Consider the following 72,089-nt stretch of genomic DNA (forward strand, 5'->3'; position numbering starts at 1 on the left):
AAAACACCACCAAAAACATTGTTTAGAAATTCATTTATATCTAAAAAATATTATCTTTGAGTTCAACCGAAAAAAAATTTCATCCAAGAATTTAAAAAGATAAAAATAAACATCTTTTGATTTAAAGTGAGACTATTCTAATGTTGAAGGTGCGATAGGAGTAAGAAGAGAAGATGTACTTTAAAAAATGTATAAGAAAAGTGAAAGAAAAGCGAAAACCTGATTTAACATAATGTCAAAATTTAAGGCCATTTGCTGCAATATACCATATATATACTAGTACTTTTATACTGTAAATAAGCTTAGTCAATTCTCCTTTACTTGCTAGACTACTCTATTATAATGCAGATTACTACTACTAACACCTTCCCTCAAGTTAGGACAGCAAATATCTTAGAGTCCTAACTTGCCAACAAGTGTAGAAAAGGTTCTTCAGGCTAAAGGTTTTGTTAGCAAATCTGCAATATGATCATGTGTTGATATAGGCATTAGGTGAATTAACTTGTCTAGTAGTTTGTCTTTAACCACATAACAATGTACCTCTATGTATTTGGTTCTCTCATGGAACACAGGGTTGGTCACTATGTGAATTGCAGCTTGGCTATCGCAATAAAGATTAATAGTGCTTCATGTCAATTGCGCTTGGATTGATGTAATTTGATTCAAAATTTTTGTAATCGTGCGCAGATCTAGGTTCAATGGTGGTGAATTTGAGATTTCACTGTGTGGTTCTGTCATTGATGATTCAAATCTTGTTGATGTGCAAGATTCAAACACTGTGCTTTCTTATGAGTAATCAAAGACATAGATATCAGGGTTTCTTCTTCCTAATTCTTGTCTAATCATGCTCCACTCTCTTCATCCACACTCACTGCACCATGTTAAAGGTGTGATAGGAGTAGGAAGAGAAGATGCACTTCAAAGAATATACAAGAGAAATGAAAGAAAAGCGAGAACCTGATTTAACATAACGACAAAACTCAAGGCCATTTACTACAATATGCCATATATATACTAGTGCTCTTATATTGTAAATAAGCTTAGTCAATTCTCCTTTACTTATTAGACTATTCTATTACAATGCAGATTACTACTACTAACATCTAGTTCTCATTCCTAAAGTGAAATAGCAAGAGAATCCAAACTACCTGCAACTTATAAGATAATTACATTTAAAATTGTTTTTAGAATTTTGGTGATCAAGCTTAAAAAATTACTAGATAAAATTGTCTTCCCCATTCAGAATTTTGTAAGAGGGAGGATAATGCAATATAATATTATAACTTTTCAGAAAATCTTTCATAGTTTTGGAAAAAAAAAAAGGAAAGAAATGGCCCAATAACCTAGCCATTAAAATTGACATAAACAAAACATACAATAAGCTAGAATGGGACTTTTGAAGGCAACTCTAATAGCTTTCAGATGTCATTTAAGATGGAGTATGATGAACTACAGAGCATACCTGTTGTTTCCAATTTATGCAACTTGTTATGGTAACAAGTAAAACAGTTTGAAAAATTGCACCAATTTTTATTCTGATTTGATTTGAATCGAAACATGAGAATTGGATTTTCACCAGAATTGAAATTTGCATTATTTTTACACAATCGAGTTTGAGCATCTTAAGATGTACTATTTTAATTCTTTGCTTGGCCAAGAAAAATTAAATTCTAGTATATCCTGGTATTTAATACGTCAAATTGTGATATTTAATTTCATGCTATTCCGCATTGACCTTTTTAATTTTATCTGCTAAATCATGGTATGAAATATTGTAATCCAGAAAATGTTCACATATTCATTTATGTTGCCGCGTGTTGAATTTTTTAGTTTTAGTCACAACCTTTATTAAATTATTACTAGAAAAAAGCTCACGTATATGTGCAGGTGAGACACTGGTATTTTTAACATATCTGATGATATAATGTCATTTTTATTGTAAAAATTTAATTTTGTAATTGTGAAACAATAGTGTTAAGAAGTCGGTATATTTTATAATTTGTAGCTATCAATTAGTTATTATTAATATTTTTAATAATATAAAATTACATATTTTTTATTGATAATTAAATACGGACTAAATTAATGCTAGTCCCTAAGACTTTCTCTTTATAAAAATGATGGCAATGTAGTTTTGGATTGACCTAATGTTGTATAAAATTTGTACACAATGGTTAGAAATATATTGAAACAATTCTTGTGTAAACATCTGCTATATCAACGGAAGGCCGGGAGGAGTTTTATTAAACATTGCATAGCTAACATTGGTACATGTTCCAATTTTAGTTGATTAAATATCCTTGTATTTTGTGAAGTAATCGTAATATTTGGACAATTTACGCAAATAAAATGAAGGAGCAAAACCTTTACGTATATACAACATTGGCAATTTCCAGACGCAAATGCAATAAACACAACTATATATAATCTGCTACACCCTGTAGCAGAACCCAATTGCACGTAATCCGCTATAGGGTATCGCGGATTACGTTGAGGGCTGAGTTACTCATAAACCGCTACACCCTGTAGCGGTTTATGACCAAATGGCGCTACACTCATAATCCGCTACACACTCTAGCGGATTATGAAAAATCATTGGATCCTTGGTGTGCAGTCCACCATGGAGGGGACAGTTACGTTGTTGAAGACATCTCCGATTTGCGTGGGTGATGACGTGGATGACTCAACCGTGTACTTTCATCGTCTTTTCTGGACGTTTCCTCCTTGTGTTGAAGCTTTCCGACATTGCAAGCCATTGGTAAGCATAGACGGTACTCATCTGTATGGCAAGTATGGAGGGACTTTGCTCCTGGCCATCGCTCAAGATGGGAACTCCAACATCTTGCCTATTGCTTTCAGTCTCGTGAAGGGGGAAAATGCCGAGTCTTGGTCTTTCTTCCTGACCAACCTGCGGCAACATGTGACTCCGCAACAGGGGATAATGTCATTTTAGATAGGCACAATGGCATCAAGGATGCACTAGAGAACCCGAACAGTGGGTGGTTACCCCCGCTTGCGTACCGAGCATTTTGTATTCGGCATGTTGCAGCTAACTTCGCATTCAGTTTCAAGGGCACGGATGCAAAGCGTTTGCTTGTGAACGCTGCTTATGCAAAGACTGAGGCAGAGTTTCACTATTGGTTTGATATAATGCGGACTGAGAATCCGGCAATGTGTGATTGGGCGAACAGAATAGAATACGATAAGTGGACTCAGCACCAGGATGGTGGCAGATGGTTCGGTCACATGACGACCAATATATCTGAGTGTGTTAATTCTGTTCTTAAGGTTACACGAAATCTTCTGGTTACCGCCCTAGTCAAGTCCACATATGGTCGGCTAGCGGAGTTGTTTGTGATTCGTGGTCAGACGGCAGAGGCTCAATTGACCAGCGGTGCCAAGTTCTGTCAGTCTTTTATGAAGGCGATGGAGCACAACTTGAAAGACTCCAGATGTTTCACTGTCACCCTGTTCGATAGACACCAGTCTGAGTACACCATTGCCGAGACAACGCCCACTGGGAGCTTTTCACTTGGGACGTACCGAGTTTCCCTCCAGCACCGTACATGCGACTGTGGATACTTTCAAGCTCTCCATTACCCATGTTGCCATGCAATTGCATGTTGTGCCCAGTCATGGCTTGACTGGTCTATCTATGTCGACGAGGTCTACACCATGCAGAAGGTGTTCAGGGTGTACCAGATGGGTTTCGTGCCGCCAGTACCGGAGGGACTTTGGCAACCTTATGACGGTCCGACCGTTATTCCGGACCCCCGCTTGAGGCGTTGTCGTGATGGCCAACCGAGATCTACCAGAATCTGGAACAACATGGATGAGGCCGACCCTAATCGACCCAAGCGGTGCGGGCTATGCAGACAGCCTGGGCACACGCGTAGGTCTTGCCCCCAGAAAGGCTCCACCGTTGCCGGTAGTTCGTAGGATTTCTAGTCGGCGTGCTTCTACTTTTTTGAATTGTTTATTCTCCTGTAGCAATTTACGCTTTCGGGTGTTACTGTTAGTTCCTTTCGTGTGTTTGTGTTAATCTTGGTTCCGACCTATTTGTATGACTTATGACTTATGCCTAATGTAGAAATTTAATCCGTGTTACTGTTAATGCCTCGTGCCTATTATATTTCTATGGCTTATTATTTATGGACACTGTATTTGTATAACTTCGTACATTTTGCATCACGAGTTGTTACTGTAAGACTGGTATATATAGGCATCTTCCCATCAATCCACATTGTTCATAATCCGCTAGAGTGTGTAGCGGATTATAAGTGTAGCGCCATTTGGTCATAAACCGCTATAGGGTGTAGCGATTTATGAGTAACTCAGCTCTCAACGTAATCTGCGATACCCTGTAGCGGATTACGTGCAATTGGGTTTCGCTACAGAGTGTAGCGGATTATATATAATTGCGTTTATTGCATTTACGTCTGGAAATTGCCAATGTTGTATATACATAAAGGTTTTGCTTCTTCATTTTATTTGCGTAAATTGCCCTAATATTTCATTATGTTGGCTGCATTGTTATAGAAGCAGAGCTATTAAGTTTATTTATGGAAATACAATATTGTTGAACATTGTTTTTCGTCACTAGATAAGTTTAAGTGGAGTTGGGAGATCCTAGAAAGGCAAAAACATGTAACTTTAAATTTTAGTCTAATTAAACAGTGTGATATTTTTTAAGTGTTGCAAGAAGAAAGTTAATAACACCTTGAAGAATAGATTAGTCTAAATCTATTTCATTACCAAGAGACATATATAGAATTTTGGTGATGTTACTTTGAATTAAATAAAAGCCTCCAAAAAAGATAGGACAATTGGTTACAATATTCTAAAAGAAATATATTACTTTTGCATTGTTTAAGACATTAGTTGAAAGTGTGTTTTATCAATCATAATAAATTATTATATAATTTAATTGTAAATATTCAAAGTAGACAAAGCTGTCAGAGTCATTTAAAGAATCTATAAGAGATAAGCCTCAATGTAGTCCCTGAAGTTGCACTCGAGTCTCATAATAGTCCCTGAACTTAAAAGTTCCTTAGAGTCATCCCCGAACTTGCACTCCAGGACACAAAGTGGTCCTTCCGACAATTTCAGCACACGTGGCGCAACCGGAAAGCTTAGTTGGCAGCGTTGGTGACACGTGGGACTCACAACGGCTAGCTGATGTGGCAGAGTAAACTCTTCCGACTCAATTTGGTCCCTCATGTGAAGTTAAAACCCTAATTCCCTTTTTTGAAGGCCACATTGTTCACTCTGCTGTATCCTCGTCGGTGCTGTGTTCTTCTATTCTCCCTCTCTGAAGCCCAAAGGTTATGGCTAGCACGAGCAATGCAGCTGGGAGCTCGAACAACCCACGATCGTGGAAGCATCATGAGGAGAATGAACAGAAACAGAGAAGCTCATTTGCCAGAATGGTGTGCCTGTGGGTCGAGACCGGTGCTGCGGTGGTCAGAGACGGATTCTAATCCAGGGAGACCATTCTTGGGTTTCCCGAACTACAATATAAGTATTATTGTTGTTGATTGCTGTATTTATGGATATAAATTTTGCTGATTGAATTTTCTTTGATGTGCAGACTGTGGATAAGAAATGGTGTGGATTGTTTATGTGGGTTGATAAAGTTTTAGAATATGCCATGCCATGTGATGATAGAACAAGACATTCAGTTGATGATGAAGAATGGAAGATGAAGATCGCTTGGAAATTTGGTAAATTAGAAGCTGAAATTAGGGTTCTAAAAATGGGGGAAATTTTGATGTTTGTGTTCATGCAGCTGATTGTAATTGGTGTTCTTGTATTAAAGCTGGATAGACAGCAGGGTCAACTGTATCTAGCAAAAAACAAATGACATGCATGTTACATGCATTCCTTGTTCATGTACTTGTTCCTATCCTTTTGTTTGAAAGAAATGAAAATTAAAGTGTTTGATTATATGCATACTTTTGTTTCCGGACTTCTTTTCAATGAAATAGAAATGGACAGGATTTGAACTACTCTTAAGTCTGTAACAGAGGATAAGATATAAACAAAAGGTTGAGAAAACTCAATTCAATAAAGTCATAATTCATAATTCATATTGGTAATGTTTGATTCAAAAAAGGCATTATAGAGCCAAAACACCAAGTATATCAAAGTTGTTGACATATTGACCTGATAAAATTCAAATACTAAAATCCCCAAAACTGGGACAATGTTTTAGGCATTGTAAACAATATCAGCAAAATAGATACAAAAAAACAGCCTGCTTTTCCTAAACATAATCATCCTAATCTTCATTTTTTGTGTCTGGGTGCCTTGAATCCAGGGTTGGGCACAAACTTCATGAAATTTGCAAGCCTTGTAGCAGTTCCCTGTGTTGCACCTTGCATAGGGCCACTTGTTCAAATACTCCCAGGCTTCCTTATTAACCCTTTCAATCTTTTTGATGATATCAAGGAAACCATCTTGGCTAGTACACCTTGCACAATCCCAAAGTAGCCATCTAAGCTGGAGATCCTTCTATTGCTTATTAAAGTTCTTCCACAGATGCCAAACACAGAATCTGTGATGGACATTTGGAAAAACCTCCTTAACTGCATTTATAAGGCCCTGTTTCAGATACCAAAGAAGGGGTCAGATAGTTGTTTTCAGGCAGCAAAACTGTCCCTATAGTTATATAAGTGACATCAAAATAGTCTCTAGACTTGTTCAAGTGACATCAAACTAGTCCCTAGACTTATGTAAGTGACATCAAACTAGTCCCTACACAGCACTGTTACAGAACATTATGCAGAATAGGATAAATGAGTAACAATAGATTGACAGAACATTATGCAGCATATAATCAGTCTAGGATTAATTCTGCATATATAGACAGCAGCTCAGTGTATTAACATCATATAATCAGTCCAGGATTAATTCAGCATATATAATCAGCAATATGTGCCTTAAATCAAACTGGCAAATAAATCACAAGGACAGGCACCAAACTTCACTCTCCGTGTAGTTTTTCACAAAAGCCAAGACCAATACCCTTTTTTTTCTTTTGAAACTGAAGGAAATATATATATACAACTACAACTTACTACCAACAAAAAAAGGCACACAGAAATAAAGAAAATCTGCCAAATTTGGAGCTAAAATAATCACTAACTAGAGAGGTTAAAAAATAATAAAATAATATACAACATTGAAGGTGGAGATGAAACAAGAAAAACCATCTAGAAATAGTAATGGTAAATAGTAGTTAATGAAAGCTCATTAAATGGCATTTGTTTTCTTCTTCATATCATAGCATTGATTCAGTCCTAATCTTCTTCTACCATTTTCATCATCACTCTCACTCTCTCCTTTTCATTACTTGACAGTTGGCAACAAAAGCACCACTCCCTTGCTTTTCTACTTCTCCTTCTCCCTCTAATATTTCACTATGCTACATTATCACTATATTCAAATTAACAATATAAGTTAAGTCTTCTATTATTTTGTGGTTTTCTTTTTCAAAATTTTTATTAGAAAAGGTTATTGTGGACCGGGGTATTGAATAGAGTGCCTAACTTTGTTAGTTGTTAACTGTTAAATTATATGATATTTCACCTTTATTTTAATCATGTTGCTAATGATTTGTGTCATGTGAACATAAAAAAGTGTGAAATCAAGAACATTATTTTGGTGTAACTAAGGATAGCAGTTCTCTAGACACTAACTTCAATCTTGGTGGATCAAACTATTCAAATTTACATACCCTTTCCCACAACTAATCCACTAGTCCAGACCAAATTCTTCAAATAATTTGACTATTCCAATAGCTAAGTTAACTTCATTAGCAATTGCAAAACTTACTTTATATTACTCTAACTTATGTATGCAAGAATCCTTTATGATCACACACTCAGTTTAACTAAACAGCATTACATATTACATTCAGTTTAACTAAACCAACCCAATACAAAGAAAGGCAATTAGGTAAATCAGTCAAATTCAGTATCCATTATCAGAGTTACAAAAAATTTCAACTCCCAAAAGATCTTTACTTCTACTGTGATCATGCAAACTCTGTTTAACAAATTAATTTATCAGAGTCATTGTCCTGAAACAAATTAACAGTTTGGAAACTCCTCCACTAAGAGCAGTAAACCCTAACACATAAAGAACACATTTTCATATCATCAAAACACAAGAAATACTCATACTCTACAATTTTCTTGGCCAAACCACTATGAAAGCCAGTAGTGATCAAACCCTAGCACAAAGAACAAAACAGAGGCGTTCATACCCACCAATTACAATCGAAAAAAATGGCCTGAACTTTTGTGAATATTAGATTAACAACAATATCAAAAAAACAGAGGAACCACATTTTTTTTTCATTTTCGGCTTACCTTTTTCAGAGAAATCAGGCTTCCCATGATTTTTTTTTCATTTTTGACAAACGAGCTTCTCTGTTTCTGTTCATTCTCCTCATGATGCTTCCAAACGATCGTGGGTTGTTCGAGCTCCCAGCTGCATTGCTCGTGCTAGCCATAACTTTCGGGTTTCAGAGAGGGAGAACAGAAGAACATAGCATCGACGAAGAAACAGCAGAGTGAACAATATGGCCTTCAAAAAAGGGGATTAAGGTTTTTAACTTCACCTGAGGGACCAAATTGAGTCGGAAGGGTTTATTCTGCCACATCAGCTAGCCGTTGTGAGTCCCACGTGTCACCAACGCTACCAGCTAAGTTTTCCAGTTGCACCACGTGTGCTGAAATTGCCGGAAGGACCACTTTGAGTCCCGGAGTGTAAGTTCGAGGATGACTCTGAGAAACTTTTAAGTTCAGGGACTACTATGAGACTCGAGTGCAACTTCAGGGACTACATTGAGACTTATCTCAATCTATAAATATGCTAAGTTCATAAACTGGAAAAAATTGGTTAACTAAATTTCGTTTATGGCTTAAAATTTTATTTGTATATGTTTTTATATTAAAAATTTTATAATTATATATTAAGCATTTACAATAAACTATAATAATAATAGTAACAATAATTATTATTATTATTATTATTATTATTATTATTGTTATTATTATTGTTGTTGTAAGACTTCAAATTTTTTAAAATTAAATAACAATTTATTTATAATTTATTATATTATTTAATATTATATTTTCAGAGATTTTTATATATAAATTGGTCAATTTCTTATTTATAATTTAAGACTTCAGTAATTAAAAAATAATGAAAATTTTATATGTTTTAATTTGAATATTAAGATTTTAAATCTTGTTTTATGATTAAAGAAAAAATTTATTTGATTATTTCTAATTCTTGAATTAGAATACTTAATTAAAAATAAATTGTAAATTGAATAATAATTAGTATTTTCAAAACTAATTATATTGAGTTAAATTAGTTTTATATTATTATTTTATCCTTTAATTTTTATTAAAATTCCTACTCTACCAGATCTTAAAATCCCTAAACACCCTAATTTTATTGTCACAAAAAAAAAACACCCTAATTTTATCTAACCTTAACTCACCCATACACTTCACTCACCCTCACCTCGCACCCTTCCTCCCACCGTTGCACACACATGCATCAGAGAAAGAGAGTGAACAAAAAAAAAGGAAAGAAAGAAGAGAAGAGAGGGAAGGGGGGAGCCGAGGAAGAAGGAGAAAGGGAAAAGAGGGAGGAGAGGAAGACGGCACCGGTAGACATCACTGCCACAGTTGCCGCTGTAGTGTCGCCGTCAAGGATTAGAGGGGGGAGAGAGAGAGCTCGCGGGTGAGAGAGGAGGAGGCGTCGCCGTTGGAGCCGTACTTCCGCGCCGCTGTCGAGCAAGCTTCATTGTCGTCGTTCCCATATCGTCATCGCCGTCAGACCCATCGTCACTCTTGTGACGCGCCAAGAAGGAGACAGCCCGAGAGAGAAAGGAAACGTGATGAATGAGAGCTGCTGTCTGAGCCGCCACCAGAGGATGCCGCTGCCGCTAACATGGTTGCCAGCGAGTTGCACGGTGTTGTTCGAATCGCTGTTCTTTTGTCACCGTTGTTGGAACCACTTGGGGCTTGCCGCTGCTTCTTCTGGCTCTATTCAAACCTTACCGTCGTGGCTGTGGTCGCCGGAAGCACCGCCGGAGGTGCTATTGCCCCATAGTCTTCATTCCTTTTTATATAGTGAGTTGTTTTTGTTTCTGAGTCCTTATAATTGTTGCCCTATTATATAATGCTGAGGATTTTGTGGCGTTATTGCCAAAGGGTTAAGTTCCGATTATTGCATGTCGCGATTTAAGTTGTTGTTGTTGCTGCGGAAGTAGTATGGAGCTGTGGTTGCGACTGCCGCTATTGCGGGCCAGGAGAAAAAGCGTTTTGACCTATTTTATGGCTTATGGATTTTGACTATTCGAGGTAGAGACCTTTTCTTAAAACATATTTTATATCACGAAATTGTTATAAATAATATTGATGCGAAAAATATATTTTTGGTGATTTTGTGAGTCTCTTGGATTGAATTGATTTGTTTTGGATGAATGTGATTATTTACTTGATTGAGTTATTATTGATTGACTGAGTTAGCATTGTGATAGTTGATGAAAGCTTGAATTGGAATTTGGTTTGTATGATTATACTGAGAAATGGTTTTATGTTGGAAATCGAATTTGTATATTTATATTGAGGAATATTTTGGTTTTGAAACCGTTGTAAAGAGTTGAGAAATGTTGGTTTGGACGGAACCTTTAAAGGATGGTAAAGTCTGAATTTTAGAAGAGATATTGTCGAAATTTTTGGAGTATTTGAGTAAAATTGAATAATAAGAAAAATGGAAGGAAGTGCTAATTTCATAAAACTAGGAGCTTTGTTTTGAAACTTTATTTGGTTAATTTTGATTAAGAAAACTATGCCTCGAGAACTTTTTTGTGAATTTAGAGTATTTGAACTTTATTGGTGTAACATTCTACCACACAGAACTTTATGCTTAAGTCGTAAAATCGGAAGTGGTGAGGTATTACAACGTCTAAAATCAAAATATGTATATATATTTGAAGGATAATTTAACAAGGAGTCTTGAAAGAGAAGATAGGTACAAGCATAGAATTTTCATCACACTCGCAAAATGTTAAAGGTAGAAAGGTAGATTACAGAAACAAAAGAGACAATATATATATATATATATATATATACACACACACACAGGAATCCAAAAGAGATACATATCAAGTCACTAGTCCCGACTTGCGAAGTAAAGGCCGGCTCGAGTACATATATATACAATCCCAAAAGCTAACATAAACATAAATATAAATCTTATTTCTACAAAATCAACCTCTAAGATGGATATACAAGTTGAAATACAAAAATGGAGAACATATACATATATATGCTAAGTATAAAATAAAATCCCAAAATAGAGTCTTCGTTTTCAAAGAGAATCCAACACGCTCAGTGAGATATGTCACGTCCTGTATCTGAAAACAGAAAAATTTCCGAAAACAGGTGAGAACCAAAAGGTTTCTAGTAGGGTAACAATTTTAAATAGAGATGATGTAAAATCGGGTTATACTAGGGTTATACTAATCCAAAACCGGGTGAACACACTACCCACTTCACTATGTTTATGATCCAAATCTCAAGTTCTTTTAAAACTCCTCTCAGCCTGTCTCTTTTCAATTTAATACCACATAATTTTGGTATTGATTTCAGTAAATGAATTCAGTAGATGAGAACACAAATAATAAGTGCAAACACAATAAAAAATAGTTATAACATAGACAATAATTAGCAATTAAACAGAGGTACACATGTAGGCAAACGAAAATAATGCACACTCAAACAATTTCACATAAATGCATATGATGCATGCCTTTCCTACTGGCCATTAGCTCACCCGTCAGTTACACTGTCGGAACCCGACACATCCAGTAGCTAACTCGGACATTGTCTCTCTGTCATGCATCTTCCTGAGGAATATAATAATCTCGACTTCATCAAAATTCTAAAAAGGGTAGTTCTCACCCTTGCACCTTTTACCGGAGGCAGTGCTATCCAGGATGCATGTCTGGCCACTCTTACAATCAGAGAGAGCCATGAAACAAGCGGGATTAACCATTGTACTTATTTTGGCATAACTCAACTCAGTGCAAGCGGGATTCACTACTGACTTTGCCACGTCCTTGCCAAGAATAAACAGTAATCAGAATGCAAGGGAGACTAACCACTGCCCTTGCCAAAAAGTGATTCAGATCTCATTTAGTTTACAATGAGTCTTTAATCAGTTTTAAACTCAGTAAGTTTGTTAGCCTCAAGCCTCCATTAATAATCATTAACTTCGATCCACAGTTTTATCTAATATTCCAATTTTAATTCATTCCCATATACTCACACTCATCTAGAGCTTAGAAACTAATTATCGGACCTTATACAGGGGTTATATGGATTTACAAGCTTGCCAAAAAAGTCAAATAGTCAAAAATAGAGAAATTTTTTAGAAAACAGGACTTTGTGCGTGTGCATCACTTTTGTGCATATGCACCCACCAGAACGCCATTCCTAGCTTGTGCGTATACATCTCCTTGTGCGTACGTGCAACTTGCAAATTTCCCTTGTCGTGCATACGTATACACTCGTGCATACGCACAAGACCAAAATCTTGGTTTTTCTGCAAAATTTCAGATTTTTAATTTAAAACATCAATTTTCAATTACTCATAACTTACTCTACAAGATTCAGTTTTCCATCATTTTTAAACGATTTTAAAGCTCTCATCACTATCTTTAACTTAAGATAAATTTCATTGAAATCCAAACTCCAAACATTAAGTTATGGCCCATCGAAATTGGTCAAAAACTCATTTTTACCAAATATTGCACAATGCTCAATTTGACAAATTTTCAAATCCAACTTAGTTCAAATTACTTCAATACCATTTCTAAACATGCCAAACACTCAATCATCAAATCTCAACTATTCTAAGTCTAATCAACCCAATTTTAACTCATTTAACATACTTCATCAACTATGTCCATTCACAACCACACATACAATACTCACACATCCAAATTCACAACCAACCAAATATCAATGATCTCATTCTCATACAATAATTCACCCCACTTATCTCAACTTACCAACTAGAGGATTCCTTATCTTATCATGACTTCCGACCCAATTTTCACATAAATTACTATTTCTATTATGCATACACATATACATATACATATATACATTCACATTATAACTCAAGCTATCATCCAACCAAACAATCACCACAACAATCAATTCATCCGATCCTATTCTCGGGACAATTAACCTAGACATTCACATAATTTTACATAATGTCTACTTGAAATAAAAGCACGTACTTTTAGACGGTGGTTCCTCCAACACTTTGATTTCCTTCGGGCAACTCCAACTTCTACTGGTTTCACACCAAGACGATCCTTGAATCCAATCCCGCACCAAATGCACCGAGCTAGTTTCGTTTCACCCCAAATTCAATCCAAACAAGCTTTATTCCATCTAATCACAAAATTTCCACATAAATTCAACCTAGATTTTTGCATATAGTGAGAAAATTAGGGATTGAGATTCCTTACCTTGTCTTACACAACCTTGGGTTGAAACTCCATTAGAACTCAAGGTTGAATATCCCTAAACATAAAAAATTCAAATTTTTCTCAATATCCAAATAAAAAATACGAAATTGAAGAGGGTAGCAAAATGTGCAAGAAATTTAAAGTTTCTTACCATAATATTCGGATAGAATTGAAGAGAATTCCTAATGCATGGCCACAATCGGCTCGTTAATCGGAACTCCGAATTGGAAGATATGGGAAATCAAAGTGGAGGATGAATAGTAACATTAGGGATTTTGCTCTTACCTCTTTTTTTAATGATTTTTTTAAAAAAATTAAAAAAAAAGTAAAAGTAATTTTATATTTAGATATCTTATGTAAAAATTTTTTTATTTATCAATTATGTTTGGATAAAATAAGATAAAAATATTTTTTGTTAATTTATTATGTGAAAATCATTTTTTTTAAATATCTTTTAAAAAAGATATAAAAGAGTTGTTTTGGCGCTATTTTCAAAAAAGATTTGTTTTTAAATGATATTTTTTTTTAAAAAGATCTTTTACAAAAGTAAAAGTGATTTTGTATTTAAATATTTCATAGAAAAAGATTTTTTTATCTATTAATTATATTTGGATAAAATAAAATAAAAATAATTTTTTATTATTTATTATGTAAAAAATATTATTTTAAAAAAATCTTTAAAAAAATATATATTATAATTTTTTCAAAATTTTTTTATTTTTTTAATATTTTTATTTTTACATTAAAATTTATTAAACACACTAAAAAATAAAAAAAGTTATTAAAATTTTTTTATCAATTTAATAATATTCAAACAAGCACTTAAGCACTTAATGCATTAAAATAATTCTTCCCAAAAAAAACATTGTAACTAATTAATCGCAAAAAAGATCGCAGACTTGATTTGGTTACAGGATTTAACTAACTACTTTCCAAGTAAGCTAATCCAACTGAAAAATACACATAACAAAAGTAAAAGAGGAAAACAACCCTCATCTTTATATGCATGTAAAAAGGAGGGTGCACTGTGCTTATAGCGGCACACAGAAGCTGAGAATCGCCTAAACAGCAATCACCTAAATCTTAATGGCCACGCTTTCTGCTTGTGCTTCACCACCTTGGCTAAACCCTAACCCTAATCCCAATTCGAATCCCGGCCCCAATTGTCTCCCAGATCAATCTCAAACCCTCGACTTCGATTCCCTAATGGCCTCTCAATCTCAATTACCGCCTCATCACGCTCCCACCGTTGCTTCGCCGGGATCTTCTTCTCCCAACGCGGCTCCGGCGGAACTGCCGTCTCTCCTCCATGTATCTTTCAACCAGGACCACGCCTGCTTCGCTGCCGCTACTGAGAATGGCTTCCGCATCTACAATTGTGACCCCTTTCGTGAGCTCTTCCGACGCGAGTTCGACGGCGGCGGGATCGGTCACGTGGAGATGCTCTTCCGGTGCAACATCCTTGCCCTCGTCGGCGGTGGGTCCCACCCTCAGTACCCCCCGAACAAGGTCATGATCTGGGACGATCACCAGGGGAGGTGCATCGGCGAGCTCTCGTTCCGCGCTCCCGTGCGAGGCGTCCGGCTCCGCCGAGACAGGATAGTGGTGGTGGTGGAACAGAAGATATTTGTGTACAACTTCGCGGACCTGAAGCTGCTGCATCAGATCGAGACCGTCGCGAACCCTAAGGGTCTCTGCGCGATTTCTCATTCGTCGGATTATCTGGTGCTGGCGTGCCCGGGGCTGATGAAGGGCCAGATTCGCGTGGAGCACTACGCGCAGAAGAAGACTAAGTTCATTTCGGCGCATGACTCGCGGATTGCTTGCTTCGATCTCACGCTTGATGGGCAGTTAATCGCCACTGCCAGCTGCAAGGGAACTCTGATTCGGATTTTTGACACAGATAGTGGCACGCTCCTTCAGGAAGTATGTTCTATGCTGTGTGTGTGTGTGTCTGTGTGTGTGTGTGTGTGTGTGTGTGTGGTTTTCTTTTGGTGTTTGATCTGAGATTATAGGTTTTGTTTTGTCATTAATTTAGTATGATTTGTTTATGGTGTATATGCTATTGGATGGTACTGTTTGAGCTTCAGTATGCTGTGATTATAACTCATGACTTTATAGTCTGAATGGGACTTAGTTTGGCATGAAAATTATAAGATAATGAAGATAATTGACTAATTGGAATTTAGAAGAATCATTTAGGTGGGTAATTTGTTTCTGGTGTTTACTTGTTAGATGTTGTATGGTGCAGCCTTGGACTGACATAGATGATTGGCTGGATGGTGAAAATTATGAACATGAATGACTGCTTCATTACTGCTATTGGTCTACCATTTATAGGAGAGACTCATTATTATTTCGGGATACAAGTGAAAGTCCTTATTTTAGGAAGTAACTTTGTATTTTGTAGAATCAATTATGAGCTAGTGTCTTTCTTTGTGCCTTATTTGTTCCCTGTTTTCAAGCTTGAATTTAATGTTTGGGCATGTAGAAAATTTTGGTTTGCATGTATAGATTTTATTGGTTATCTAATTCAGGTAAGAAGGGGTGCAAATGTGGCTGAGATCTTTAGTTTGGCATTCTCTTCCACTGCTCAGTGGCTAGCAGTCTCAAGTGACAAGGGTACTGTCCACGTTTTCAGCCTTAAGGTTAATTCCAATGTCCTTGATGATGAAAATTCACATCGTTCTTCCAGTTCAGATGCTGCTATTACCCCATCTAGCCCATCTGGTTCATCTCGGTCATTCATTAAATTTAAAGGTAAGGTGCTTTTTTTCAAAAAATGTTCGGTTTGTCCTTGTTTTGAAGTTAGTTCTGGTAGGTGCCTTTATAACTGAAGTGGTTGTATTCACCAATCTGGTTAAGTTTCTCCTTTTCCCCGTCAATTTTTATTTGAGCTAGACTAGTCGTTGAATATATTGGGAGTGCTTTATTGTTATATCTGTTTATTTATTTATTTTTGCATTAAATGATTTTCCTTCAATTCCAAAGAGAATTAGTTATGAAATTTCTTTCCTAATCCTGTGCTACATTGTCTTTCCAGGAGTTTTGCCTAAGTATTTCAGTTCAGAGTGGTCAGTTGCCAAGTTTCACTTAAATGAGGGCTCTCATTACACTGTTGCATTTGGTCTCCAAAAGAATACAGTGGTAATTCTTGGTATGGATGGAAGGTAAGATCTAAGCAAATGAGGAAACGCATTTTTTTCTCAAGCTGTTGTTTATAGCTTTTATTTTTATCCAAGAGGCTTTAGGCCCTGTCTTCATATGCTAATTTGAAATGCTATGCATGAAATCGAGAAGTGTTTGCCACTACTGTTATACTTTTGTAACCTTAAGGATATAAGATGATCTTCAAGCATCCATTGCCCGTCCACATATTGGATTTTAGTGATCTTTTTTTTATTGTTCTATGCAGCTTCTATCGATGTCAGTTTGATCCAGGGCATGGTGGAGAGATGACCCAGCTTGAATACCATAACTTTTTAAAGCCTGAACCAGAAATAGCCTCGTGAGACCCTGTAGAGTTTGGTGTTTCAAGCCTTTTCGTTAGGGTTGCACCGTTGCAGTAATATGCACCTTGCGGATTAATAGTAATAGTATAGCTGACTGAAGTAACACTGAGCCCGTTAATCCGTTATAAATAGTAATACACGGTCTATCTTGTTACTTCCATCTCTGATATTGTAATTATAATATTCTATGTATATATATAGTTTATTAATTTTTTAATAATATATGTTGACTGCTGTGGTAAAGCCAAATTTTTTTACCCTTAAAGCTTTGTTAGGAAGATTTTGATACGCAAACACAGTTCATATCTGCAAAATCAAAGTTGAAAGCAGAAATCAGGTTTAAGGCTGAAGTTGTATCGCAATCAGAATGGAAACAGTAATATGCTCTTTGCTCTTGTCTTTACTCCGTACTATCATACCTACTTTGGTAATAAATTTTCTTCATCCTGGTAGGTGCATGGTAACTTGTGTAGGTGGATAAGAGATCGGCATGGGTATGAAGGAGTTAGTGTCGGTGAGGACGGGTACATTTAGAATGGTTAAAACAGATCTATAAGATTAAAATCATAAATTTATTCCCTAGACTTCAATTCCCAAGTGCCATTCCCACTCCACACTACGCGTATCATTCGAGGGCTCACTACAATTCTCAGCTTTAGTTATTCTTAAGAGTATATAATCATTTTTGTTCATTAAAGATTTAGCTGTTAATAAAATCAGCCATCAAAACACAAAATTAATTTGTATGGATAAACTTCTGATATATAGCTTGTTTCTTGCGATATTGTAATTCATTTTATTTTTATGGAATAGCTTGTTTCTTGCGATATTGTAATTCGTTTTATTTTTATGGAATGAGTATAACTCGAACCTCAAATAACACGAAAGGTGGGTACCTGCAAAAGACATTTTGATACTCAAATCAATAAGTGTTTAACATGCATTAAAATTATGTGAATATAGAATGTTAGTAAAGAGTTTATAGACATATAGATAATTAGATATTATAAACTAATCATATGAGTACCTAAACATAAAATATGAGATTAGTGTGTAAAAGTTCATAGTTCTTTCCTTGTTGATGGATAGATAGTATTTTATATGAATACTCGGTTGATGGAGAATGCTAATGTTATGACCGTTTAGTTATTTTTTTTTCTAAAGATAAAACTTATAGTTTATTGCATAAAGAGGGTCAAATACAATAAACAGTATATTTTAGCAATTGGGAGTTTCCCAAATAGAAAGAGATGACAATACTCAAAGAAAATGAAACAGAAACTAAAGCAATTAAAAAATCAAATTAAGGGTGTGGTTGTCGTGGAATGCAATGGATTCGGAACTGTGTCGCCCATTTTCATTGCATGGGATAGAACTTCCCCAGACTCCCTTCATTTCTGGCCAAAGATGAAGAAGTTTCGTGACAGCCATAACTTTCAAAGAAGGTAAGCAAGCTCGCCCTTCCTTCTCTTGAATTCTGGTTGGTGTTTGAGCTCCTCTACCATTTGACACCACCACTGCCATGCTTGAGGGTTAGCATCTCTTGGAATCAATGCTAGCAAATTGAGACATGTTTCAGACTGCCATGGATTTCGAACAAAAAACTACCGACTGAAGTGCCGATTCTGGTTCCATTGAACATCTTGGGCAGTGAGGGTTAATAGTAGTCAATAATGACTAATAAAATTGTCACTTACAAGCTAAGAATAAATATTTCATCATGAGCAATTAAACTCGAGTTATAATTTATATTGAGTAATGGATCATAGTCACAAGTTTTATTCTCGAGATCATATGATCCAGACTAACTAAGCTTATAAAATAAAATAAGTTTATAAATCAGTGGAAAGATAACATAAATAATGATAATATGGTGAGCTTCTAAGTTTAGTTGAATAAAATAACTGAACGATAATAGTTATTCAATCAAGACAATTCCATAAAAAATAGTTTTTTATTTGAGACTAATATTTCATGAAATACATAGTATCTAATTGTATACAAATTAAAAAGTTTAAAAATATGTATTCGTTGAAAGAATTAATTGTATAATTCGAAAATACAATAATCAATTATCTTGACAATTTTTCATTCACGCAATTAGTTATTAAATATTTGCAAGCAACATGATATAAATAGTTGAGCCATTAGCTCCTCAAAGCAAGAATTCTTTTTCTCCATATGTACATATGTGTTACCAATATATTACTTTCAAGACTTTTCTAAGTTGAGTATTAAATTCTATTACATGTACTGCCGTGTTAGTTAACAAAATTGTTGTTATACCGATCCAAAACTTTTTTTAGGATTCTATCCAAATAAATATCTCTTGTTCAGGTAGCTCCTGAACACAGTGTAAAACAAAAAGGAAACTATTTTGTTTTTATTTTAATATAAATATTATATAATAAAAAAATATAAGGAACTAATTTTTTTATAAACCAACTCAACTAATTTTCATCTAAATCTAATTTTGAAATTCAAAAAATTAGATTTCGTACTCTTTACATATATTCACCGTTAAACTCAAACAATGAATCACTCACTATAGGCGTTCTCATTCTCTCTCTCTTCCAGTCCTCCTTCCATCTATAAAAAGATATCGAATTACAAAAAAGCATCCATAATTCTTTATATTGTAGATATTTTTTCGTCCCTTAGTAAAAAAATATATTGAAATTTAGAATGCGAATTTTCTTTAAAAAGAAAGAAACATCTAAATTACAAAAGAAAAATTTACAATCTCTTAAGAATAAATTTAATGTGATTTTAAATTTTTTTGATGTGATTTAGACATTTTTTTATGTAAAGTGGATGTGTTTTTGGATATCATTTGAATGATTTTTTATTATATTGTGGATTTTTTTTCAGTTCTTTAATAGAAAATATATTGGAGTTTAGGATGCAGTTGAAGTTATGTGATTTAGATTTTTTTTAATTTAATTTGATTTTTTTTTTATGTAATTTGGATGTTATTTTGATATAATTTAAATGTTTTTTTAGTATATTGTGGATTTTTTTTGTCCCTTAATAAAAAAAATATTGAAATTTAGAATGCAAATATTTATTTTACAAAAAAAAAACATCTAATTATAAAGAAAGAAACATTCATAATCCTTGAGAATAAATTTTTAACTCACAAATATTAACAAATAAAAAATATCCATTATTTACAAAATAAAATCCAAACAAATAAAAAAAATCCAAACTTTATAGAATGAAACATTTAATTACTAAAAAAAATCCACAACCCTTTTTTCATGGGCCTTAGGAGTTGGTTGAAGTTTAGCTACATTCTTGGTTGGTTATTTAGTGAAGTTGATATATAATATCTAGAGAAAAATATAAATAGGTCTTTAACTTTTAATTGAAAGATAAATATATTTTTGATTAATTAAAAATATAAAAACGTCTCTAACCTTTTAAAATACGAAATATTTAAATTTCTCCATCCAAAATATATAAAAAACAAAATCAGTCATTCAAAAAGATTTAAATGTCTCGCATTTTAGAAAATAAAAGACATTTTTTAATTAGTCGAAGACATATTTATTTTTGAGATAAAAAATCAAAGACCTATTTATCATTTATTCTAATATCAATTAACATTTATTAAATACAATTTTTAAAGATAAAATTTTATTAGTTTGTTATATCCATTGACCGATTTAATCAGTTTATATTAAATTTGTTAACCTAGATAAAGAGAAATATTAGAGGATTATAATAATTTATTTTTTTATTATTAGTTAATCATAAATGTATAAAATTATGGGATAAAATATATTGTTGGATTACCAAATTAAAAAAAATTGAATTAATGATTAAGTAATGGCAAAAAATAATAAATTTTAATAGTCCTAACATTCTTCCATAAATTCAAATCTTTAAAATAAACACAATAAAATATTTCCAAATCTAATTAAACTCATCCATCTTAGTCAATGTGCACCGATAATTTACTAGGGCTGGTAAATAGATATGTCCATTCCGTCTCATTCCTTTCTGTCAAAAGTCTTTTTTGCCTCTGTCTATTGAGACGGTCTTAAATTTTTACCCTGTCTCGTCTAATAATAAATTAGTTTTTTTTAAAAAAAATTAAACTATTAAATATTAAACAAATAATTTCACAAATATTTTAATAAAATTATAATTTTTAAAAATATAAAAATTTATAATTTCTAAATTCATAAATATTAAAGTCTTTATAATTCTAAATATCTAATAAACATAATCATCAACCAAATTTTTTAAAACAAAATAATAAAACTAACATTGTTCAAATCAAAATAAACATTTCTAAAATGATAAAAATTGAAGTGCAGTCAACTTTACGTAAAGTTAATAATTGAAAATTATTAAACAAAAATGTAGTCAAATCATTTTAGGGTTCTCAACTATCAACTTCATGTAAAGTCGACTATACCTGAATTTTCACATTTCAAAATATATAACTAAATATTGTCCAAGTCTATAATCAATCAAACATAATCTAAATTATAACATAAATAAAATGGAAAAATATCCTAAATACAAGTACTATAATAACATTTAAAATTTAATTATCATCTTAAAGACAAAAGTCTGCCTCGCTGAAATCCGTTAAAATTCGTAAATTAGGCAATGCGAGTTAAAGAAACTTTTTTATTATAACAATCTCAAATTTTTAACCCGTCTTGAATTATACCAGTCGACCGACGGCATTTTGGTCTGTTTGTCACCCCTATAATTTACAACGAAAGAATGTTAGGAGGTCAGTAGATTTTGTGATTTATAGTAATTAATTAGTTATTATTAATATTTTTAATGATGTGAAATTACATTTAATAATGTGAGATTACTCACTTTTCTTTTATAGATTAGGGACCTATTTGGAAAACTTCAAAAGTAACTTTTTTGAATTTTTGACTTATAAAAAGTAGTAGTATTAATGTTTGGTGCAATTTTTAAAACCAAATTGCAGCTTTCTAAGAAGCTATTTAAAAGTTTATAGAGAAATTAAAAAAAAAAAGACTTCTCTTATAATACTACTACTTTTTATCATATTTTTAGAACTAAAAAACCCAAATACAAAATAACTTATTCATAAGTTATTTTTAATATAATAATTTATTATATAATTTGCTACACATACAAGTCTTTCTGGCTTACAAGCTATGCAAGTTGATCCAAACCCAAGAAAAAAAAATGCGCACCACTCCTTTAAAATCGAGCGTCCAACGCACGTGTTCATTATGCCGCACTTTTCCTCTTCTTCCTCGATCAAAACGCAAACCATCAATATTCAAGCGACATTCGAAACAAAAGATACGTTCCAACTCCTTGCGAAAAGTAGAAAAAATCAAGAAGAAAAGATACAAATCTCCATAAAAAATCACCAGAAAAAATAAAGAAACATTATTTAAGGTACTGTTTTACTGTTCTTCTAAGTTTTTTTTTTCTAAATTGTTTCTGCCATGTGTCTCATCCTTAACTAGCAAAACATTAAAATATTTCAAGAAGAAATATAATGTCTCCATCATGTTTTTGGTGTATTTCTTAAATCCTTTGGGTATATTTCTGTAATCGTTTGGGTGTATTTCTGTAACCATTTGAGTGTATTTCTGTAATCGTTTGGAAGTATTTCTGTAATCGTTTGGTGTATTTCTGAAGTTCCATTATTTTCAAAATAATTTCAAAGCTTGATTTCAGAAACTATGAAAAAGGAAAAAAAAACGAAACAAGAAAGAGATCCAAAAAATTTGGCAAGAAATTCGAAAAAAGAAACGAAATCTTTTAAAAAATGAAAGTTATATATTTACAGGTTAATTGATTTGAATTGATTTAAAAATCTATTAAAGAGGCACGTAACATAAACAACATGTTTAGTGGATTTTTTTGTTCAGACTTATAAAACTTGTAAAAGCAATACACTTATATATAAAGATTAATCCTATTATTTAATTTATTTTGTCAAAATTTTTTTTAATTAAGCTGTTTACTAAAGTGGCGCTTCTAGTTAGATTTTAATAAAACAGGTAGTGCTAGACTTTCTCATTACACCGTTCATGCTATTCTTCTTCCATAAAAAGGGAAAAAAAAAAAGAAAAGAAAAGGTACACAGGCTATTCAGAAAGAATCAAGAAATCATCCCATCCAATTATCCAAAGCGACTGTAATAATCAGAGTAGTGTTTGATATGTAACTACCGAGAGTACCGACAATGAACCATCTTGTCCTCTGATCTCATCGCAAATTAGAGAAATTACAAATTACAAATCCATTACAAATTACAAATCCATCACACAGCACAGCCTCGGCTAAGAAACTCTCTCTCTCTCTCTCTCTCTCTCTGTTCCGAAGCTGCATTGCACTTTCGGTATTCTGTTGCCTTCTGTGTCACTTGCAAGACAACAAAATCGCTAAGCGCCTAACAACAAATACGTAACAGTAACACCCAATGCAATGTGCTCATTGCGTTGAGGAGATTCATTCATCCATTCGTTCATTCATAAACAATCTCATTAAGTGACCTTTCCTCTCTTCTATAGCCTGTAACGAAGGGGGATCTGTCTTCTCTCTCTCTTTCTCTTTGTCAACATGGGAACTGCAGAAGAAAGAGCCATTGCTGTCATCATGGTTGGAGGCCCCACCAAAGGTACGTTATCTCCCCCAATGAACATCGATTTTTCATTCCAAATCTTGATTTTCTTAACCGCCTCATCTTTCTAATCTAATATTCACTTGGAAATTTCACATTTTTGGTTTTCTTCTGTGGAATTGGACTTGATTCAATTGTTCAATTTGGTTTGATATCAATAGGCTTCGAACAAATAGTAGAGCCACAGATCTTAGATTAGTTTAGACCTGTAGAGTGAAGTTGTTTGTTTTTTTTTTAATTCAAATTAAAACTATTTAGCAATTATATATTATATTGATGTATTTGATTTTCTTGTGTCAAATTGGACTTGATTCGTTTTGTGGATTTTGATATCTATGGTTTCTGTGTTGTATTGCCTTTGGATTTGGAAGGTACTAGATTCAGGCCATTGTCATTCGACATACCTAAGCCACTTTTTCCATTGGCGGGACAACCCATGGTCCATCACCCAATTTCTGCTTGTAAACGGGTATGCATTCTGTAAAATTCAAAACGTGTCTATCTTGTCTGCAATGTTGTTTTCAAAATCTTGTTTGTGTTTTGTAGATTCCTAATTTGGCTCAGATTTATCTAATTGGTTTCCATGAGGAACGCGAATTTGCATTATTTGTTTCCTCCGTCTCAAACGAGCTTAAAGTCCCTATTAAGTAAGCTGTTTCTTCCAATCATCTTATAAACTTTCAGCGGATTTCAAATTTTTTTTTCATGGTAGTTTTTTCTATTGAGATTGCATTGGTTATTTTTGTCTTCCATGCTAATAATAGATATCTGAAAGAAGACAAGCCTCATGGGTCAGCTGGTGGTCTTTATAGCTTTAGAGATCAAATCATGGAGGATGATCCGGTTTTTGTCTTTACCCATGTCTTTGTCCATTGTTGACTATAATAAATTTGCTTATCATATGTTTGCTATATGGTATGGCTGAAATGGTTTACGTGATCATGCTGATTAATTATCCAATGACATTGATCACATTTTTTGTATGGCAGTCACATATTTTTTTGCTAAACTGTGATGTTTGCTGCAGCTTTCCACTACCGGAAATGCTCGGTAATTTCTATTCTGAAATTAGACTATAACTTTATCGTCTAAGCAACTTTTTGATGCTGCTTCCTTTTCTATTCATTGTGTCATATTCCGGATTACATTTGCAGAATTGTAACTCTGAATCTTCCTTGAAATGTCTTAATAATTATTACATGGCTGGCAGAACAACTAATTAGCACTGTCTGCATTTGTGCTTGCAGATGCTCATAGAAAATATGGTGGGATGGGAACAATATTAGTTGTTAAGGTTGGACAATACAACACACAAAATTGTTATGTTGTTAGCATGAAATTTTGGTGATTAGCATTCAATTTATTTTATTTATCCATTTTCAATGTTGAAGGTTTCGCCAGAGTCGGCCAGTGAATTTGGGGAATTGGTAGCTGATCCAGTAACCAATGAACTGTTGCATTACATTGAGAAACCTGAAACTTTTGTATGTTCATAATATAAGCTTATACTGTGAATTGCCGAACAAAAGTTTGAAAATGTTTCCTCTGCTCCTGCTATTTTTTGACATCTTATTTGGTAACCAACTGAATGCAGGTAAGTGATCTAATAAACTGTGGTGTATATATATTTACACCAGATATATTTACTGCAATTGAGGGTGTTACTACTCAGCAGAAAAATAGAGGTCAGTAAATATCCTAGGCTAAGAAAATATATCTTATAATTAACTAAACATGAACTTGCATTTAATTAAAACATTTGAAAATCTTCACACCATTCATTTGTTTCGTTTATAGGAACTTCAAGATTTGTTGAGTTTGTCATATTGTATAGAATCTCATTCTAGTTATATTGCATTCTATTTTCAGCTAATCTAAGACGTGTCTCCAGCTTTGAAGCAATGCAGCCAGACACAAGGTTTGTTGTTATAAATTATAGTTATTAAATTATTATAGGACTTGCAATACAACCCAAATAATTTCTGAAGAGAGAAATTTTCAAATATTTTTCGATCGAAACATTCTATGATTGTCCTGATCATTTCACATCAGCAGCAGCAATTCATAAAATAACTAAGCTTAGCTTTGAAATGACTAGCAGTGCATGAAAAGGTTGAATCATGATTGGATCCTTTTCCTGAAATCAAAAGAAACTTTAAAGTTTATCAAGTTTTAAGACTTGTGAGCTGCAGAAGAGATTAGACCAGATTCATATTTTAAGTAGAAAATTTAGGTTCACTTTTAAATCCTATTTCTAACGATTAAGACAGTATGTAAAGTTAAGTTTCATTTTGAAATCAATTTCTGAGGTGCTTAAACAAAAATAACAAACTATAATAAAAGATAAAGGAGTTCAAAAGATGGTACACCAGAAAATATATTGGTTCGGCTAATAATGCCTACGGTTAGTTCTAAACAAGTATTGAGAATTTCAATATTTGAGTAAGTGTTACAAGATAATAGTCTTCCTAGGCTTAACTTGACTCAGATTCTCAAGAGTTTAAGAATTTTATATATTATTGTCTTAAACCTTCTCAAATTTAACTCGATTCAAATCACCATTAAATTTAAGAACCTTATATATTCTTGCTTCAAGCCTTCTCAGACTAAAAATGATCACTACAAGATCTGAAATTCTTGTTCCAAGAGATTATCAAGTGTAGGAACTATTTAGATACGTGTTTATCAACAACAACAATAAAGCCTTGTCCCACTAGGTGGGGTCAGCTATATGAATCAAATAATGTTATTGAGTTTTATCATGTATCATGTCTACAGATAGATCGTTTACATGAAATCTCGTTTGACCACTTCATGGATGGTCTTGCTAAGTTTTCCTCTGCCTTTTACCGCTTGTCCATCTTTCATATCATCCACCTTCCTAACTGAGTGTTCTGTCGGTCTTCTTCTTACATATCTAAACCACCTGAGACGCGATTCTACTATCTTTTACAATAGGTACTACTCCAACTCTGTTTCTTATATCTTCGTTCTTTATTCTATCCAATCACATATGACCACTCATCCATCTCAACATCTTTATCTCTACCATACTTAACTTATGTTCGTGCTCCGTTTTGGCCGTCCAACACTCTGTACCTTAAAAGTATAGCTGGTCTGATAACAGTGCGATAAAATTTACTTTTAAATTTTAAAGGCACTTTTTTCTCACATATAAAATCAGACACACTCCACCATTTTAACCAACCTGTTTGAATCCTATAATTTATATCCTATTCAATCTTTCCATTATCTTGTATGATGCACTCAAAATACTTAAAACGTTTAACTTTTCGTAAGATATTTTCTTCAATTTTCACCTTTGTATTAGAGTTTTCCTTCGGCGGCCGAACATACATTTCATATATTCTGTCTTATTATAGCTTATGCGTAAACCATACACTTCTATAGTTTTTCTCCATAAATCCAACTTCTTATTTAAATTTTCCTTTGACTTTTCCATAAGGACGATATTATCGGCAAAAAGCATGCACCATAGTACAGACTCTTCGATATACTATGTGAGTACTTTCAAAACTAATGTGAAAAATGTATGGATTTAAGGATGATCCCTGGTGTAATCTTATACCAATAAGAAATTCCTGTTACACCACCTTTAGTCTTCACACTAGTTATTACACGAATATATGCGATCCTTACTCTCTTTCTTTGCAAAACCTTCCATAAGACCTTTCTTGGTACCTTATCGTACGTTTGTTCCAAATCAATGAACACATTGTATATCTCTTTTATTACTACGATACATCTCCGTCATCCTTCTTAACAGGTATATCGCTTCAGTGGTAGACACGTCTGGCATAAAACCAAATTGGTTCTCTATTACTTGTGTCTCTTGTCTCAGTCTCCGTTCTATCACCCTTTTCCATAACTTCATGACATGACTCATGAGTTTGATCCCTCTATAGTTTCGCAACTTTGTATATCCCCCTTATTCTTGTAAATAGGTATTAATGTATTTTTTTCCACTCATCTGACATCTTCTTTCTCGTCAAGGCACTTCCAAACTTCAATCGGAATATAATCGGATCCTACTGCCTTGCAATTTTTCATCCACTTTAGAACTTCTTTTACCTCGAAATCTCGAATCCTTCGATAATAGTCAAAGTTTTGCTCTTCTTCCCTCGTACATAACCGACCAAGGCTCGGAAAAGTCTTCTATCATTCATTAAATAACTCGTAGAAATAGCTTTTTCACCTTTCATTGGTCTCCTTTTGAGCCAAAACCTTTTCGTCTTTATCTTTTATGTACTTAACCTGATCTAAGTCTCTCGTTATTCTTTCACGTCTCTTTGAGATATATATATATATATATATATATATATATATATATATATATATATATATATATATATATATTCCTTCTTTCTTGTCTAAAAACTGGTAGAGATCCTCATATATTCTTGTTCTTGCTTCACTTATAGCTACTTTTGTCTCTTTCTTAGTTGTCATATTTTTTTCAATTATCTGCATTTTGGCATAAAAATCATTCCTTAAAGCACGCCCTTTTTGTCTTTATCTTTTCTTGTACACTCGCATTAAACCACCAGGATTCCTTATCTCTTAGTCATATCCTTCTAGATTCACCAAAATTTTCTTTTACTGTTCTTTTAATAACTTCTGTCATTTCCCTCCACATCTCTTCCGCGTTTCCATTTCCATCCTATTTTGCTTTTTCTCCTGCTCGTCTTAGAAAATTTCTTTGTCTTCCATCTTTCATCCGCTACCACTTTATCCTTGGGTTTTTTGTACGATGTTTTTTCCTTAATTTTTGCTTAAAGCGAAAATTCATGACAAACATCCTATGTTGTGTTGTTAAAAATATTACAAAGAATAACTTAGATTACAAACAGTTAAAATAACTCTTCTGAGCTAAGAAGAGTGTACCAAAGAAAGAAGAAAATATGAGAACTTGAGCATGAACATTTAGCAAGATTTTCGAGCAGCACCAAGTTCTTCTTAGTTCTCTTTTGGGCTCCGTGACATATATATAGTGAGAGTAAGCCATAATGACGTTGGAAATCTTTTTCTCTTTTCCTGTGTGCTTGAGTACACAACTTTTTTGCTTGGTATAGTACTTTTAACATACAAGAAAAATTGTTTTGTACTTATAGTAGATGACATATGACTGAGAAAGCTTTTTTTTCAAAAGCTCTAGCTTGATCAACACGCTCACATTTTAAAGCCATAATGTTTTTCGTTAGTTTGGATGCTTTTCTGAAGTCTTGTGATGACGTATTCCTTGCTTCTAGGTGTTGGAATTAAGTCTTCATATCTTTTGAGTTGGGTTAGTAACTCAAATATGCTATGAGGTGTTTTCACAATAAATGTGCCCTTCTTAGATTTTATATTTTTTTAATTGGAACAAATGACTTAGAGAAAAAATTTATAGTATGAATGAATGGAATTTTTAAATTACATTTGTCTTCATTAATGATTAACACTAAATTCAAGATATGGAGCTCATGAGATTTTGGTCTAGTAGCCTAACACTTTGGATATCTAATTACTTACCTTTCGAATTAGATATAATTTTTTTTTTTTTTGCATGTAGTCATTCGTATGTCTATATGTAGATGCACTTACTTTGTGCACATTTTTAAGCAGTTCCAGAGGATGAAGTGAAATTGGAAATTGTCATGAAATGCTTTCCTCGTAATTCTGCCTGAATGGAAAAATTCAAGTATGAGAAAGAAATTGAAATGTAACTACTTCTCTTATTAATGAATGTTTCTTTCTTAGGGTGGTCTTTCCTCTATACTCCCACCTTTCCATCATAGTTTTCATTGGACTTGACAGTGACAAAAGTGAGAGGGACACTGCAACTTATAATGAATTTTAACTTTATTTAAAAAAAAGAGTAAAACCCCACTATGGTCTTTAACTATTTCGTTAACTCTCATTCCGCCCCTCATCGATTGGAAAATGATATTGCGGCTCCCTAACGATTAATTTCGTTAGACATTCTACTCCTTCCGTTAATATTTTCATCCATAGCTAACGGATTTTGCCTATATATCACGTTAGTTGATGACGTGTCAAAGAACCATTCCAAAGGAAAAAATGCTTCCTGCTATGTCAACAATATGCTGCAGTAAAATAGGACAATTAAATTCCTGAAAAATCTTTTAGGAGATATTTAAACCCCTAACTAATTTAAACATAAATCTATAATGAACCATGAAGTAGGACAAGTATCCCTAAATTTCAACAAGTCATTGTACCTGCTATTGCACTAATTGTTGGCCTTGGTTGGTAGTAGCCTTAGTTCCTTGCTGCTGATTCTTCTTCTTCTGTTGCAAAGATTTTATTTGATGACATGTGCAAAAAATGGTTGGTCTCGAATGGTGTTACTTTTACCACTTTGATTGATGGACAATACAAATATGGAAAATTGAATTGGCCTAGAAGAATTTTCAGGTAATGATCAATTAAGGCATTAGGCCGGACTTGATCACGTACAATGTGCCGATCAATGGCCTTTGCAAGATCTGCGATTTGAAAGAAGCTAGGGAACTTGTGAATGAGATGAGTGAGAGATGTTTAAAATCACACAAGATCACGTTCATAACATTAATAGATGGATATTGCAAAGAGGGGACATAAAATTTGTATTGGAGATCAAGAAAAAAAATTGAAAGGGATTGAACTTGATGAGGTAGCTTTTTTACGCTCATACAAGGACTTTGTAGAGAAAAAAAAAAGAGAAGGAGGGGCAAGGAATTGAGGCTGCTGTCAACCAAGGCCAGCAACCAGTGCAGCAAATACAATGGCTTGTTGAAATTTAGGGATACTTGTCCTATTTACAAGAATAAGGGAGATGTACAGAGTTGTCAAAACTATAGAGGGATCAAACTCATGAGCCATACCATGAAATTATGATAAAAGGTTATAGAATGAAGACTGAGACAAGAGACAAAAGTAACAAACAACCAATTTGATTTTATACCAGACAGATCCACCACTGAAACTACATACCTGTTAAGAATGATCATGGAGAGGTATCGTAGTAATAAAAGGGATTTACATATGGTATTTATTGATTTGGAAAAAGCGTACGCTAGGGTGTCTAGGGAGATCTTATGGAAGCTTTTGGAAAGGAAGAGAGTAAGGATCACATATATTCGTTCAATTAAAAACATGTATGATAGAGCTACACCTAGTATGAAGACTCAAGGTGATGTGACGGAGGAATTTTCTATTGGTATAGAATTACACCAGTGATCATCCTTAAGGATATACCTTTTCACATTAGTCTTAGAAGTTCTCACAGAGCATATCCAAGAGCTTATGCCATGGTGCATGCTTTTTGCTGATGATATCGTCTTTATGGGAGTCATGAAAAGACTTAAATAAAAAGTTAGATTTATGGAGAGAAGTTTTAGAAAAGTGTATGGTCTCTGCATAAGCCGTAGCAAAACGAAATATATGGAATATAAGTTTGGCCGTCAAAGAAAAAACCCTAATACAGAGGTGAAGATTGAAGAAAACATCATAAGAAAAGTTAAAAGTTTTAAGTATTTTGAGTGCATCATACAGGATAATTGAAATATTGAATATGATGTAAATCATAGGATCCAAGCAAGTTGGTCAAAATAGCAGAGTGCGTCTAGTTTTATGTGACAAAAAAGTGCCTTTAAAATTTAAAGATAAATTCTATCGCACTGTTATCAAATCGGCTATATTTTATGGTACAGAGTGTTGGGCTGCCAAAGGAGCACGAACATAAGTTAAGTGTACCAGAGATGAAGATGTTGAGATAGATGAGTAGTCATACGCAATTGGATAGAATAAAGAACGAAGATATGAGAGAGAGAGCACCCAGTCAAAATGGTGGATGAGATGGAAGATGGATAATGGGTGAAAGATAGAAGAAGACCTAGAAACACCATCTATGAGGTGGTCAAACAAGATTTACATGTAAACGGTCTCTCTGTAAACATGATATATGGTAGAGTTCAATGTTGTCGTTTGATCCATATAGCCAATCCCACCTAGTGGGACAAGACTTTGTTGTTATTGTTGTTGTTGTCCTACTTCATGGTTCATTATGGATTTATATGTCTATGTTTAAATTAGTTAGGAATTTAAGTGTCTCCTAAAATTTTTTAGGGGTTTAATTTTCCTATTTTACTGCAGCGTATTGTTGACACAGCAAAGGACGTTTTGTTCCATGGAATGGTTCCTTGACACATCATTAGTTAACGTAATACATAGGCAAAATCCGTTAGCTCTAGATGGAAATATTAACGGAGTGGGTAGAATGTTTGGCGAAATTAATCGTTAGAGGCCACAATATCATTTTTCAATCGACGAGGGGTGGAATGAGAGTTAGGAAAATGGTTAAGGATCGAGATAGGGTTTTACTCTAAAAAAATGCCGATAACAAAAATTGAACTATATGTAAACTCAATATATAATTTCTAGTGTACATCATAAAATTATTATTCATCAGAAAAGGATCTTGAAATTCATGATTATTACAAATAAAAATGAGAAGAGTTACTAACCTTGATCCATGATGATAATGGTAGTAGGAAGAATTCACTTTGTCTATTCCTTTGCCTTTTTAATTCTTTCTTTAATTAAGTTATTGATGGTGAATAAAGAAAGACTTTATTCGTAGGAAGAGAGGACTGAATTCTGGTTTGATTTTTATAAAAACTAACTTCCATAAAGTTGGTTACATTTTTTAAATAATCATATAACTTTCTTTATTTTATTATTTAATTAAATATTTATTAAATCAATAAAGTAAGATACATCATACACGAGACATAATATAATTTCTTACATTTTCCCACTTGGCTCATATGTCGTTATTTCAATTGATGGTTTAAGAAATACATTTATCATAATACACATCTCTAAGCAATTACATGCATAGCTTAATTTATCATGATAAAAATAGAACTAACATGAGTCATAGCGATTGTACGTCACCTATTCAACATAGTCTCTTCTTTATATTGCAAAGTTAGTCACATTTTTAACATGAGCCATAATGAGGAAGTATATAACATAGTTAGTCCAACAATAATATCTTTATTGTAAGACAATACCTGCTTATTCTAATCCTATTATGGATACAACAAATTGAAAAATCAGGTAATACAGAAACATTAATTCATTTAAGCTCAAATTGTCAATCTTCATACAAAACAAACTTCATTAAACATATATTGATTCTATAAACACATAATACCCATCTTTTCAATAGGACTAGTAAATGTTTTGGGCAGTAACTCTTTAGTTAAAGGATCAACAACCATAATATTGGTGTTAATGTGCTCTATTGACACTCTTTGTTTCTGAACTTCTTTAATGATAAAGTATTTCAATTCCATATGCTTAGCATCTTTCGAATACTTTTCGTTTTTAGAAAAGAAGACTACTACAGAGTTATCCCAATAAATTTTCAACGGCTTAGTAATACTATCAACAATTTCAAGCCTTGAAAAGAAGTTTCACAACCACTTAGCTTGAATCATGGCCTCAAAACATGCCACAAATTCAACTTCCGTTGTAGAAGTAACAATTACTGACTACTTCACACTTTTCTATGATATTGCTTCTCCAGCTAACAGATACAAATGACCAAAAGTATATTTTCTTGTATTTACGCAACCGGCAAAATTTGAATTTGAATATCCAATCACTTTAAGGTGATTAGATCTTCTATAAGTAAGCATGTGTTCATTTGTCTCCTGTAGATATCTTAAAATTTTCTTTGCATCTTTCCAATGATCCAATTTTAGGTTACTTTGGTATCTATCAAGCATACATCAAACTCTCAACAACATATACATATGGAATTCTTTCCATCTGTTTCCGTCCCAAATCATTCTTTGGACATTACATGAGACTAAACGTGTCTCCTTTTTGAATTGGAACAGGTGATGCTGAGCAGTGTGTCATTCTAAATCTCTCTAATACTTTATTAATATATGATTTCTGAGACAATTCTAATAGTCCTTGTGATCTATCTCAAAATATTTCAATTCCAATCACATAACTTGTCTCACCCATATCTTTCATTTTAAAGCTATTAGAGAGATATTTTTTAATCTTGCTTAATAGACCAAGATCATTAGATGCAAGCAAAATATCACTAACATATAGAACTAAAATAATAAATTTACTCTCACTGACCTTAAGTATATATACTAATCAACAATATTTTTCTTAAATCCAAAAGTTAGAATAGTATCATTAAATACCGTTGATAGTGATTTCTTAAGTTTACACAACATGTGCTTTTTTCTTTCAACTAAAAATTCCATTGGTTGGTCCATGTAAACATCTTCTGAATTTCCATTAAAAAAGCGATTTTTACATTCATTTGGTGTAATTGTAAATCATAATGAGCCACTAAAGTAAGATAATTCTTAAAAAGTCTTTTATAAAAAACTGGTGAAAAGTCTATTTGTAATTAATATCATCCTTTTGACTAAAACCTTTGACAAGACAAACCTTGTAGCGTTTAAGGTTGCCATGAGAATTACACTTAGTCTTAAAGACCTATAGACACCCAACTCTCTTGCATCTTTTAGGTAATTCCACCAGGTTCCATACTTTATTTGTACCATTGATTTAAGCTCATCTTTCATGGCGTCTAACCATTTTATCAGCATTATCACCATTAATGACTTATGAGAAAGAAAGTGGATCATTAACAATACGCAAAATCAATTTCTAACTCTTGTAAATACACCACAGAGTCATTAGAAATAACAAATCTTCTTTTTCTTTAAAACTTTCATAATGCCATTTCTTGTGATTCTATTATCGGCTCTTCATTAATCATGGGAATAATAAGTTCTTGTTCCTCTTGATTGTTATTTAGTCCAACAACAGGAGGATCAGTAATCTATTCATGTTAATTGTTATTGGACTTAATAACATGTGGAATAACAACTCTAGAAGTAGAAGTACAAGTTGAAGGAACTTGTATTCTTACTTCTTTAATCTCCACATTTTGTGAAGTTGTACTTCCACTGGTCTCGTCATTCTCAATGAACTGTGCATTGTCAGTTTCAACTATTCTTGTACTATGAGTAGGACAATAAAATCTATACCCTTTTGATTTTTCTGGATAACCAATGAAATATCCACTGATTGTTCTTGCATCAAGTTTTTTTTCTTGTGGATTATAAACTATTATTGCTCCTGACATCCCCATACATGTAGATGCCTTAAACTAAGTTTTCTTTCGATCTATGACTCAAAAGAAACTTTAGGAACTGTCTTACTAGAAACCCTATTCAATAAATATATCACAGTTTTTAAAACATACATCCACAATGATATAGGTAAAGATGCATTACTTGTTATTGTCCTAACCATTTTTATTAAAGTACGATTTTGCCTTTTTGATACACTGTTTTGTTGAGGTGTACCTAGCATTGTGTATTGAGCATATATACCACATTTTTCAAGAAATTTAGCAAATGGACCTGGATTTGTCCTCTTTCATCATATCTTCCATAATATTCACCATCTCTATCTGATGATTTTCACCTTTTTGTCCAACTATCTTTCAACTTTATTTATATAAATTTTTAAAGCATTAACTGTTTGAGATACATCATAAAATAGATAAATATAACCATAACGTGAATAATCATTAATAAAAGTGATAAAATATTTTTTTATTGAATGAGTTTACATCAAAGGGTCTACACATGTCAATGTGTATAATTTCAAGAAGTTGGGTACTTTTGGTAGCTCATTTCTTTGTGTATTTTGTTTGCTCTCCTTTAATATAATCCACACAAATATTAAGATCAGTAAAATCCAAATTTGTAAGGATGTCATTCTTTATCAATTTGTCCATTCTTTTTTTTGGAAATGTAACCTAAACATTTATGCCACAAGCAGAACGTTCATTCACTAAATTATGTTTAGTGCCAACTTTATGATGCAAAGTCACAAGTGATTCAGCATATAAATCATCAAAGTTAAATTTATATAAACTATCAGAAAGTATGTTAGATCTAACAATATAGTTGTGCTTAAACAAACTGAAACAACTATTACCGAAATTAAAGGAATATCTAGTAACATCAAGTTTAGATAAAGAAACTAAATTTTCTTAGAAATACTTGGTACATAAAAAATGTCTAGCAAATCTAAATGAAGTCCAGTGTCAAGAATCAAACTATAAGCTCCAATAGCTTCTACTGGAACTTTATCTTTATTTCCCATGTAGACAAACTTTACATTTGGCCTTATGGTTCGGGTTGTAAAAAATCCTTGCATCAATTTAGAAACATGAGTTGTACCTCCAGAATCAATGCACCATGTATTCTGAAGAACTTCAATTAAGTTTGATTCAATAGATATATAAGCATAATTAAGTTTAATACCTTTCTTTTCAAACTAAGCCTTCCTCTTTAGACAATCATTTTAAAAGTGTCCAGATTTCTTGTAAAAATGATACTTGTCTTTCTTCTGGATTTCGGAAGAGGACTCAGCCATCTTTAATTTATGGCCCTTTTTCCTTTCCATGCTTTTTTCCAACTTTCTTCCCAACTCCTTGATGGTTCAAGTAAAGGATGGAATGATTTCCTTGATTCTTAAAGTCTGGTTTCCTCTTGAACTAACATGCTATACAACTCATGCATATTCCATTATCCTTCATGGTATTATAGTTCATTTGGAAAGAACTATACTCAGATGATAATGAGTTCAAAATGAACTGTACAAAAAATTTTTTATCCGCCTCCATTTCTAAGGACTTAAGTATTGTTGCAATATTTGTCATTTCAATGACATGCTCATGCATAGTACGGAACCATCAAATTTTAGGGTGGTCAAAGTACCCATTAATGTCTCAACAAGAGACATATCAGTAGTTTGGGAAGGACTTGATGTTTGTTATGCTCATTTGCATGAACATAAGACTATATCTGTTTGACTTTTTTCAAGTTTTATAATGAGCTTTTTTTTTTTATTACTACTAAGAACAATAATAGCAACAGATTTCTGAACTTGAAGTGCCAAATCAAGATCCAATACACCAAGGTGAAATTAGACTTGTTCATACTAATAAAAAAAATTCAGCCCATTGAACATTGGAACAGACATAGCATGCGAATGCAATGCAGAATTGCTACAATTAACACATACTTAATATTAACACTAAGTCATAAGATAACACATTATTCAGATTCAAAAAGTATTTATAGAAACATTCAAAGTATATTAATGTTCTCCTTTTAAGTGATATATCAAATATACAATAACACAATAATACTAATAAACTTAACTTTACTTAGCAAAGAAACATGCACCAATTAAAAATATTTAATATCTTTGAATTTTTAGATACTAGTAATAGCACACATATATGCCTACAATCATATTCATTAATTATAAGATCAACTAATCAACCTTTGGGTGATCCTTAAATATCTCATAACAATGAACTTTAATTAACATATAAATAATTATCATTTAATATCTATTTTATATGTAATTGACACAAAATTATAAACTTGAAAGTAACTAAAATTTTTAAATTTGACCACTTTAGTGATTAATAAATCTCAAATTTTTAATACAAAACTTTCTTTTATTATTACGAAAATAAAAGACAAAATCATACTGCATATACATTCATTTACTAAATAAAATATATGATTACTAAAGAAAGCAAAATCTACTGTTTATAATGGTCAATTATGCATGTGAACATGATATGCAAGCATAAATACATAATAGCGTAGCGTAACTTCGAAAGTAATATGCCATGCCTTGATCATTTAATTCATACGACATTCATCATATATATGTGCAAACATTGTAATCCATTATGATCATATAAATATCTTGCAATAAACAATCATACACGAAAACATGTAAACTGAAAATATAGTTACAAGTTCCTATAACTACAAATTTCATGTTACATTAGTTTTGCAGTAAAAATTTTATTTTTATGGATAATCACAAATTTCATAACCTAAAAGCTTTAATACCACATGTAAACTAAATATATAATTTCTAGTGTACATCATAAAATTATGATTCATAACTCATAAGAAAAGGATCTTGAAATTTATGATTATCACAAATAAAAATGAGAAGTTACTAACTTTGATTCATGATGAGAATGGTATTAGGATGAATTCACTTTGTCTATTCCTTTGCCTTAATTCTTTCCTCAATTAAGTTATTAATGGTGAGTAAAGAAGAAAGACTTAATTAGTAGGAAGAGAGGACTGAATTCTAATTTTCTTTTCATAAAAACCAACTTCCATCAAGTTAGTTACATTTTTTAAATAACCATACAACTTTCTTTATTTTATTATTTAATTAAATATTTATTAGACCAATAAAATAAGACATATTATACACATGAGACATAATATAATATAATTTCTTACACTTTAGACCTTTTGATCATAAAAGTTCAAACAGCATATTATAAATCATGTCTCATAGAAGTTTAAGTTGTTAGGTATAGGCAAAGTAAGAATTTAATTTTGTTTTGATATGAAGTCATAATGTGTTTTTCCAAAAGTACTCCATGTACACTAAAAATCAACCACTAAATCACCCACCATGTATTTATATATATTTATATTGATTCACACATTTTTCCAACTAAATAATCATTTATCAGAATAATAGAATAACAAAATCTGCAATGGATGAATAATCAAACTTGTGTACAGTAGTCTAACCAATTCTTTTATAAGATGTCAAATACATGTATCTATTCTCAGTATCCAATTCACGTAGCATGGTTCATTTTTAGTCGTGCATAAATATATTGTTTGGAATATTTTCCACATGGCATCATTTCCAAATAACTATGAGGTGTATGGTTCAGTCAGCAAACTGATTGAGTAGACTTTACCTGCACTGCCTGGCAGGGCGGAGCTAGTCTTTTTACAGAATTGTGTAAAGAGAAAAAGGGGTGGGGAGGGGATATGTTAAAGTCTCTTATACAATGGCGACATAGAATATTGTACGAGTAATACATTTCACACAAGAAACATAAAAGGTTCTAATTCTTTAGTATAGAATCATTTATGGTGGAGAAAAAATATAAGAGAGGAAAAGAGAATTAAACTATTGGATACGTAATTAAACTATGATATGCATAAAACAACTTGAGCGAAAAGAAAAAAAAAAGACAAGGTACTTTTACAAGAAACATGGTAATTGGGCAACACAAGGTTGGCCTGCTGCTGGGGTATGATGCATGGTAGATGCACCACAATGCCAGTACTAGGGAGGAAGAATTTTTTCTTATTTCAAAACCATTTGTAATTGTTTTTTGTGTATAATTTTATATATAGGATCTACTTCTTTTGGTACAACTTGAGCCTTGTGAATAACGAGCTATTGCCTGCTTCATTTCTCTCTTTTAGTCTCTCAGCTTAGCGTTCATAATTGAGGATATATTTTTCATCACATATTGAGATCATTAAGCTTTTGGAAGAAATAAATCAATAACATACAGCGAGGAAATTACAGCGACAGTTTACTTTCTGTTTTGTAGCATTAGAACCATGGTTCATTGTCACATCTGACTTTGAAGAACTCTTCTGCAGGAATCTTTCTTCCGATTATGTCAGATTGGATCAAGATATCCTCTCACCTCTTGCAGGGAAGAAACAGTTATACATTTATGAAACCAAAGACTTCTGGGAACAAATCAAAACTCCTGGGTATGCCCGAGTAATAAGTTACTTGTTCATAGTTTCCTTAATGGGGAATTATCATTAGAAATGATGACTTAATTTCTGCAGAATGTCCATAAAATGTTCTGCCTTGTATCTTTCCCAATTTCGTCACATCTCGCCACAACTATTGGCAAATGGAGATGGTATTAAGAAAGCCAGCATCAGTGGTGATGTTTATATTCACCCATCTGCTAAAGTGCATCCAACAGCAAAGGTTAATGTTTAAGAGCTTTGAAAATAAATAAATAAAAACAAATATTTTATAAAAAAAAATCATCTGCCACATTAGATACCTTATGGCATGCAAAATTGCAAATTGACTTATGCAAGTGTCATTGAACAGATTGGCCCTGGTGTATCAATATCTGCAAATGCTCGTATCGGAGCTGGTGCAAGGCTCATAAATTGTATCATCCTAGATGATGCAGAAATTAAGGTTGGTTTACAATGTTATCAGTTTGAAATGCATCACCATTTCCACTATGTTGTTTTATATTTTGTTTTGTTTAACAGGAGAATGCTGTTGTCATTCATGCAATTGTCGGATGGAAATCTTCTATTGGACGCTGGGCCCGTATCCAGGCAAGTTTATAAATTTTGATTTTGATTCAAATAATTCTGAAAACTAAACCCATGTTTTGTGTTCTCTCTTAGAACAATGTACACCATCTGTATATCTGATAGATTGAGGCAGTTAGAAACTTAGAATAATTCATTATAATGTCATTAACTTTGGAAAGTAGATATTCACATTTATGAATAGTACTACACACATCTTCAGCCCGAGCACTAGAGCATAATCTGCTACTACATCGAATAACATTAAGCGTAGAAAAGGCATGGCTTAGTTTGCTTTATTTTTCGAAGAAATGCTTAACAAATAGCATTTAGTTGTAATATGATTTTGACAAGAGATATGTTATTTGTACTCATTCTGGTTTCATACACTGAGCCAATACATACCACTATCATTCTGATAGGTAGCGTTTGTTTTGAGATACTTAGACAGGGATTGAGAGACTGAGACTCAGTATCATGTTTATTGGTTTCAGAGACTGATACTAAAATTTTTATCTCTGTCTCCAAAATTTCAGTATTTCAATACCTCCAAAAAGTGGGGACACAGAGAACTAAAATTTTTAGAGATGAAGACTGAAACTTTAATAACATTTTATACCTAAAATACTTTCATTTCAATTAATTAATTTCAATTTCATCCTTTGTGCAAATTAAATTAAAGTTTCATTCTTGTTTCAATTTCTGTCTCCCATTTTGCAGCAAACAGAATATTGAGATTTATTTCAATTTCTGTGTCTTAGTCTCTGTCTCTCAGTCTCAATCTTTCTGTCTCTATCTCTCCACCAAACATTACCATAGAGCGTGAGATCCACATGGGATGGGTCACACACCCCATCCAATAATGGAAACTTTTGTCAAACCAATATATGGCATAGACACCTTCATAAAGAAATGGGTTGTTGTCAAACATCCCTATGACTATAACCGAATCATTTTAAATCTTGGACAACATTGAAATTTAACATTATATGCTTTTGTTGGCCTTTACCTAGCATGAATGTTCCCTCTAGCTAACCGGAATTTGATCCTCTCAGCAGGAAAATCCTTTTAACCATATCAAATGTAATTTCCAATTAAGAAATCCATTCCCCGAACTAGCCTCTTACATTTTTATAATCAATCATGTTGACGGCAATGTGCCACATTCATTACCTCTTGACAGTGTTACTTCATTGCATTTTCACCTTCTATCGTTATATTTCATTTATTTTTCAATGTATCGGCTAACTTGATAAAACAATTCAGGCTAGCGGAGATTACAATGCAAAACTTGGGGTTACTTTGCTTGGTATTTTTCTTAACCACCTCTGAATATTGTTTCTCATTTATTTATTTTTATCCTAAATATTTTCTTGATGTTAAGGAAGTATGAAAGAGAAAAATTAAACGTACTAATTGTGCGAATTTTGCTCGGTTAATTTGGTGAATCCAGGAGAATCTGTGATAGTTGAGGATGAGGTTGTGGTTGTTAATAGCATTGTCCTTCCACACAAGACCTTAAATGTGAGAGTTCAAGATGAGATTCTTTTGTAAACTCCCTTATTGCTTTGCTCCTAGTATTGGCCTCTTCTTTTGCTTGTGATCTTGCATGGGATTATGTATGATTTCTAGTTTTGAAGCCAAAAATGGCTACATTTGTGCTTAGTACTCGATTCCATGCACACATCAGCGGTGCTATCAAATGAAATTATTAGCAAGTATATGACATTTCTTCAGCCATTTTCTTATAGTAGATATTAAGTTTTACAAAACTACTATATGGACACAAAATAGTCATTATGTATTTGTGTATAAATATATGTGGTGTTTAATTTATTTTTAATATATATTTTATATTTCAATATATATTTTATACATGTGACTGATTTGGTAGCTAATTTTTAACGTATACATTGCATGGTTGTAATTTTGCATTGAATGGCATTTTAATAACTAGTTCATTTCAATAGTTAATTTATAATAAATTAACGGGTTAAGTACTTTTTTCGTCCCTAAGGACTGGGGTGAAAATCAAATTCGTTTCGGACCTTTTTTTATTAAAATTATCAACAACGTTACTAAACGTTTTAAAATTATTCTTTTCATAAAAAATAATAATGCTTTGACGATTTTGCCCTTAAAACAAAAACAAAAAACCCCTCTCCCCCACCCTCATCACTAACCCCCTGTCCCCTGCATCAACGCACGTCTCTTTCTCTTTCACTCTTTCTCATCTCTAACACCACCCACTACCTTTAACTCTAACACCAATCATAACTCTATCTATCACAATGTCAGTCACCCTGGCACCCTCTCATCTAAACAACAACAACAAATGACAATAGCAATTCAATTTTGAAGCGAAAATCACAAACGGTTAAGCGGCAGTGGAATTAGTTCGATGGAGTGTGGAAGAGCTTAATGGCTTCGAATACCGGCGTCGTCTCAAGCAGAACTTGGTATCACCGGAATAACACCTACACTTGGTAGGCTCCAACGGCAGAAGCGACGAACCAATGGCAACCACGATGAACTAGCAGCAACAACGGCGAACGCGGCAATAACCCCTCCTTCTGTCGCATACCTTCTCTCTCTCTCTCTCTCTTCGGTGAGCCAGCGGCAGCAGCGGCTTTCCTCCTCGTACTTTCCGTCGCATCCCTAAACCCTCACTTTCTTTGTTGGGGCTTGTTGAGGTCTGAGTGTGGTTTTGTGTTGGGTGTTGGGTTGTGTTGGATAAGGGATTCAAGTGGAAAGAGTTAAGGATAATTGGTGCTGGTGGTGGTGGGTGGTGGTGGAAAGAGAGAAGACAGAGAGAGAGAGATGATGATGAAGATGCAGGGGGACAGAGGGAGTTAGTGGAAAAGAGGTTTTTTATTTTTGTTTTAAGGGCAAAATCGTCAAAGCATTATTATTTTTTATGAAAAGGATGATTTTAAAATGTTTAGTAACGTTGAAGATTATTTTAATTAAAAAAAGGTCGGGGACGAATTTGATTTTCACCCCAGACTTTAAGGACGAAAAAAGTATTTAACCCTGAATTAATTTTTGCTATTAATCTGTATGATAAATTGAGCTCACCTACTCTTGTTACAATTATATAGCTGAAACTAAAGAAAATCTTTTCTGTTAAGCGATGAACTCACCTCACATTTTATGTGATATGGAACGTAACCCAGATTAAGATAGAAAATTAAAGAAAGGGACTTCTCTACTTCAATTTGATTTTCTGATGCAACAGTTAAGGGAATCATTCTACTTCTCTTGTTCATATCTAAGTTTCTTAAAAAAAATTCATTCACCAAAAATTAAGGGAGAAAAAGTGGCTATCATGTTTTAAAAGGTTTTTATACCTCATAAGTTTAAAATCCTAACCCATAAGTTCACTAAAATGAAAATGGGTCAAATCATAACTAGGTCTAAAATAAAAAAAAACAAACTAAAATAAAATAAACATAAAATAAATACTAATAAAGTGATGTCTATTTAATTCATCTTGACTAATAAGAGTCTTCAATGCATCTTGTAAATAGTAATACGTTTGACTTTCCATAATCATTAATCATTGTCTTGCTCAATTCTTGATGCATCTCCAGAACAAATGATTTAGCCATGTTTGCAAAACCTTCTTTTATTCTCTTACTTGTTACTCTTGTAATTGGACCGATTAGCATATGACAGTTCTCAGTTTGTCCCACAGAGCTCGTATCATTCCCTTCCTCCTGAAAAAGATTCATCCTTGAATCTGCATCCAAATCAAAAGGAGATAGGTCAGAGACATTAAAAGTAGCTAACACATTATACTCATTTGGAAGGTCAATCTTGCAAGCATTGTTATTGATCCTTTCGAGCATTTGAAATGGACCACCACCCCTAGGGGTCTAACTTGAATTTTCTTTGAGTAGGAAACCTCTCTTTTCTCAAATGAACCCATATCCAGTCACAAGGTTCAAAAACAAATTGCGTCAACCTTTATTCACCCTTTGAGCTGTCAACCTGTTTTTCTTTTCAAACAACTCACTTGCTTTCAAGTGCATTACTTTAACCTTTTTAGCTTTACCTTCTGCATCTAAACTAACAAGATCACTCAAAGACAAAGGTAATAAGTCCAAAATAGTTAAATGATTAAAATCATACACAAGTTCAAAAGGAGAAAAATCTATAGAAGAATGAATGATTCTATTATAAGCAAACTCAATAAAAGGTAAACAATCTTTTCAAGGTTTCAAATTCTTACCAACAACAGCACGTATAAGGTCCCTAATATTCTATTTACTACTTCAATTTGACCATTAGTCTAAGAATGAGAAGTAGTAAAGTATAATAATTTTGTGTCTAATTTACCCTATAAAACTTTTCAAAAATGACTCAAAAATTTTACGTCACGATCAAAAACAATAGTTTGGAAAACACCATGCAAGCGCACAACCTCTCTAAAGAACATATCAGCGATATTTGTAGCATCATCAATTTTATGACATGCAATGAAATGAACCATTTTACTAAACCTGTCTACCACAACAAAAATTCTATCTCTACCATTCCTAGTTCAAGGCAAACCAAGAATAAAATCCATAAAAATATCAATCCACGGATGCACAAGAACAGGTAAGGGGGTATACAAACCATGTGGTAAAAACTTAGATTTACCCTATTTATATGCAATACACTTAACACAAAATTTTTCAACATCTCTACGCATGTGTGTCCAGTAAAAATATTCAGATAATACATCCAATGTCTTATACACACTAAAATGACCCATCAAACCCCATTATATGATTCCAGAACAAATAAGTCCCTCATAGAACAAGCAGGCACACAAATTCTATTACCATGAAATAGAAAACTTTCATGTCTATAAAATTTGTTAAATGCACCATATTCACAAGAGGCATAAATAGAAGAAAAGTCAGAATCAGTTGCATATAACTCATTTAAAAACTCAAATCGTAACAACTTAGAAGTAAGTATAGTAATCAAAGCATATCTCCGAGATAAAGCATCAACAACGACATTTTCTTTACCTTGTATAAAGGTAATCACATAAGAAAATGTATCAATGAGTTATACCCATTTAGCATGTCTTTTATCAAGCTTATCTTGTCCCTTTAAGTGCTTCAAAGATTCATGATTCGTGTGAATCACAAACTCCTTAGGTAAGAGATAGTGTTGCCAAACCTCCAAAACCCGAACCAAAGCATATAATTCTTTGTCATAAGTTGAATATTTGCACTGAACTAAATTCAACTTTTCACTAAAAAAGGAAATGGCTCGTTTTTCCTTCATCAAATCAGCGCCTATACCAATCCCAAAAGCATCACATTTGATCTCAAAGGTTTTATCAAAGTTTGGTAAAATAAGAATAGGAGCAAAACACAAAATTTTTTAGAGTATGAAATGCAATTTTTTGTTCCTTTTCCCATTTAAATCCAACATCTTTTTTGATAACCTCTGTGAAAGGCATAGCAATGGTAGAAAAATTTTTCACAAATCTCCTATAAAATCCAACTAACCCATGAAAATTTCTTACCTCAGAAGCATTCTTAAGCGTTGGCCATTCATGAATAGCCTTCACCTTTTTCTCTTCAACCTCAATTCCACTCACACTCACAACAAAACCAAGAAATACAACTCGATCAATATAAAATGTGCACTTTTTAAGATTGGCATATAATTTTTCTTTTCGAAACACTTCCAAAACAGGTAAAACATGTGACAAGTGGTCAGCCAAAGTGCTATAAATGAGAATATTATCAAAATAAACAACAACAAATTTACCCAAAAAATTCTCGCAAAACATGGTTCATTAGACGTATAAAAGTATTAGGTGCATTAGTTAGCCCAAAAGGCATTACTAACCACTCATATAACCCATGTTTTATTTTAAATGCAGTTTTCCATTCATCTCCTAGTTTCATTCTAATATGATGATACCCACTTTTCAAATCAATTTTAGTGAATATACATGCACCATATAACTCATCAAGCATGTCATCTAACTTGCGGATAAGATAAAGATACTTTAGTGTAATCTTATTGACTACACGACAATCCACACACATCTGTCAAGTATCATCCTTCTTTGAAACCAATAAAACTGGTACAGCACATGGGCTTATACTCTCTCTGATGTGACCTTTGGCAAATAACTCCTCCACTTGCCTTTAAAGCTCCTTTATCTTTTCAGGGTTACTCTTATAGGCAGGTCTATTAGGAATGCTAGCACTAGAAATAAAATCAATTTGGTGCTCAATCTCTCGTAATGGAGGCAAACCACGTGACACGTCAATAGAACGGACATCTACAAATATATGCAACAAAAAGACAAAGCTATTTGGCAAATTTAGGTCAAGTTCAGTATCACAGAATAAAGCATCCCTAAACCGAACCAAAAACAAAGCTTTCTTGCCTATAAAAGTACTCTTTAAATCTCTCTCTTTTGTAAAGAAACACAATTTGCTCTCAACTCTCTTACTTTTCTCTGTATGCGCAATAGTCTCATGACATGTACTCTTTTCTTTCTTTTCACTCACCTTTAGGTCTTTTGTTATATTCTTTTCTCTCATAGCCTCTTTTCTTTCTGATTTTTCAGTGATCTCACATCCCATTTTTTTCTTGGTATCCTGTTGGAGCTTTAACTGGTCAATGTAAACCTCCTTAGGTGATAATGGAGAAAGAGTGATCTTACGACCATTAAAATCAAAGGAGAACCGATTTGTGTAACCATCATGGAATGCTCAACGGTCAAACTGCCAAGGTCTCCCCAGTAATAAATGACAAGCTTGCATTGGCACCACATCACACAATGTCTCATAAACATACTTTCCAACAGAGAATGTAATTGTCACCTACTTGTCAACCTTGATCTCAGCATTTTCATTCAACCACTACAACGTATATGGTTTAGGATAGCGAACACATGTCAAACACAATTTCTCCACCATAAGTGTACTAGTCACATTAGTTTAACTCCTGCCATCAATAATCAGACTACGTACTTTTCCACCCACCAATCATTTAGTGTGAAAAAGATTTTGGCATTGCTCTAGGCTATCTTATATTACCTGCAAATTCAAAGCACGTATAACAACAAGAGATTCACTATAGACTGCAAACTCAACATCACCATCAGACACAATATCATCCCCTCTAATAACCATCAATCTCCTATTTGGACAATCACTAGCATAATGACCCATATCATGACACTTGAAGCATTTAATATCTCGGTGCCTAGAAGTAGCAGAAGAAGAGTTAGAAGTACCTTTTCTTCTTTGTAGCATCAAACAACTCCTTAGGTTTAGCACCCTTAGTCTTTGTTGTGTCAGCACTACGAGACTCCCACTTTGGATTAGCATGAGACAATCCCTTAGTGCTCTTCTTTATTGTTGCCTCTCTACTTTTATTGTCATACTGACTAAATCCTCCCCATCTCCACATAATGATGTAAGTCTACCACATCAGCAATTGCTCTATTTTTTTTAGATCATTGTTATAGAACTCAACCCAAGTTGGGGAGAGAAGATTTAATTTGTGAATTATCTCCTTCGGCAATGCCATCAAGGATAAACCTAAATTAAACAAAATACACATGGCACTAAAAACGTTAAGACACTAACAACCAAAACATAACTGACCTTTAAACAAACAAATAATGAGTAACATTATATGACAAAACACGAATAAATCTATTTAAACCACCTACAAATTGTGTCATAGTAACATCAGTGTCCTCTTTGTTAGGATTTGGTTGAATTAGTCCCACATTGCTTAAGATAGCAAATGGAATGGGTGGCCTAGGCTATAAATATGAGGCTAAGTTCTCCATTTGTTTTTGCACCAATCAGAAACACTTTAAGTTTGTATCTGATTTTTCTTTTCCTCTGTACTCTTTTATTAGAGAGTGTTGTGAGGTGTAGTTAGATATTTACTTTGAGAGAGTGTGGGTGTACTGGGGTGCCGGTGTTAGAGAGAAAGAAGTCTATGTGTTGTAACAATTTTCACATAGTGATATTCTCTGGTTGTCATTTGACAACGGCCGTGGTTTTTTTTCTCCGGTAATTGGACTTTCCATGTTAAATTCTTGTGTTGTGATTGTGTCTATTTTATTTCTCTGTCAAAGGTATTTTCTCAAGGGGGAATGATGTATTATTCCCAACAAGTGATATCAGAGCTTCGGTTCGGTGGGATTTATTCTTAGTATGCTCTGTGGTTGCAGCCTAGTCTGACCTTCCACATCAGAAAAGAATTTTGTCCTGTAGCTTGAGGTTGATCTTTGGTTGCTGTTGTTGTTGCTGGAAGGCAGTGTGACATTGTGAGAGTTCAGTTTGGAAAGGTTCTGGCTAAGGAAAGACCTGGTATTTAAGTGTGTCCATTGTGACCCACCTCTCTTTCCTGGGGACCCTTCCTAGTACACGGTCTACAATTGAGTTATACTATTCCAGTATACGGTTGCAACAATGTCAGGATATTCAAGTGCCGTGAAGCTTGAAATAGAGAAATTTGATGGAAGAATCAATTTTGGCTTGTGGCAAATACAAGTCAAGGATGTGTTGATACAATCAGGTTTGCATAAGGCGTTGAAGGAGAAGATCTCTGATTGCTCTCTCTATGAGAGAAGATGATGTTTTCTAGAAGACAAGAAGTATCCTTATGGTATTACCGCACTGCCATGGATAAGGATAAGTTATGGCAATCGGGTCCACAATTGCACACGGGCATTGGTTGGCATTGAGATGCAAGGTGTGTGGCGGAGTTAGGTCGATGGCTGAAGAACTTCCAGGAAAAGCCAATTTGGAAGTTGCATCATGAATTTTCAACAAGGTTTCGATCTGTACCAAGGCGAAATGCTTGGAGTGGTCTAATTTCAAGTGAGTATACTTTCATGGTAGAGTATGATAGTTCTCTGAACTATGATTGTCGGTATAGACAATGGCAGTAAAGAATTGTCGGTGTTGACAATGGAAGCTGAAGATGTGTGACTATTTCAATCAAGGTGGAGATTGTTAGGATTTGGTTGAATTAGTCCCACATTACTTAGGATAGCAAATGGAGTGGGTGGCCTAGGCTATAAATATGAGGCTAAGTTCTCCATTTGTTTTTGCACCAGTCAGAAACACTTTAAGCTTGTATCTGATTTTTCTTTTCCTCTGTACTCTTTTATTAGAGAGTGTTGTGAGGTGTAGTTAGATATTTGCTTTGAGAGAGTGTGGGTGTACTGGGGTGCCGGTGTTAGAGAGAAAGAAGTCTATGTGTTGTAACAATTTTCACATAGTGATATTCTCTGGTTGTCATTTGACAACGGCCGTGGTTTTTTTCTCCGGTAATTGGAGTTTTCACGTTAAATTCTTGTGTTGTAATTGTGTCTATTTATTTCTCTGTCAAAGGTATTTTCTCAAGGGGGAATGGTGTATTATTCCCAACACTCTTCTATGTTGCCAGTGATCATAAGCATCTCCATTTCTTTATGATAGTTTTCAATGGACTTGGAGCCTTGAGTCAACCGATGTAACTTCTAATGCACTTCACTGTAGTAGTACGAAGGTACAAATCTTTTCCTCATGAGGCACTTCATAAGATCACAAGTCTCTATAGGGTGATCATCATTCTGCCATCTTGTCTTTACTAGTTCATCCCATCAAAGCAAGGCATAGTCAGAGAATACAACTACTTCCAAACGAACCTTCTTTGCCTCAGAGTAATTATGACAAGCAAAAATTCTTTCCACCTTACGTTTTCACTCCGAATAAACTTTAGGATCATTTCTCCCTTTAAATGGTAGTATTTGCATCTTGATGGCATTGATATTGCTAGCTTGACTTTTGTGTCAATGTGTTATATCCCCATCAGATTCATCATCAGAAGGTACATGATTCTGACGCCGAATCTGAAAAGTTCCTTGTTTAGTATTCTTGGATGATGTTTGTGTCACCTCTTGCTTCCATGCTTTCAATTCAGTCAAGTAATTAGTTAGGTATTGAACAGCCATTTGCATCAACTCCATGTCAACTAAAGTATCTTCTAAATGAGCCATTATAATAATGAACCTGTAACAAAAATGTTATAGAAAGGACCTCACAATCACTCTCTCACTCATTTCACTCAAGGATGGACACTCGTATTTATTCTCAAAATTGGCTTTTACCCTCTATTGAACGCACCACTCTTGAATCTCTTTGGCTGTTGCACTTGAGAATCAAATAAAACAAGAAAATAGAGAGAATTCGACACCACGATAAGAGGAAAAAACTGGAAAAAAAAATGACAAAGACACAGAATACAAAGAGTTAACAACAACAATAATAATGGTGTTTTTTAGGTTTATTTTTTTATTTTTTATGTTTTTGAGTTTTTTTTACAATAACACAACTCTTTTTTTTTCACTGAATGCTTTTTTTGTTTTATTTTTTTTTATACCAAACGTTCCAATTTAACTTGTACAAAAAGTTGAATTAGAAGGTAATAGTAAGAGATCCTTCAAAAAAACCTAATGTTATGGATAAACAAAAAGAAATCACGAATAGTAAGAAAATAATAAACAATAAAAAAGACAATAACAAGAAGGAACAAAAAGAGATGAAGAAAGACACGAAGATGAACAATGAACGATGCAAAAAATGATGCGGGATTTTTTCTTAGGCATACGACAGTTTTCAGTTAATCCCACAAAACTTGTATCATTATGTTGAAAATGTATTCAGAGTTTAATGTAAATAAGAATTTAAAATTAAATCATTTTCATGCAACTCTTACTAAAAAGTTAAGGAATTTAAAATAAGAATGCACATAGGTTAGGTTGGACGAGTTGAGTTAAATCTGAACCTAACCTAACTTGATTACTTTATCAAGCAATTCTTTAGAACTTCAACTCAACTCGGTGATGATCCATGAATTGGCAGTTCAAATCAAGTTGACCTGAAGCTCAGATATTGTAAAAGTTTGGATAATATATATATATATATATATATATATATATATATATATATATATATATATATATATATATAATATTCAGTAGGAGTTACATTTTACTTGGTCCCTGAAATTATACCAATTTAATTCTTGAGATTTTAATTGCTATAATTTGGTCTCCTCCTTCATATTCAAAAAGTGCATCACATTAGTCTTTTATGTATTTTTCATCATCAGAACTTAACATTGTTAGTAACGTGGCCTAACCTTTGCCACACTGGACATGTTAATGGCTAGCTAAACTGGATAAAAGTATAATTGCACTGATTTAGTCCATTTTTTCCTTTTATAACCTAAATCATAGAACATTATTTCCAATCTTTTTCTTTTTCTTCCTCATCTTCTTCTACTTTTTTTTTTTCGTTGTTGTTCTTTTCTGTTTTGCATCACTGCAGGTCTGGGATCATGATTTCAAGTGGTAGCCAAAGTTCCATATGCTCAACCGTTAGGTCTCAAAGTCAAATTAGGGCTTCGAGAGTACCAAAGTAGTGTGGCTACGGGTGCCGCCCTGTTCTTAGCTGGTCAATGACATATTCCAACCCTAACAAGCTATTTTTTGGATGCCTAAACTACAATGTGAGAAATTGTACTTAATTATTTCAGCTTTACTAATCAGTTTTGTCTGACTCTTAAAAATTTGTTGTTCCAGAATACTGAAAAGATGTGGTGTGAATTGTTTGTATGGACTGATAATGGACAAGAATAAGTGGGTAGAAGTGGAAGTATGATTTTACATAAAAAATTGACTAAATTAGGTTAGATTTTGCTTGAACAATTGGCAAACTGAAAGCTGAATTGAGAACTCAAAAATTATAGATTCAATTATTACTTTTGGCTGTGTTTGTAATGTTAGTGGTGGCTGCTATGATGTTGTTTTTAAAGGTTTAGGTAGAATTTAATGTGATAGTGAAGACAATATATGATATATGAAAGAAAAATTTGTCATGGTAACAATTTTAACTTCTTATCCATGCTATCGAGTTAATCTTTGACACATAATTCGTATTCACGAATCTCAAAAAAAAATAGATTCCAACCATTTAATAATAATAAGTAAACATTGTGATAGTAATCACACAATGTCTTAACATGAAAAGAGTACCATAAATCTATAACATCTAATATATTAATAGAGTAAATAGTCATTTTTAACCATAAAAGATTAAGATACTGATAGTTTTAACCATAAATAATTTAAATAAATTTTGTAACCATAAAAAATTTACTCTGTTTGACATTTCTAACCAAATGTCAATTTGTGAGATGCGTTATTAGCTTCTCATGTGAATATTACTAATCCAACGTGTTAATATATTATTTTAATTTAAAAATAAAATAATAATTCACTTTTTTCCTTAGTGAGAACTGAGACTATTGGGTTCCAAAGTTGAAACACAAAAGGGTTGGGGTTAGCGCATAGAGAAAAAACTTCTCCATCAATGGTGATTGCCATTTTCTTCTAATCCAACGGACTTCTTCACTCTTCACTAGCATTCTTCGTTTGCAAATGTCCTGTGTTCGTCGTTCTTCACTCTATTGCGGCCCTCTCTCTCGCATATCCATCCTCTTCATGTCGCCATGTCAGTCTTTGCTGTCATCATCTGCAAAAAGGTCTCCCCCGTCGACATGCATGAAAAACTGAAGTTGTGGGTGGGGATTAAAAAACAAAAAAGAATTTGGAGACATACCAAACATCAATTGCAATTTCTTCAATTTCTCCCATCTATAAATAATTAGAAGCACGAGGTTGGCGATATTATCTGTTGGTTCCAATCACTCAAAAGGAGAGGGAGAAAGTAAATACCCAGAGAAAAAAAATGATTTTAATTTGGGTTCCTTTTGCTTTTTTATTATGATTATTGATTATGATGGAGAGGATAGTGAATTCAGCAAAAACAATAAGAACTAAGAAAAGATTTTTGCTTTAGCTGCCCAAAGTTGCCTGAAATTGAATTATTATTTTATTTTCAAATTAAAATAGTATATTAACACGTTGGATTAGTAACAACCATGTCAGAAGTTAAACAAATGGCCAATCTTACAAATTGATGTTTAGTTAGAAATGTTAAATGGAATAAATCTTTCATGATTATAAAGTTTATTTAAATTATTCATGTTTAGTATTGTCAATGGCTTAATTTTTTATAGTCAGAAATGACTCTTTACTCTATATCAATATCCTAATATCTGCAACTAACAGTAACATTTTTCACAGAATAAGATATCAATTCTTATCCAACAAAACATCAAAAATAAGGGATTTTAATTACACACAATATCCATCCATCAAAAGCAAAACAAAAAGCATAATGTCGTATCCTAACATTATCCACAATAGATTATACAAATACATCCACATGATCACTTCTTTCGTAAAGTTGCTTGAATCTGGGAGTTGGCACAAACTTCATAAGATGTGGCTGAACTTGCTCTTTGCAAATAGATCTACAGGGATAGAACCAGGTAGTAGTAAGGACTTCCTTCTACTTTGTAATTTCGGTGGACTTATTAGTAGTGCCTACTTGAAGGAATTGATTAAAAAACTTTAATCAAATTGTGCAAATAAACATAAATAAAATAGATATAGTAAAATTGAACCACCTCTTGAGAGTCTTGTGCATCATAGTAATTTCGTTGAGATAGTTTAATCTCAACTTTCTGGACATCAGTAGGTTGAGATGCACCATTTGGAGAAGGTGCTTGAGTAGGTTGTGGTGCATTATTTGAGTCATAAGCAAATTGTTGTTAGGGTTTAGGTTCAGCAGCAATTTATGGTGCAACACTTTGAATGAGTAGCAGCTTCTTATACACCATTTTTTTCATTGTTACCCTTTTACAGCAGCTACATCAACACTCCTCTTCTTAGGACAATCCCCTTTAGTGTGTCCCTTTTATAAACAGTATCTGCAAGTGAATGGTTTAAATTACCTCTTCAATATCCCACTAGGCTTAGATTTCTTATTTCCTCCATTACCTTCATCTGAATCTTTTCTCTTTTTCATTGCTAATGATCCAGGATTTCTTTTATTCTTTGGTGATTGTAGCCTACTATACTCAAACTTCTCCCAAAGAGATTGACCAGACAATAGATTTATATGATGTGCATAAGTATCCATGTATGCATTTATCGTCACCCATTTGTGACAAAAATCATGTGGCCTCTTATAGTTTTATTGACCCTTGCCAAAGCAGCACAAGTATGATGATATAGTATCCCTATGGATTGAGAGTTTAATTAATAAACTAAACTAAGCTATTATAAACGAAATTTATTTTTTATGAATTAATAATAATGAATATTATATAAAAAATCATCTGTTAACATCCAGAATTAGTAGGTACATAACTTCTTCCTCAAGTCAACCACCATATTTATTGGGTATCTGTAGACCTTAAACGTCTCGTAAGCATTATCTTCAGTCCAGATTGGCAGCCAATTCTTTGATTCTTTTTTTTTTATCTTATCCAACCTACTTTATTTTTGGTTATGGATCTCATAATAAACATTCTAACTTCTTCTAGAAGAATGAATATTAGAAACAACGTTCTATGATTTATAAAAGACAAAAGGGACCAAATAAGTACAATTATATTTTTATCTAGTTCAACTAGCCATTAATATGTCCAGTGTGATAAAGGTTAGTCCACGTCACTAATGACGTTAAACTCCAGTGATGAAAAATATACAAGGGACTAATGTGCACTTTTCAAATCTAAAGGATCAAATTATAGCAATTGAAATCTCAAAGACTAAATCGATGCCACTCACCAATTTTAGGAACAAAATGGACTTATAATTCAGTAAGAAATGTTTGTGAAATTGTTTAGTAAAATTCATTCACACGAGTTAATACTCAAAATAACCCCTGAAATTTGATCCCAATGCAATTTAGCTCTCAAACTTTCAATTGACTCAAATTGTATCCTGAAATTTTGACAACCATCACTGGCCAAACAAGCCATTGGAACTAAGAATCTAATACATCACTACATCAAAAGAAGAATCCAAAGAAAAAAAAAAGAATATTTTAAGCTTTGTTTTTCCAATCTTCACTCTAATTTGTTCAGATAACAAAATCAAGTTTAATTTTTTCTTTTTACTATTTTTTTATTTTGGAGCAAAGAATGAATGGGTTGAAAGAAAAATTGTTGAGGAAGCTAAAATCAATCAAGCCAATTAGGTCTAGGTAAGATCAAATCCTTCAAATGAAAGCATTAATACGTTGATTTTTTTCAAAAAATTCTAACTTTCAACCTAAGTCCCTCTTTGTTTTCCGAAAAAATGTTCCCAAGAAAATAGTTGTTGTCCACTCTTTCTAGAGAACTTTGCTACAATGAATTTTTATGGTGGCCAATCCAATTAAAAGGAATCAGAATGCAATAACACCAAAAAAAGAGACAGATCCAGAGGACATTTAAAAATAAGAGACATTTTCAGATTACATGAAGAAGAGACATTTTCAGATTACATGCTAGAGCTACCTGAAGCTTGCTCCTGCTCCCCAATTCACCAGAAACACAATGATTTGGAAAAAATAGGGGTTGCTAAGGTTTTTTTCAAATTATTAGAGGCTAAAATGATGCATACAAAAATTGTCACGTCAAACCACTGCTGAAGCTGCCAGGTATTAACTACACGTGCCATATCAGTTTTTTTATGACAGAGAATGGCCAATTTGAGTCACATCTTAAAATTTCATGACACAATTTGAGTCATTAGTAATTTGGGGGTTAAATTAAGTCGGAGGTTAAATTTCAGAGATCATTTTAAGTATTAACTCCCATTCACCCACTCTCTTTTCTTCATCTATCTTTCTCCTATTCTTCTCTGTTGAAGGAAAGAATAGAATTTAGTAAATGAGGTAAAAAAAAAGTTTAATTATTTTATTAATCTCCATAATTTTGAATTGTTTTGAAAATTAATAAATTGGCTAAAAAAATCCATTCTTGTGAATTTAAATTGTTTTGAATTCCCATTTTTAAAAATTAAAAGAAAAATGAAATTAGAAAATTACAATTCACCCCTTCATTTATCTTTTTTGAAAATGCCCCATGTTTTGATAAATTCAAAAAGTCCCATATTTGTGAAATTCACACAAATGAGCCCAATATCAACTTTTTTTAGCCAATTTAGTATTTTTTTTTTTCCTTTAGGTGTTGGAAACTCAATTAGGGTTCTTCCCATAGCATTTTGTGTATTAACTTTTTGTCCTGTTTTCAAATAACCTACATCAATGCCGAAAGCAAACCTAAATCAAAGCATTTTCCTTCCTTACACACAGAAGGCACTAGTTCTGGAATAGTTCAGCCGTGAGACAAACGATTTAAAGCTAAAAAAAGCCCAAAATTTACAGTGCTTCTAAACAAAAATGTGCAAGAAATACAGAGCAGATGTCATTCAGACGGGTTCAATAATTTAAAGAAAATCCTTACACAGAAATTCTAGTGTTGGTGCATGGAGAACATGCATCCATGATCCTAATGAAATCATCATCTCTTAAGAAAAGCTGCACTATTATTTGTCATTGCTGGACACAAGGAAACTACAAAATTTGTATTGGCCTTTTCCCTGCAACTTCAGAGTACCAAGATTTCCATGCTTCCATGTAGTGGGAGAAGAGGTCTCTCAAAGCTGCATCAAAAACTCATCAGATTAGCTTCAAAGCTTGAAGCAGGAATTTTATTGCCACTTGTTAAGAAATCAAAAGCAGAAAAATGCTTTATCACATTTGGAGAGTTGACTAAACAGATCACCTCGATGCCACTGAGTTTGTTCATGATCATGTCAATGCTCAAATCAAAAGTACTGCTAAAACATTTGAAAGAAACTTAAACTTGTCTTTATCATCAAAACTTTTTACATTTGATTTTTTTAACAAGACTTGCAATTTTAATCTCCCAATTAATTACACGAAAGATCTACTGGAGTTAATAGTTATGCAAGATAGTCAACTCAAAGTGAGGCTAAGAAAATCTAAACAATTAAGGTATTGAGTTCTGAAATCAAATGCATTTAAAGCAAAGTAAGGAAAACTTCTTTAATCAGGAATAATATCGATAGAATTGTTTAATAAACTGCTCAGACAAGATTATTAAAAAGTTAGTAAATCAATGTATCTAAATACAATTCTTGTTCTAAAACATTTATTTTTTAATGTACAAATAGCATATATGATTGGATGACGGTGTAAAAGATTTTACACCGCTAATACAACAAAATTAAACTCTCATTTTCAATCAATGTATTTTTTGGTGACTTTTCAATCAATGTATTTAAGTACAAATAATAATCACATTAATTAATGGATGTAAATAGCATGAAGCTGCATCAACTCTGAATGATATATGTAAAGATGTGCGATCAAATTAATGGGACTAATTGAAACCACCCCCCCCCCCAAATAAAAAGAAACAAAAAAGAAAAACAAATTAAATTCATAAGTAACCGTAATTTACCATAGACCTTGCTATTTTCAAGCTTGGTGTAGCCAAACCACACAAAGGAGGAATGTGAGTCAATCTGATAATGAGAGATAGAGACCATTTTAGAGATTTTCTCATTAAAACTGCATCTTTAAAAAATTTTGCCCATTTTTGTGTAGTTAAGGATCAGCATGGTTAGCTGGTTTGCAGGTTGCTGTGTCATGCAAATTTGTGACTTTGCAATGAAATATTTACAAAACATTAGAGGATATTCTTTTTTTTTTTTTTCCTTAAGAAAAAGGGGAAAAAAAGGAAAGAAAAAACAAAACCAAACAAAAACAAACAAACAAACAAACAAAGAACAAATACTAATGGTCAAGTTAAAACACATTATATGGGTGTCATGACAGTTAAACATATATTTCTAACAGCTACTTTCTTTGGTAATCATGGGCATATATTCAATTTAAAATTGTTTGCTAGTAACAAGCTCCAAGCCACACCGCCTTAGCTGGTTTTGCTGCATCTTCCAATACTTGAAACTATCAAACTAGTTTGGTAGTTATTGCTGGTTAGTGAGAGCAGACTTTTATACAGCTGTAACAGATTGTAACTGCCACACTGGCAGGTTGTTAGATGATAAGTTAACTCATAAGATTAACTATAGTTAGTTATTTAGTTAACGGTTATCTTAGCTAGTCTCATAATAGCTTGTATATAAAGCTTAGTTAGCACATTGTGTAATGTGTTGTGTACCATTTTATAAGTTCACTTTCTGATTCTCTTCCCTCACTACCAACACCACTCCTGATTTAAAATTTTACCTCAACAATGGAGAATTGACAAGAAAAAACAAAACTTTAATAAATAAGGCCATTAATGAAAAGAAAACAAAAAGAATACCATCAAAAAAAGTTTCAAAGAATTTGTCCAGCATAGTCATGGCATGGGTACAATTGTCTCAGATTAATCAACCCCTTTTTAGTCAAACTTAATAGTGTGAAGAAAAGTTATATATAAAAGATCATTGTACATTGATACAAAAAATTATTCACTCGTATATGAATATATATTGAAATACAAATTAACTATATATATGCATTTGTAGTCAAACTTCGAAAACAATATAATCAAACTTGATTCACACTTACAGTCAAACTTCATAAATAATATAATTAAACTAGATTTATATTTACAATAAAAATATACTGCTTTGATTGATTTTGGTGGTCATAAAATTTTGATTGTATTGCTGCAAAAAATTTTGATTATTCTACTATTCAATGTCTAATTTTACTGTGATAAAAATTTATTTTGGTGGTTGATTGCTTTGTTGGAAAAATGTGTGAAATGCATATAAATATAGACAGATATATAAGCTGATTTTTCATAAACGATATTGTAAGTAATGTTTTTTTTTTAAATTATATCTAACTTGGTCTTATAATTTTAACCTTAGTCCACCCCTCGTGTCTGATTCGTGTCGAATACTCTCCTGAAGTTGTAATCTATGTTCCAGGATTTGGTTATGGAATATATTAAAATTTGTAAAAGGAAAATGTCATGTATTTCTCTGCATTCCCTAAAACGAATGAAGTTTTCCAAAAGAAAAAAAAAAATATATATATATATATATTAAAGAAATAAATATTTATATTTAGTGCTGAAGAAAGTAAAGAAAAGTTAGTTACTAAGAGCCATCTTAGTTTCCATTCTTTATACAAAACTAAGAAATGAATCAAAGATCAAAATTAAATGTTACCTTGATTTTGATACCGAGGACGATACACATTTGAGAGACTCTCCCAATCATGAACCTGCTTCACATTAGTATTCTCAGAGGCTCCACCATTCTTGGAAACATACTCTGGAGCAAAAGGACCAAAATGGTAGCCCTTTGAATTCTGTTTTCTTTCTTGTTTCACGATGCCTTTATCCGTGTGAGCTTGCCAACAACTATCATCATCGTTTTCGAGTTGGTCTTGAATCTTGGAGTAACTCTTGCAGCTATTCTCAGCATTCATAAACGGATCCACTTTGTTCCTCTTGAAGCTAATGTTGGTGATGTCTTCACCAAACATCCTTTTCCTTGATTCGCCACTGTGATTCGAATTTAGAGCAGAGTCACCTGACTCACTCCATGGTTTCCCTCTTAAACCAAGCCACCTGAATGCTGGTTTTCTTGTGTCTGTTGTATGGGTCTGCATCAATTTAGTAGAGTCATGGTGAGATTGATTAATTAATGTAATGTCATGATCTAGAACACATTAGCAAATATAATGTTGATTTTTAAAGGAAATAAATTTTAGGTAGAGTGAAATGTAATTCAGTCGCTAACTATTTTCTCAATTAACAATCCTCTCTTTAATCAACCATAACAAAACATGGTGCCATTTTTCGTACTTGAGGACCGGGTTGTAATTTAATTTTAATTAAGAACAGGACTTTCCTTCAAAAGATGATTTGGTGTTTACTCTCTTAGATATTTCTTAAACTTAAGGTTTAAAGAAATTTTTTATCACTATAAAACTTTTCTTGTGATTTTGAAAATGATTATGAGATTAATCTATGTATAGAAGGCTAACAGATAATTAGCCAACTCTAAACACTAAGGACTAAATTCAAAATCTTAAACACTAAAATCCTAAATTCTAAATCTTAAATACTAAAATTCTAAATTCTAATAATATAAAAATAAGGTATTAGTCCTAAAATATTGACTAATATTAATAAATGTGTGTGTGTGCGTGTGCGCATGTTTCATGAGCATACAACAATATACTAACCCCACTACAATATTTTTGAGCTAAATTTTGAAAATGAAAACTATGAAGAATATCACCTTCTCGATTAGATTCATGGAGGACAAAACATTTGCAATATCATATAAGCGTCTGACTTTTGCTGAAAGTCCAAAAATGTGTGGAAAACATAATTAAAAGTAAATAATGTAAGTGAAAAAGTTCCATGCTTCTTAGAAAAGGATCAAAATCTGAATTGTAATATAGTATTTACTCACTTCTCATTATTGATGTATTATGGGCATTTCCAAGCAACAGCTTTGCAGCTTCGTCAAGGGAAATCATTTCGATCTGAAGAACGATTGATGGAAATTTGGACATTAAAAAGTCAATCCATAATAATAAAAGAAGTTGAGTACTGTCATAAATATTTAATTGGATGAATGGATAAATATTTAAACATCAAATTAAACTCTTATAAATATACAAGAAACTTATAGAAACACTCACATTAGAGCAGACAAAGAGCTTGACAAAATTTTGAGTAAGAAGCGCCAGAGATTTTTCCCTTCTGTTTTCTGCCCAAAAATAAATAAATAAGAAATTTTATAAATTTATAGCAGCCGTGTCCGTCTCAAAATAACAATATTCCATTAATGTTACTGTTGGGGAATATTTCAACACCAAATAAATAATCCAAATCTTAACTAAATAAGATTACCTATGTTGGACCGAAGTAGTTTCGTATTATAACTCCAAAAATTCTGCCAAATATATAATTAACTGAAAATAAAATAGAAGATACCAGGCTTCAATGATTTTGTAAGTGAGGCATTGGGATTTGATTTGTCATTCTGACTTCCATTACTGGGATTTGACATTGTTTCTTCGTCATCCTCGTCATCTGACAACTATCACAGAAATTCATATGCTAAGTAGGAAGTAGATATAAACTACCACACCATTTAACCATCCAAGATTTAAAATGATATCGATTTCAACTACGAAATTCATATGCTAAGTAATATAGAATAAACTAACTCAATACTCATCAAATACATAATTTGTTAAGTTTTGTCAAACATTTTGGATAGCTTTATCAAACCAATCCAATCTTTAATGACTATCGAATTTGTTTATACTCTTAATAATTAAAGTTGTCGGCATTTAAAACTTCACATTGTGAGAAATGATTATTTACTATAGCAAGTAATATAGAATAAAATAAAAATAACATCACTAGAGGAGAATAAGAAAGAAATTCTACTTTTGCAATTTCATTATCACCGTCAAAACCATAGGGATTCTCCCTCAAACCCTCGTCCTGAAAAAAAGGTAAGGTAGAAACAAGCATTAATGTCCAACTCCCGGGATAAATAAGCAAAAAAGATAAAAATAAGTTGCATTAAAACAGTGATTCAAATTTAAATTTAAAAAAGTTAGCACCAATTTAAAAAATAAAAAATAAAGCAGAAAAGAGTAGAAGAAACAAAAGCACAGACAATTCAATTTCAAAATTAGGGTAAAAAATCACCTTGAGTTCTTGTAAAGCCCCAGGAATAGCAGCAAACCCTTTCCAAGTATACTGATTCTTAGCTTTTCTAGAAAGCACCTACAAGTCAACCAACATTAAACGAAACAAACAAACAACTAAGAACCAATTATTATCATTAATACAAAGTTTTGAAACAAAAATTAAGGTTGTTTCAAGAAATAACTAAACTAAATAAATATAACAAGAAACCTTACCCCGACACTCTCTAAGACGTTCACTATATCATAGATCCGCCGCCTCTCAACACCTGAAAATTTTGCCCCCGGAAAAAAAAAAAAAAAAAAAAAAAACTAAAAATTGAAAAACAATAATTAGAAATTAGTAATTAGGTATCGAAGGGTCATAAAATACCTAATCGAGAAGCTGCATCGTCGAGGCCGATCAAGTGGATGCTGTCCTTATTATACAATTTCAAGAAACTGCACCCAAACAAAATTTGATACTTTTAATTTAAAATATACAGAAGGAGCAGGTGTAAGAAAATTAGTATCAAGAAAGAGGGGGGAAAAGGAAAGAATGGAATACTTGGTGCACAAGAGGCCGAGGGATTTCTGTTTGCGATTGTAGGAGTAGTGGCGTGAAGAGGGATCCATGGTTGGTGTTGGAGAAGACATGGATCTGAAGGAAGAGAGAGAAAAAGAGAGAGAGAGAAGAGTTAAGTGGGGAAGGATGAATGATGAGATGGAGAAAGGAGGGAAATGGCGGGGCTGTGATTTTGGAACATGGCGTATGTGTTTTCTTTGTTTATCTGCTGTGTTTCTATTTTTTATTTTTATGTTTTTTGTTTTTGTCGTTATTTCAAAGTTTTAACAAGCGGGAACTTTTCCACCATATGAAATGCCTATAGCCTCCAGTACATTGGAAGGAAAACTTTACCCAGACGAAATGAAAGCAGTTAAAATGGACGAAATTTGTTACGTATTTATTTTTAATATATAAAAGAAAATTAATTAATTTATTTATATTATTTTTAAAATATTTTTTTATTAATGTTATATTAATAATATTGTTTATTTGACAAAATTTTAGAATTAACTATTCAATTTTTGTCAAATTAACAAAAAAATAAAATATACAAAAAAAGTTAAAAACTAATAGTGTTTAACTAAATTTATAACATATAAAGAGATTAAATTTATATGATTATATCCCTATATTTGTTATATTTTACTGTTATAAACAATATAATAAATTTATAACTTCAATAATTAATTTATTAATTTCTATAAATAACTCATTAAATATAATAAACTTCTATATTACAGATATTCAAATTTCATACTATTTGAACTACTTATATAAATCTCTTGTCACTATTCCTCTAAATAACATCAAATTTAGCATAAGAAATTTACACAATAACTTAAACTTACTCAATGAAACATCATTCTTTGGACAATATCACCAAACAAATAGATAATTGGTTTATCAAAGTTAGCGTAGTTTGTCTATGAAAAATATTAATACCCACAAATGAAGAAGAGCCTCTTTACTTAGAAATGATTATATTAGATGAAAAGGTACAAAACAAATATATTTATTGTATTTTTAAATTGAATTCACGAAAAAATACTTTAATTAATTTTGTTTTTTATACTTTTATATTATTTTATAATACTTTATATATAATTATATTTTAATATTGTTAAAATTATACTTCTTTCAATATGCTATTCATTGTTCTTTTTCTAACAACTTAAAAAAATAAATATAATCAATTTTTTTAACTAATTATTAACTATGATTTACTAACACGGCAAGAAACACTTCTTTATGTAATTGTGTAGAAAAATATGATGAATAAATTCAAACATTTATTACAAAAAAAAAGACTATACTATACAAAATTTGAAAATATAAAATGCAAATTATTTGTATAAACCAATTAAAGGTACAATAAAAGTAAACTTTTCACTCACAACTGTTGTGAAAGAAATTAAAGATTCAATTTTGAATATTCTTCAACACTATTTTGAATTTGTATCACTTAAGATAGAGTGGGTCCAAAAAAAATATTAACAGGTCAATTCATTTTATACTATTTCAATTATTCTTATTAAAAATAACTTATTCAAAAAAAAATTCACATTTTTGTTCTTTTTATTGTATATGTCATTGAAAAATTGCATGCATTAGGAGAAGAAGAACAAGTAGATGTTAAAAAAAAATCCACAAAAATACGACGAATGAAATTGATACTTAAAGAGTAAACAAATATACAAACAATTTATTTTTCATTTACATATATAGTTATTAACAAAATATTAATCATTTTAGGAATATCATGTTAAAAGTCACGTTGTGGAGAAATATCTAAGTTAGATAAACAAAGAAATTATACTCAAATAAAGGGTCAAAAAATTATTGCACTCAGATCAATATTGATTAGTGAATACAAAGATAAGATCTTTTTCAAAAAAATTTAAATCTATTATTTTTCTTAATTCAAACAATTATATTTTATATAATACATTAAATGAGACAAATACAAGTATACAACACAATTTTATTTTATATAACCTATTAATTATAATATTTTAGGTGATTATTCGGTTAGCACAACTTCAAGTACAAAAATCTACATCAATCACAAACTAAAGAATTCGCACAGCTGACTTATGGGTATTTCATAACTAATAAGTCTCTCAAAAATTAATTTATTTTTTTAATTATTCAATTTAATAAAGATTTAAAAAAAATCTAAACAGAACTGATCAACATGAAGAAATAATAGAGATACCAAGCCAACACAAATGTCAACACAAATCTTCATAGCAGAATGATTAGAAATTGAATAGCTATCCACGATCTAATGACCATGCAATGAGAATCTGATGATCAGGTATGACAAAAAAAAACTCACAATATGCATCATATATTCATTCTTACTCAAATATCATATATCTAATGATAACATAAATTGAATATTGGAATAGAAAAAGATCTTCACAATTTTAGCAACTATAAACGGAATTAATGACAAATTTGGATAGAACTATGTTAAATGTGAAAAGTGTCAGAAGAAAGCATATAACAAAAAGGAGACAACTACATTTATGGCACATGTAATCAAATACCACAATATCCAAATAAGGTAACTCTGTATACTTTTCATAATCACATCTATCAAATTATTAGTTACTAACCCAATACTTATTTTAGGTTCAGAATTCAACTAAAAGTTTCAGATCAAAATGATACAACAACTTTTGTACTATTTGATGGTGAAGTAAAAAAATTATTGGGCACAACTACTTCAAATCTAATGACACTCAAGAAAAGTGATGACATTGAAGTACCACCCAATTAAAAAATTTGTGCAACCTCACACTTATATCTGAAGTCAAAGTAAATAACTTTAATCTCAAATAACGATCTCAACAATACATTGTGATACGTGATATGAAGAATTCAAGTGTTATTTAGAATATGTTAGTTTATATTTTTAGAATGTGTTAATGTAATTGAATATATTTTGATTTTTGTTATTTAATTATTAGATTGGGCCTTATGTTTATGGATTTTAGAATTTTCTTTGTTTTAACTTAATAAGAGATTATAAATACCTCCTTAACTATTGTAGTTGTAGCATAGAATGATTTAGAGGTTTCAAAACCCCCTTTTTGGTTTCGTGATGAAACCATGGTGTGGACAATTGAGGTTGAGAAGTCATTCTCTTGTTGCATTGGGGAATTGAGTAGAAGGCTGAGGAGTTCCTTCGATTCAATTCCCAAACTATGGCGTTGACAAGTTAGATTGAGGAGTCTCTTTTCTTGCTGTGTCAAGAAATTGGGTAAAAAGTAGAGTGATTCTCTTTGTATTCAATTTCAACCTATTTTTTTGTTTTTATTTCAATTTCAATGTATCTTTTTATTTAGTTTAAATCCTTATCTTTTTGTTCATCTTTTATTTCTTTATCATTTGGTATCAGAGCTCAGGTATTAGATTAATTCTTTTTAATCTATATCTGTTCTTCTTTTATCAATTAAAAAAACAGTCCAATGTCTGTCGTGTCTTTCTCTATGTTGTTGTGTTCTTATTTTTCATTTGCGTTCCATTATTGTTTTGAAAAAATAAAAAATCATAAAATGTAAAAAAAAAAAAAAAAAAATAAAAAGGAAAAAAATTATCTTCCTAGTAATTATTGTCCTTTTTATATACTATTTTTTCCGCCTACAAGATTCGAGGACGAATATTTTTTGAAGAGGAGGAGAATGATACGTGCTTCAAATGTTCGTGATATGAAGAGTTCAAGTGTTATTTAGAAGATATTAGTTTATATTTTTAAAATGTTTTAATGTAATTTAATATATTTTGATTTTGTTTATTTAATTATTAAATTGAGCCTTATGTTTATGGATTTTAGGGTTTTCTTTGTTTTAACCTAATAAGAGGTTATAAATACCTCATTAGCTATTGTAATCATAGCATAGAATGATTTAGAGGTTTCAAAATCCCCTTTTTGGTTTCGTGATGAAACCATGGTGTGGACAATTGAGGTTGAGGAGTCCCTCTCTTGTTGCATCGAGGAATTGAGTAGAAATTTGAGGAGTTCCTTCGATTCAATTCCCAAACTATGGCGTTGACAAGTTAGGTTGAGGAGTCCCTTTCTTGTTGTGTCAAGAAATTGGGTAGAAAGTATAGTGATTCTCTTTGTATTCAATTTCAACCTATCCTTTTTGTTTCTATTTCAATTTCAATATATCTTTTTATTTAGTTTGAATCATTATCTTATTGTTCGTCTTTTATTTCTTTATCACATTGTTACTAAGACATTTGTTCTAATAAAAAACACTGAACTTTAACACCTATTACAACAAATAAAACAAGTAATACTAAAAAAAATAAATTATTTAAGACATCATCTTTATTTTTAATTTAAATTATTCATTGATTATAAGAACTAACTTCGTCATCACTAATATCATCAGACGAATATCACATATCCATCAAGAGATTAAGGAGAGAGAAAACCATATAAATTCAAGACACATTTTTTGAAGAAAAATATACTTACAAAGATGGAACAAACAACACAATAAAAAATGTATACAACTCAACAATTCATAAAAAATATGCCTTCATAAGAACCTACGACAGAAAAAAGAAAGCAACAACTTTAACAACAACCAATAAATTAAAGAAAAATGAGGACGAGCGCCACATAAGAAGACTAAGTCCATCAATTAAAACAAATATAAAAATTAAGCCACCAAATAAAAATATCACTTTATACAACTCTAACATCTAAATCTTTTGTACTACAAATTATTTTAAGTAAAAGACCTTTTAAATTTAACTTTAATTAACACATATTTAATTTAATTATACAAAACATAATAATTTTTAATATTTATTATATACTGTTACGGATCCGGCCCACTGCCCCGGATCCAAATCCAAACCCGGTTCCACGGGTTTGACCCATTCCCCCCTTCCAGAAGGCCCCGAACCGGCCCTCCGGAAGCTCCTAACCGACTTTCGAATTCAAACGTCTCCTATATCTTATCCCAACAAGGTAAAGATAAAATAACTACCATCACCTATAAATAAGAGGACTTACGTCCCTCCAGGTATTCATTCATTGGACTCACCATATACCTCTTAGATCTATCCTGACTTGAGCGTCGGAGTGTCTTTGCAGGTACCCCCCCCCCCCCGCCGCTCCACTCGAATAGTCCGACGTCCGCCTCGACCCGCAGGTCTTCGATCCTCCATTCAACCCGTACCAGAGACATCTTGTACATTGGCGCCGTCTGTGGGGACTTGCGACAGTCGAACCGGATGGAGGGCGTCCTAGAGGAAAACCCCTCAAGCCAGGATGACTCCCAACCGCGTCGCCCAGAACACCGAGAAGTCATAAAACAAGCAAGAATAGCAAGTACTATCCACCACACGAACGAACATGTCAAAATGGACCCACGACATCCCGAGAAAGCCAGGGACAAAGCAGCACAGATCATCCAGGATCTCTGCCTCTGGGTCCAGGAACTTGAAGGCAAACTGACCAACAGAGAAAAGCACAACGAACACGGAAGCCAGGCAACTTCCAGGTCAAGATCCCACCGCGGCAGGTCACCAACCCGACAACACGATAGGAGAGACGGTCGCAGTGTCTCACGCGACCACCGACACGAAAAATCTCCGGAACGGCGATACAACAAGAAACACCACCGCAGCGCTTCCCGAGATCTAAGTCGTCAACACGACTCAGACGAGGATCGGAGATACCGAAACACCAAATGAACTAGAAACGACCACACCATAATGGGAGCTACACCCTTCACAGAAAGAATCTTAAGAGCAAAACTCCCCAAAGGTTTCGACAAACCCACCGACATGAAGTATGACGGAACCAAGGACCCTCAGGAACATCTAACGGCCTTCAAAGCCAGAATGAACCTCGAAGGAGCGGCCGACGCAGTCCGGTGCAGAGCCTTCCCGGTAACCCTTGCCGGACCAGCGATCAAATGGTTCAACGCCCTCCCGAACGGATCTATAGCCAACTTCCACGACATAGCACGAAAATTCATGGCCCAGTTCACGACCAGAATCACCAAAGCCAAACACCCCATCAGCTTATTAGGGGTCACACAAAAGCAAGAAGAATCCACAAGGAAATACCTCGACCGCTTCAACGATGAATGCCTAACGGTCGATGGACTCACGGATTCCGTTGCAAGCCTTTGCCTGACTAACGGGCTCATGAATGAAGATTTTCGCAAGCACCTCACTACTAAACCAGTATGGACCATGCACGAAATCCAGAACGTCGCCAAAGACTACATCAACGACGAAGAAGCCAGCCAGGTCGTCGCTGCCAACAAACGGCAGCACGCCAACACCCAACAAGGCAATTCGGCGCCCCGTCATAACCCAACACCCAAAGAGAATCAACGGGACCACCCCAGGCCAACCAACCGGCCACCAAGAATAGGCAAATTCTCTAATTACACGCCCCTAACAGCACCTATTACGGAGATATACCATCAAATAGCAGATCGAGGCATCATTCCAAAAGCCCGACAACTCAAAGAAAGGACGGGAGGCAACAAAACCTTCTACTGTGACTACCACCGAGGTTACGGCCACAAAACACAAGATTGTTTCGACCTTAAAGATGCTATTGAACAGGCCATACGAGACGGAAAACTCCCGGAATTTACCAAAATCATCAGAGAACCGAGACGCGCGGAAAGAGACAAGTCGCCGGAAAGGGAAGGGCGTAACCCGAGAACTCACAAGCAAGCCCGCAGGGAAAGCCCGGAGGAAGACCCGACCATCATAGTGAACGTCATCACAGGCAAGGACGTACCGAGCAAATCAAAACTTACAATGAAAAAAGATCTCAAGGTAATGGCTATCAGAAACCAAGCCCCAATCGCCGCGGCCGACAATACGATAACTTTCTTGCCAGAGGACTGCCAACACGGCACCTCAGCCGAAGATGCCCCCTTCGTCATCTCAGCCAGAATTGGAACAGGACTAGTACGAAGGATACTGGTAGACACCGGCGCAGACTCCAACATCCTTTTCCGAGGAGCCTTCAACAAGCTCAGGCTCCGCAACAACAACCTCCAAACACACCGCCACAGCGTCACGGGACTCGGTGATAACTTTCTCAAACCAGATGGCTCAATTACCCTTCCCATCACCATAGGAACAAGCAATCAGAAAAAGACAATCCTATTTGAATTCGTAGTCCTAAAAGACTCCACAGCCTATAACGTGATTCTCGGAAGAAAAACAATCAATGACTTCTCTGCAGTCATCTTTACCAAATACCTCCTCATGAAGTTCAGAACCGACGACGGCTCCGTCGGTACCATCCACGGAGATCGAGAGGTCGCAGCCGAATGCGACAACACTAGCCTAGCCCTAAGAAAAAAATCCCAGGATGCGGCCGGGATATTCCTAGCCGACCTAGATGCGCGACAAGACGGCCAACCTAGGCCAGAACCAGAAGGAGACATGGAAAAACTACAAATAGGGCCAACCAGAGAGGAATACACCTTCATTAATAGAAACCTCCCATACGACCTCAAAGAAGAACTCTCCCAACTCATGAAACAGAACAGAGACTTATTCGCATTTACACCAGCCGATATGCCGGGAATTAACCCCAACCTAATGTCCCACCATCTAGCCGTGGACCCCCAAGCTAAGCCGGTGGCACAAAGGAGACGAAAAATGTCATCAGACCGAGCCGCCGAAGTCAAAAAACAAGTCAAAGCCCTACTCGAAGCCAACTTCATCCGGGAACTCCCCTACACGACCTGGCTAGCCAACGTCGTACTAGTACGGAAATCTAATGGGAAATGGCGAATGTGCGTCGACTACACAGACCTCAACAAAGCTTGCCCGAAGGACGCCTTCTCCTTACCAAACATCGACGGATTAGTAGACGCAGCATCCGGCCACCGATACCTCAGCTTTATGGACGCATATGCTGGCTACAACCAGATCCCGATGCACCGACCAGACGAAGAAAAAACTGCGTTCATCACCCCAGACGGAACATACTGCTACACAGTAATGCCCTTCGGCTTGAAAAATGCTGGAGCCACCTATCAAAGACTTGTTAATAAGATTTTTCGAGACCTGTCCGGAAACAAGTTAGAAGTCTACATAGACGATATGCTCGCCAAGACTGAATCCGGCGAACAACTAACCAACGACCTCAAGGTCATAATGAACACCCTACGAAAGCACCAAATGCGGCTCAACCCAGCAAAATGCGCCTTCGGAATAGAGGCAGGGAAATTCCTCGGCTTCATGATTACACAACGCGGAGTTGAAGCAAACCCGGAGAAATGTCGTGCGGTCCTCGAGATGACAAGCCCCAAAAACCTTAAAGACATCCAAAAGCTCACCGGCCGACTGACCGCGTTATCACGCTTTCTCGGTGCATCGGCCCAAAAAGCAATCCCTTTCTTCAAACTAATGAAAAAAGGGACCCCTTTTAAATGGGAGACGGAGTGCGAAGAAGCATTCCAACACTTCAAGAGGGTCCTAGCGGAATCACCAATCCTCGCCAAACCCCAAACAGGGGAAACACTTTACCTGTACCTTTCCATAACGGAAGAGGCACTCGCAGCAACTCTCATCCGTGAAGACGAGAAAAAGGAGCAAAAACCCGTATACTTCATAAGCAAAGTCTTACAAGATGCAGAAACCCGTTATTCACGCTTAGAAAAACTAGCTTTCGCACTCCTTACAGCCTCCCGGCGCCTGCGATAATACTTCCAAGCTCACCCCGTGACGGTCCGAACCGACCAGGCGGTCAAGCAAGTATTACAGAAACCCGACCTAGCGGGAAGAATGCTAGCATGGTCCATCGAGTTATCCCAATTCCAGATCAAGTTCGAACCCCGGAACGCTATCAAAGCACAGGTCTTGACCGATTTCATCGCCGAAATGACTCCGGGAAAACTCACCCCCGAACCATGGAAACTGCACGTCGACGGCTCGTCAAACTCCACTCACGGAGGCGCCAGAATCATACTCGAAAACCAAAACGGGATCACAATTGAACAGTAAGTACGATACGAATTTCCAGTATCAAATAACCAGGCAGAATACGAGGCCCTCTTAGCAGGCCTGACCCTAGCCCGAGAAGTTGGAGCAAAGGCCCTAGAGGTAAATACCGACTCCCAGGTAGTCAGTTCCCAAATCAACGGAAGCTACCAGACACGAGATCCCCTGCTCCAACAGTACCTCGCCAAGGTAAACAAACTAAAAGAAGGGTTCAAAAGCATCACCATACAACATGTTCCCAGGGAACGAAACGCCAGGGCAGACCTACTTTCCAAGCTAGCTAGTACCAAACCGGGACACGGTAACAAATCGCTAATTCAGGAGGTCGTTAGGTCACCTTCTGTATCGACAACAGTCAACGCCCATCTGACGTCCTCAAATCGGGAGTCCTGGACGCACCCTATCCTACAGTACCTCCTCGACGGAACTTTGCCGCCAGACCCGAAAGAGGGAAAGCGAATAAAAAGGGAAGCCGCCAACTATACCATCGTAGCAGGACAACTATACAAACGTGGTTTCTCGCAACCCCTACTCAAATGCGTCGAACACGGGGACACGGAATACATTCTCCGCGAAATCCACGAAGGCTGCTGCGGTCACCACGTCGGAGGCAAAACTTTAGCCCAAAAAATCATCAGGGCTGGCTACTACTGGCCCACAATCATTCGAGACTCCATACAATTAGTAAAAAGCTGTGACAAATGCCAAAGACACGCCAATATCCACCAAGCCGCCCCACACCAACTCAGCACCATATCGGCAGAACGGCCGTTCGGCACTTGGGGGATCGACCTCGTCGGGCCCTTCCCTACAGCTCCCGGCCAACTCAGATATCTCATTGTCGCCATAGATTACTACACCAAATG

The 72,089-nt window shown here is 33.7% G+C and overlaps 5 protein-coding genes across 6 annotated transcripts; 4 read left to right on the forward strand and 1 right to left on the reverse strand.

The window, feature by feature from the left end:
• The first annotated feature begins 2,620 nt into the window (after positions 1-2,620).
• Positions 2,621-3,939, forward strand: LOC112803964 (uncharacterized). Its single transcript, XM_025847409.1, has 2 exons — positions 2,621-2,758; positions 2,860-3,939. The coding sequence occupies exons 1-2, from the start codon at positions 2,621-2,623 to the stop codon at positions 3,937-3,939; spliced, it is 1,218 nt and encodes a 405-aa protein (XP_025703194.1).
• Positions 3,940-14,419: 10,480 nt separating this feature from the next.
• On the forward strand, positions 14,420-17,325 carry LOC112802576 (autophagy-related protein 18a). Its single transcript, XM_025845842.3, has 4 exons — positions 14,420-15,496; positions 16,108-16,330; positions 16,614-16,740; positions 16,986-17,325. Exons 1-4 carry the CDS (start codon positions 14,657-14,659, stop codon positions 17,080-17,082), a joined length of 1,287 nt encoding a protein of 428 aa, XP_025701627.1. The 5' UTR covers positions 14,420-14,656; the 3' UTR covers positions 17,083-17,325.
• A 5,851-nt stretch (positions 17,326-23,176) lies between these two features.
• On the forward strand, positions 23,177-41,873 carry LOC112802578 (uncharacterized). The gene is made up of 15 exons (XM_025845843.3): positions 23,177-23,719; positions 24,094-24,191; positions 24,269-24,369; positions 24,487-24,565; positions 24,712-24,772; positions 24,970-25,016; positions 25,114-25,206; positions 25,317-25,407; positions 25,592-25,640; positions 39,307-39,423; positions 39,505-39,652; positions 39,782-39,874; positions 39,952-40,020; positions 41,263-41,305; positions 41,450-41,873. Exons 1-15 carry the CDS (start codon positions 23,662-23,664, stop codon positions 41,548-41,550), a joined length of 1,248 nt encoding a protein of 415 aa, XP_025701628.1. The 5' UTR covers positions 23,177-23,661; the 3' UTR covers positions 41,551-41,873.
• A 14,417-nt stretch (positions 41,874-56,290) lies between these two features.
• On the reverse strand, positions 56,291-62,457 carry LOC112802579 (E2F transcription factor-like E2FE). 2 transcript variants are annotated; one of them, XR_003202445.3, is made up of 12 exons: positions 62,212-62,456; positions 62,038-62,105; positions 61,881-61,933; positions 61,666-61,743; positions 61,399-61,455; positions 60,937-61,042; positions 60,642-60,709; positions 60,410-60,482; positions 60,233-60,294; positions 59,153-59,591; positions 57,424-57,487; positions 56,291-56,599 (listed from the first exon to the last, which is right to left on the reverse strand). XR_003202445.3 is itself a non-coding variant. In XM_025845844.2 (11 exons), the coding sequence occupies exons 1-11, from the start codon at positions 62,298-62,300 to the stop codon at positions 56,511-56,513; spliced, it is 1,182 nt and encodes a 393-aa protein (XP_025701629.1). In that variant the 5' UTR covers positions 62,301-62,457; the 3' UTR covers positions 56,291-56,510. The 2 variants fall into 2 exon arrangements, 1 of the variants encoding a protein (XP_025701629.1); XM_025845844.2 differs by lacking the exon at positions 57,424-57,487 and having other exon boundaries at positions 62,212-62,457.
• A 5,496-nt stretch (positions 62,458-67,953) lies between these two features.
• LOC112803965 (uncharacterized) lies at positions 67,954-70,926 on the forward strand. The gene is made up of 3 exons (XM_025847410.1): positions 67,954-69,384; positions 69,484-70,013; positions 70,119-70,926. Exons 1-3 carry the CDS (start codon positions 67,954-67,956, stop codon positions 70,924-70,926), a joined length of 2,769 nt encoding a protein of 922 aa, XP_025703195.1.
• Positions 70,927-72,089: the final 1,163 nt, after the last annotated feature.

The sequence above is a fragment of the Arachis hypogaea genome, chromosome 5 (assembly GCF_003086295.3).
Source record: "Arachis hypogaea cultivar Tifrunner chromosome 5, arahy.Tifrunner.gnm2.J5K5, whole genome shotgun sequence".
Classification (NCBI taxonomy): Eukaryota; Viridiplantae; Streptophyta; class Magnoliopsida; order Fabales; family Fabaceae; genus Arachis; species Arachis hypogaea.

Coding starts and splice junctions, on each gene's coding strand:
- LOC112803964 (XM_025847409.1), top strand. CDS start 2,621: ATGGAGGGGACAGTTACGTTGTTGAAGACATCTCCGATTTGCGTGGGT. Junction 2,759..2,859: donor TCCGACATTGCAAGCCATTG/GTAAGCATAGAC, acceptor TATTGCTTTCAG/TCTCGTGAAGGGGGAAAATG.
- LOC112802579 (XM_025845844.2), bottom strand. CDS start 62,300: ATGTCTTCTCCAACACCAACCATGGATCCCTCTTCACGCCACTACTCC. Junction 61,456..61,665: donor GGGCTTTACAAGAACTCAAG/GTGATTTTTTAC, acceptor CCTTTTTTTCAG/GACGAGGGTTTGAGGGAGAA. Junction 61,043..61,398: donor GTGATAATGAAATTGCAAAA/GTAGAATTTCTT, acceptor TTTCTGTGATAG/TTGTCAGATGACGAGGATGA.
- LOC112802578 (XM_025845843.3), top strand. CDS start 23,662: ATGGGAACTGCAGAAGAAAGAGCCATTGCTGTCATCATGGTTGGAGGC. Junction 23,720..24,093: donor GGTTGGAGGCCCCACCAAAG/GTACGTTATCTC, acceptor TGGATTTGGAAG/GTACTAGATTCAGGCCATTG. Junction 24,370..24,486: donor GAGCTTAAAGTCCCTATTAA/GTAAGCTGTTTC, acceptor TGCTAATAATAG/ATATCTGAAAGAAGACAAGC.
- LOC112803965 (XM_025847410.1), top strand. CDS start 67,954: ATGGGAGCTACACCCTTCACAGAAAGAATCTTAAGAGCAAAACTCCCC. Junction 69,385..69,483: donor AGACAATCCTATTTGAATTC/GTAGTCCTAAAA, acceptor CTCCTCATGAAG/TTCAGAACCGACGACGGCTC. Junction 70,014..70,118: donor TCTAATGGGAAATGGCGAAT/GTGCGTCGACTA, acceptor CCGATACCTCAG/CTTTATGGACGCATATGCTG.
- LOC112802576 (XM_025845842.3), top strand. CDS start 14,657: ATGGCCACGCTTTCTGCTTGTGCTTCACCACCTTGGCTAAACCCTAAC. Junction 15,497..16,107: donor GTGGCACGCTCCTTCAGGAA/GTATGTTCTATG, acceptor TATCTAATTCAG/GTAAGAAGGGGTGCAAATGT. Junction 16,741..16,985: donor ATTCTTGGTATGGATGGAAG/GTAAGATCTAAG, acceptor TGTTCTATGCAG/CTTCTATCGATGTCAGTTTG.